This window comes from Larimichthys crocea, chromosome XIII, assembly GCF_000972845.2.
Source record: "Larimichthys crocea isolate SSNF chromosome XIII, L_crocea_2.0, whole genome shotgun sequence".
NCBI lineage: Eukaryota > Metazoa > Chordata > Actinopteri > Sciaenidae > Larimichthys > Larimichthys crocea.
The window spans coordinates 13,640,796-13,710,393 of NC_040023.1; the positions used below are offsets into that span (position 1 = coordinate 13,640,796).

A 69,598-nucleotide genomic window follows, 5' to 3' on the forward strand; every position below is an offset into this window, starting at 1 on the left:
GCAGTGCGGTGCTCACCGTCAGCGTTAGTTGTTGGTTCGTTTAACGTTCGTCACTGCAGCAGTGCGTGCGTGGGGTCATGTCCACGCGGTATTTACGAGAAGAGTTCACGACGTTACAGACAGACACGTTACAACAGGTTTGGGTCGTGTGTGTTCTGCCGGTGAAGAAAACACTTGAACGCATCACGTGTGAACGGAGTGTTACCTGAACGCGTCTTCGGGCAACATGCATCACGGCTAGGCTAACGTTAACCGGGACCGGCTGTGGGGAGCTGCAGACCACAAAGACCCCACCACCACCTCACAGTGTGCTCCACTTCACTTTTATTCTGGGCTTTTGGAATGAGACGTTCACGTTCACGGAGCTCAACTAGCGTCCATTGACCAGAGCTAGCTCGCAGCTAGCGTTAGCTGACACTCACCTGTGTTTTCTGCCATTTGTGACGCCTTCACGGATACTCCAAACCTTTCAATGTACTTCACGTCAAACTAGACTGAACGCCGTTGACCGAGCGTTAAACGTTGACACGCAGCTTGAAGCTTGAACAGACACTTTGCCACAAAGACAGAGCTATGCTCTGCTCCGCTCACACACAGGCTTTGCTGTTTGCTCCTGCTTCTTCTGTTCTCAAGCGTTCATTGATGGTTGGCAAACCAGCCTTTTGGTGCATTACCGCCACCACCTGGATACAGTGTGCAGTGCATGAGCATGAGCTGACTTTACACAGGAAACAAATCAAAAGAAAACAATCAAACACAGATTTTTTTTAGTTACATTTATTTTTTATAAACTGTATAGTATAATTATATGTTGTCTGTTGAAGTGTACTGCTTAGGGCATTAGCAGATTGCTCTATGAACTGGCGTAGTCGTCTGGGCCCAGTATTTCAAAAGCGATCTGACAGGATTATCCTGTTTGGATTGGGTTAAATATAGATCTGATCTGAAAACTGGGTATTTCAACACAGATCCAGAGAAGCCTGATCCTAAAGATCAAGATCCTGAAGACTAGACTCTGGTAATCCAATCCTCCCTTGAATCCAGATAAAAGGCTGGATTTGGGTATTTCAAGAGTTAAGGCAGATATCTGGATCAGCTTGATACCAAAATTTCAGGATCATTTGGATCCCACCTTAGAGGTGGATTTCACTCAAGTCTCAGCTCCACTTCTCCTGGATATTGTTACTCAAGCTGCACACTGAAGCACTTTCAGTTTTTCATCCTTCTGATTAAATGAAGACAAATTTGACTTCAGTCAGAAGCTTAAACATGCACTTTTAAAATGTTTGGAAATAGCTTGAATGTGATTGTGAAACATGCATCAATGTATTTCAGTGTTTGTATACAAACTGATTATTTTACATCATCAAATCAGACCACAATTATGTTCAGTGAGAACCTTCTATATAAGGCAGAAATCTGATTAAATGTTTCTAATCGTGTTACTGACCAAGCTATATACAATGAAAGTAATGCAGTTACAATATCAAGCAGTTTCAAGCACTTTATTCAAAATCCAATAACTTGAAAACCTTGAATGTATAAATACAATAAAAGCATTTCCAAGGATTTCCAGCACTCATACAGACCCGGTTGTCCTTAATAGCTGAGTGGTACATGGCTGTGAGTGAACTCTGAAAGCAGAAGACAGAGAAGCTGTATGAGTATATCTTTGTTTATGTACACAAAAGCATGACATCATCACCAGCATTACTGTAGCATCATGACACTTCTGAATGAACCGTATACTTAATACTCGTAATTTGAATTAGGTGCCAATTCTAGAAGTTGGCTGGTTGGCGTTCATATGGTCTTTAAACCGCTATACATTAGACGGCGGTAAACGTACACTTTTGACGTGAAGTCGTGCTCCCAGCTGCTCCTTTCCTGAGGTTCTGATCCGGAGACGGAGACACGAGATTTGGAAATCCGTATTCGGCCAGGTCGGGATCACGGTGTTCCACGCTGCCAGTGTTTTGAAATACAGTCGTCCAGTGGCGTCACTAGGCCTCAAGCCCCCCTAAATAATTTGGTGGTGTTTTATTATTATTTTTATTTATTACATTTTTTTTTTCACAAAAAAAATGCCTATTTATGCAATACAAAGTGGCCAGAATATGAGTTTAAACCAATAATCATATAAACTGTCATTATTCACTTAAATATGATCATAAATCTCATTTCATCGGGTACGGTAGAGAGAGCCCCTTCAGTGCGTCATTATACAATCCATTCCACTTTTTCATATAGAGAACGCCCACATCACTGAAATTCCAGTCCATGTTTTCCATGCGACCCTGCTCACTGCCGCTTGCGTGTTTACCTCTGAAGTACACAGAGCCGAACCTCACAGCGGCAAGAGCAGAGCGCGAACGCATGGGTGAAGGATGGACATTAGAGCCTTTTTCAAGAAAGTAAGCATTCATCACTGCTGGTAGTAACACTTAGCTAACAGCAGAAAAGTTCCATGTAATTAATAAACCAAAATGTTCCGTGTTTGAATCCCAGCTGGCCAGCTCTGAAAGTTCCTAGCTGCTGCTAGCTAGTTGAGATGACTTCTGTTAACCATTCCCGCTATTCGTTTCCTGACCGTGGTCGGGAAACACAGGGGAGATCCGTCTTCTCCAGGGCCGAAGTAGTTTCTCCGGGGCGAACTCCCAAGATTCGACTCCACACTAGTGATGCGCAGGCCGGCCCAAAACCGCGGGCACCCGCGGTCCGCCCGCGGGGCGGGACGGTGCGGGTAGAGAATGTTCCACTTTATTGGCGGGGCGGGCTGGGGCGGGTCGAATAATGTATATTGGGATTTTTTTTCCATTTTCTTTAGCCATAGTTACTAGTTACTCCTCCAAAAAAGTACCTGCGTTAGTAACGTAATTACTCTGTTGTAGAAATAACTCGTTACTGGTAACAGACGTGGATAAACGTTTTCCCCCAGCAACAATCTGCACTTCACATATACATTCTTATCTTTCATCTCAGTATAGGTGAAGTATTGCTTGTATCGACAATTTGTGAAAGACATCTTATTTTCTGATCGCTCGGGACTTGCTATCTCGTCTCTAATGTGTGTGTGTGTGTGGGTGTATGGAGGCGTCATCGTCTTAGATTAATCAATTGATTGACAAAGCTTTAATTGGTGCTCTGAAAAAGTTTTGCGTGCGCAATAACTTTTCTCCTCTATGGGCTAAGCCACCCCAGTTTCTTAAACCTAGTGACGTCCCTGCAGTCGTCCCTCGCTATATCGCGGTTCACTTTTCGTGGACTCGCTGTTTCGCGTTTTTTTTTCAGTGCAGTTTTTGTTGCATGTATGAACGCCATTGTGTTCTGTGTCCGAAATTGGCTAAGGGAGAACTGCACATGTGTTCTGCGTCCTGTTTAAGGGAGTATTGTACAAAATGTGTGTAAAAAGGTGTATAAAAGTGTGTGGTTAGGGGTTTTACGGCCTTAAAACATGGATAATGATGAGGAACGGATTTCGTTTATTGCGGGTTATTTTTAGAACGTATCCCCCGCGATAAATGAGGGACCACTGTACTCAAATAAAGTCAGCAGGATCACCTTGATCCTGAGAAAAGGAGGATTTCATTATCTGGATTACAGTATCCTGATGCAGATCACAAGTTTTGAAATACTGGGCCCTGGTGCTTCTCTAACGCTACAGTTGAATTAGCATATTTTTACATACTATGAGTGTATGGTATTTACATTGTGTGTAGATTATTGTAGTTTTATGAGTTATGAAACTTGGTATCAGTAGTATGTATTCATATTGCGTTACATGATTCTAGTGAGAATTTACTGTAAGTGGTTTATCATCTACAAATGCGATAGATAGATAGATAGATAGATAGATAGATAGATAGATAGATAGTGCTTGTTCTATATTTCACTACATTTCATTAAGAAATCAAACTTATTGCATAAAAACATACAGTGATGAACTTTGCATCCTAAATGATTTAAGTTGTCAATAATGTAAAATCATAACATTGAGATCTGTGAAAAAAAATCTCTACCATAACCTAACCTAATAATTCATAAGAATATAGAGAAGGGAGGGAACAGAGGATGATGTGTTAGCTTTGTTAGGCAAAGTGTTACAGGGGAATGGATAAAGCAAAGGATCTGAAGTATGTAGTTTGGTTATTATGGATTTCTATGATCTAAGGAATTGGAAGCACTGGTAACAATAAAGGGACTAGATAGAAGAGTTCGTTGGTGTACTCATTTGAATTCAATAGTTCTCTTGTGGAGAGGAAAGGAAAGATTCTGTACTAGGACCACTTCTATTCAGTTTATATATGCTTCCTCTAGGGAACATTATTAGGAATCTGTTAGGCCTGGACTCAAGGAGGACTCAGATGCAGAGATTTCACCAACTGGGTGGAACCTTATTTGGAATGCTCCAACACTGAGTGACTGAAAGAATAGACTATGAAAATTACACTAGAGTCGAAAATAAAGATACTATTCAAGAATATACTCTACAAAACAAAACCACTCCAAAGAGGGAAAAAAACATAAAAGCAAAGAGGAAAGATTTAACAGAAAACCACTCCACAAAGGGAGGACAAAAGCTAAGGCTGCTAAAAAAGTGAACAGAAAACAATAACCATATACTATGAAATTTACAACAAAAAAAATCACTCACGTGGAGGCAAAAACAACAAGCACACGTTACGTGGAGAAGCAAGGTAGCTCAAGGACTGTGGAAAAGACTGGCTGGGGTGAACGAAATGAACGAAACACTCTGGCACAAGACAAAGGGAGACGCAGACAAGATATACACAGGGTAATGGGGAACAGGTGGAAATAATCAGGGCGGGGAAGACAATCAGACCGGTGCCACATGAGGAAGGGCAAGTGACCTGAAACGAGAGGACAGGTAAATATCAAAATAAAACAGGAAATGACGAGACAGAACAAAAACCCAGCTTGACCTCACTGCGTGACAGAATCACTCCATTAATTTTCATTGTTATGCTGACGACACCCAATTATATTTATTGATCAAGCCTGATGAAACCAATCAGGTAACTAAACTCCAAGCATGCCTTAAGGATATAAAAAGTTGGATGACCTACAATTTTCTCATGTTAAATTCAGACAAAACTGAAGTTCTTGTAACTGGACCCAAACACCTCAGAAACTCTCTTTCTAGAGACTTAGTTACTTTAGATGGGATCACCCTGGCCTCCAGCTCCACTGTAAAGAATCTTGGAGTTGTTTTTGATCAGGATTTGTCCTTTAACGTCCACATAAAACAAATTTCGAGGACTGCATTCTTCCACTTACGTAACATCGCTAAAATCAGACGCATTGTCTCTCAGGCGGATGCAGAAAAACTAGTCCACGCATTTGTTACTTCAAGGCTGGACTATTGTAACTCTTTGTTATCAGGCTGCTCTAATAAGTCTCTTAGGACTCTGCAGTTAATTCAGAATGCTGCTGCACGTGTTCTGACAGGAACCAAGATCAGAGATCACATCTCTCCCATTTTGGCTTCCTTGCATTGGCTACCTATTAAATCTAGAGTAGAATTTAAAATTCTTCTCCTTACTTACAAAGCTCTTCATGGTCAGGCACCATCTTATCTAAAAGAGCTTATAATACCTTACTACCCCTCTAGAACACTGCGCTCTCAGGACGCTGGGTTCCTTGTGGTTCCTATAGTCTCCAAAAGTAGATTGGGAGCCAGAGCTTTCATCTATCAGGCTCCTCTTCTGTGGAACAAACTACCATTCTGGGTTCAGGAGGCAGACACGGTCAACACTTTTAAGAATAGACTTAAGACTTTCCTTTTTGATAGAGCTTATAGTTAGGGCTGGCTCAGGTCATCCCTTAGTTATGCATTACAGCCACCCAAAATAATAATAGATAATAGCTTCTGCTGATTTCTCTTGATCTCGTGCAGGGGACTTAAACATCAGACTTGTGGTACTACATACAACAGTCACAGAAACAGATCCAAAATGGTACTGAATGGGTTGCAGTGTTACATAAAAATGTTTCTGAGACATCAGTATTATTCTTACTAGTTTTTTATAGCACATTAATATGGATTGTAGTTTTATTCATTTAAGTAAGTCAGGTTATTTCTTTTTTACTCTTTTGAATTGGTGTGGAGAGTTTTCACCTTGTTTTCAAAGTTTACATTAAACATTTTTCAGGAACATACTGCATCTGTTGCAGTTATTAATGTACTGAAGCCTGTTTTCCTCTTAAACCTTCCTGTAACAGACTGTTGCATCACCACAGATCATCTGTTAGGAATCTCTCCTTCAGTTTGACAAAATAGGGGCCCTAAATGGCATCTTGCGTACAGCCAAAATGAGTATCATGGCCCTGGGTATTACAGCAGAATTTACCAGCAGAGTGCGCTGTGATCTACAAGAAAAGTGTATTTAATTCAATGCAGGTTTATTTCTATAGCACAAAATCATAGCAGAAGTTATCTCATGACACTTTCCATATAACAGCAGGTCTCTATTGTACTTTTCATAATATAGCTGTCACCCTATGTGCTGAACTCTGTGAAGGAATGTCTGTGAAGCTTCACTGCTGACTGTGGAACAGCGTGAGAACAACCAAAATGTAAAATCATGTTATCACTAGATTTTAGTCCTGAGCTTACCTACAGAGATCTTACTGGGAGTCGTGAGAAAGTTCCAGTGTGACATCTGTCTCTGTAATAGATCTGTGTGTATTTCTCACACTGTGTGTAGGTTTTCTAAACACTGACAGATATTTGGGCCAGGCCCTAAACACGCCCCAGAGACAAATACATGAAGGTGGAAGTGAAAGTGTACCGTTAGATCACAGCCTCTCTCTCTCACGCACACACACACACACACACACACACACACACACCGATAGATAGATAGATAGATAGATAGATAGATAGATAGATAGATAGATAGATAGATAGATAGAGAGAGACACACACACACACACACACACACACACAGAGCAGTCAGAGATGGATAAGTTTAAGACGGTTCTGAACATTGCCAACACACAGGCCAATCTCGGTTTTGGGGTGGTTGCCTTGCTCACAGCTGGGGGGGAACACATCTTCTCCTCAGTGATATTCCAGTGTCCCTGCAATCAGCTCAACTTCCTCTACGGCATGGTGTTCCTTCTGGTGCCCGCTCTGGCTCTGCTGCTGATGGGTTACATCCTAAGTAAGAAGACGTGGAAGCTATTCACTGGTCTGTGTTACCGCAGGGCCCAGCTGTGCCGCTGGAGGAAGCTGGCAGCCGCTGGGAACATTCTCTTTCAGATTAGCACCATCGCCCTGGTGGCGCCTTCCACCTGGATCGCTGTGGCTCTGCTCAATGGGATCTACTTTGAGTGTGCGATGACCGGGATCAATGTGAAGGCTTACAGAAAGCAGCTGTGTGAAGAGAATGGCTCTCTGGTAGAGTGTCAGAAGAAGCTTTACAGCTTACCCTGCAAGAGAGACAATGGGGAGGTCCTCCTCACCCTGAAGGCTGTGTCTCAGGTCAGTGCTGCTCCTCTGCTTCAAACACTCTTCAATGAGGGAAACAAGATTCAAGTTAACATACAAGCTTTACTGTTTACATTATCTGTACTGTCAGAACCCCAGGAAGCGAAAGAGTAGACATTTATTAAGAACAAACTTTTCTAAACAGGTTTTTCAGCAGTAAAATGTAGTGAGCACTACATCAAGTATGACCCAGGGTCAAATCTAAAGAAATCTTTGTTGCATGGTGAACAAATTAACTGACCAATCAGATCACTGGTCAAACAGTCCCACAGGATCCTGACAAGAGTTTACAAATCATGTGAGCAGTAATAAGGACCAGCATACATGTAGCCCTGTGGCTATTATTTTCAGTCAGCCACAGGGCTACATACACATTGATGCATATTCAATCTCATATTAAAGACAAATTGTAGCTGAACATATTAACACTTATCCTGAGCCTTAGCGTTACTTTGGATATATATATATATATAACTTATTTCTTCTTATCTTCTAGTTATGTGATGATATTCTTAAAAAATCACTCTGTTGAATATATCTGAATATATATTGTTGAATATTATTTAGAATTTTATATGGAACTGTTTTTTGGGACTAGATTTCAGTTAAAAGAACACCAGAGTGATTACATTCTAGCCTGAGGGGAACATGAATATCTGAACTTCATGATGGTGCTGAATAAAAAAGTCCCAGGAACATGAAAATCATGAAGAACCACAAATGTCTGGACAAAACGTTACTGCAATACATTAAATAGTTGTTTAGATATTTCACCCTGGACCAAAGCTGGGGACTGACCAACATGACCAAACCTGGAAGTTGGACAGTATAGCATATATTTCTGTGTCTTATGAAAACAAAAGGACAAATCACATCAAATCACTAAAAACAGGACACGAACACTTAAATCAAAAAAACCTTTCAGTGAACAAAAGAAAAATATATAGGTTCACAGGAGAGGGCTGTGACTGTGTGGGGGTTGAAACCACTTCCTTTTCACTGCTGGCAGATTCAGCATTCAGCATGTGAGCATCAGTTGAATGAATGTACACTGCTCACTTTGAAAACACATCAGATCTCAATGGGAAAAGAAATCATGCTGGATATCTTTCCTGATATGGACTGGGTAATGTGTTAGGAACGAAAGGATGCCACATCATTAATGGAAATGAAAATTACCAACCTACAGGTGGGCTGAATTTAAAGACATCCCCAAAATCAAAGCAAAAAAATGATACGGTAGGCTAGTCCATTTTGCCAAAATGTCTTTGTAGCAACTCATAATGTTAATCAGCAGTTGTAAGTCGTATGGCCTCCACGTGCTTGTATGCATGCCTGACAATGTCAGGGCATGCTCCTAATGAGATGACGGATGGTGTCCTGGGGGATCTCCTCCCAGATCTGGACCAGGGCATCACTCAGCTCCTGGACAGTCTGAGGTGCAACCAGGCAGCATCGGATGGACGGAAACATAATGTCCAAGAGGTGTTCTATCGGATTTAGGTCAGTCGAGCATAGGGGCCAGTCAATGGTATCAATTCCTTCATCCTTTCAGGAACTGCCTGCATACTCTCGCCATATGAGGCTGGGCATTGTCGTGCACCAGGATGAACCCAGGACCCACTGCACCAGCATAGGGTCTGACAATGGGTCCAAAGATTTCATGGTGATACCTAATAGCAGTCAGGGTGCCGTTGTCTAACCTGCAGAGGTCTGTGTGTCTTTCCAGGGATATGCCTCCCCAGATCACTGACCCACCACCAAACAGGTCATGCTGAATAATGTTGCAGACAGCATAACGTTCTCCACAGCGTCTCCAGACCTGTTCACGTCTATCACATGCTCAGGTTGAACCTGCTCTCATCTGTGAAATCACAGGGCACCAGCGGTGGACCTGCCAATTCTGGTGATCTGTGGTAAATGCCAATCGAGGTTTTGGGTGCCGGGCAGTGAGCACAGGGTCCACTACAGGAAGTTGGGCCCTCAGGCCACCCTCATAAAGTCTGTTTCTGATTGTTTGGTCAGAGACATTCACACCAGTGGCCTCCTGGAGGTCTTTTGTAGGGCTCTGGCAGTGCTCATCCTGTTCCTCCTTGTACAAAAGAGCAGATACTGGTCCTGCTGATGGGTTAAGGGCCGTCTAGCTCTCCTAGAGTAACTGCCTGTCTCATGGAATCTCCTCCATGCTCTTGAGACTGTACTGGGAGACACAGCAAACCTTCTGGCTATGGCACATATTGATGTGCTACCCTGGAGGAGTTGAACTACCTGTGCAACCTCTGTAGGGTCTAGGTACTGCACCATGCTACCTGTAGTGACACTGACCCTAACCCTAACGCAAAACTAATGAGTAATTGGTCAGAAAAGATGAGCAGGGAAAAAATGTCAGCAGCCTCCACCTGTAAAACCAATCCTATTTTCGGGGATTGTCTCATTGCTGCCTCTCTAGTGTACCTGTTGTTAATTTCATTAACACCAAAACAGATGAAAATGATTAACCATCCCCCCAACTACTTACCTGCCTGGATCAATATCCCAGAAGTTGAATTGACTTGATGCTCTGATTAAAAAGTGTTCCTTTAATTTTTTTGAGCAGTGTATTTATTTCCACTATCTACTATAGACTAGCAGCCCTGAAAACACAATGACTATAGTCAGAAATTCACCCACCATAGGACAGAGACACTGTATTAACAGGCAGACATATCCTTACATTCCTTCATCATGACATTTAGACATTTTGCTTAATTTTGCTTCACTGTGTCAAGTGTCAATATTGCCATAAGCATCAATATATGTGTTTCTAATGATTTTTACATCTCCTGTACCTGACTGTAAATTCTGATGTGTTTAATGCTGACTACAGATTCTGGGTTGGCTGCTCATTGCCTTGATCATGTTGTCCAACCTACTGCTGACCTGTGTGGCTCGGTGCACCTCCCCCATCAGCTACCTGCAGCTCAAATTCTGGAGGGTGTATGCTCAGGAGGAGTGCAATATGTTCGAGTCTTACACCACTAAGCATGCTAGAGAGCTTGCTGAGAGGAATGTGAAGAGTTTCTTCAATCAGACTCCACCTGAAAACATCATCACCTGTTCCAACAGGGACTGGGAGAAGATCTCCTCCCTCTACAAGTTCTGCACCAAAGATCATTACTATAGCACCTTGCACCGCTATGTGGAGAACTGCCAGGAGACTGACAATGGGATGATGAGGATGGTGTCAATCAAGTCAAGTGAACCTACTGATGATAACCCTGCTGTTCTTAATTTTGTAGATGAAGGCAGGATGGTGTTGTAAGTTTTTTTCAGGATTGTCTGTGTTATTATGTGTTCACACATAAAATGAAGCGTTACTTTCAGGGCTGTTCATGTTTACTTACTCAATCTGTCTAGATACTTGTGACTTAATTGCAGTAAACAGATCAAAAGCATTATTGATGTGTGTCAGAGGTGAGAAATAGGTGTGTCCCTTTAACCAGTTGACCAGCACCAAATTTTGACCTGATGATGGGACTAGATTTCAGTTAAAGGATCACCAGAGTGATTACATTCTAGCCTGAGGGGAACATGAATATCTGAACTTCATGATGGTGCTGAATGAAAAGTCCCAGGAACATGAAAATCATGAAGAACCACAAATGTCTGGACAAAACGTTACTGCAATACATTAAATAGTTGTTTAGATATTTCACCCTAAACCAAAGTTGGGGACTGACCAACATGTTATCCACAAAGCCATACTACTGACAAAACCAGACAGCTGAAACCTGGAAGTTGGACAGTATAGCATATATTTCTGCAGGTCTTATGAAAACAAAAGGACAAATCACATCAAATCACTAACCACAGGACACCAACACTTAAATCCAAAAAACCTTTCAGTGAACAAAAGAAAGATATATAGGTTCACAGGAGAGGGCTGTGACAAGACTGCAAATAGATGAGTGACATCCACTTAACATCAGCAACAGTGAAGTACAGTGTTCATGTGCATCTAATGACCTGTTTACTGTGTGTGTGTGGGCTGAAACCACTTCCTGTTCACTGCTGGCAGATTCAGCATTCAGCATGTGAGCATCAGTTGAATGAATGTATTTAAGTCCACTATGTGACACCCTGTACACAGTCATTGTAAAAAGACAAGCTTCTGCTTGAATGATGTTCGTGTTAGTAGCAGCAGATAATAATGTTTCATACTGTGTGTAGAGGCTGTTTCACAGCTTCCTCTATCACACACTCTGAGTCTATTATATCACTCTTGGGGAAATGTAACAGAAAAACCACCAAGAGGATGTGATCACTTCCTCACTCCACCCTCAGCTGCTAATGTTGATGATGTCTCCCTGCAACAATGGTATGTTTCTCCATAAGAGGAATGCTTTCATTCTGCATGAATCACTGCATGTATATGTTTCCTTTTTGCATCTTTTGACATAATAAAAATATTTGATTCTTGTTGAATGCACACTGTAAACTTTGTGTTTGTTGTGTTTAGTGAATGCATATATACAGTTCTCATTAGATAGAAATGAATGACTGCTCCATAAAAGTAAATAAACAGAAGCATGTTTCAGTTACTTTGGTGAGCAGCATGTTCTTGTTTGGCTGTCACACAGAGACTACTAATCACAAAAACCAGACCAGCAGGATCTTTGCAAATGAGCCTCAGCACAGTTGAAGCTACATGAACAAATGAAATAAAGAGGGATGTAAATGTGAACAGACAAAGCAAAGGGGAGGGAGGTTGTAGTTTTCTTTTAGCAGCACTACAGTGAGGACGTTTCTTTTGAAGAAGTGGTAGATAGTGGTAGTGAATAAAGAGGCATTGAGTGGGCGGAGCGTCAGACTGACTGAAGAAGGAGCCTGAATACCAGACAGTCAGCCAAAGGGAGGGGCACAGGGAAGCTTGGTAGATGTGTTTTGTCTTCAGCTGTGGAATAACAACAGGGAATGACTGCAGGCTCTCTGTCACTTTTCACTGTCTTTTACTTTGGTTAATTCCTCGTGGAGTGAGTCCACAACCTTCCTGCTAACACCATGGATAACTTCCAGACCGTCCTGCGATTCTTTATGAATCAAAAAGCCACCATTGGTTACAGTTTTATGGCACTCCTGACTATAGGCGGGGAGCGAGTCTTCTCCATGGTCTCCTTTCAGTGCCCATGCAATCATGATCAGAACTTCACCTATGGGCTGACTTTCCTGCTGGGCCCGGCTGCGGTGCTGTTAGTCTTTGGTCTGTTCTTCAGCAGCAGGTTGTGGAGGCTCTACACTGGCTGCTGTCTCAATCCCATGAAGCTTTGCCCCCGTGGAAACTGCTTCAACTGCCTCAGGGTGTTCACGAGTATCTTCACTGGGGCTTGTGTGGCTCCTGTAATGTGGCTCTCTGTGGCCCTTCTCAATGGGACCTTCTATGAGTGTGCCGTCAGTGGTCTCGATAACAACCTGGTGGTGGATCTGTTCTGTAAAAACAAGACCATGAAATGTCGGGAGGAGCTGGCCCAAGTGCCCTGTGACCGCTCCAAACTGTCCAATAACGAACGCATGGAGCTGCTGCTAATGTTAAGGGCCCAGTCACAGGTAGGAAACACTGGGGTGTGTGTTTTAGACAATTTAGAGTCCAAGTGTTTGAGCCATACTACTAAAAGTGTTGTGACCATTCTTTTTTTTAAATTTGTCAGTTCAGTCCTCTAAATGTTATTGTAGTACTCGAGTGGTGGAGCCCCAGATAAACTTAAATAAACGTTAAAACCAGTCTATATCTACTCACTACACTATGTGTAAGCACTCTACCCTACCCTCTCTCTCAGGTGTTACTGACTGTGTGTGGCCCTCCCCCTGTATTTAAATATCTCCTTAGTTTCTTTCTGTACTTTAGACTTAGACTATTCATTGAGGGTGGGGCTCTTGTAGTGCAGTGTTCACTTCTTGTTTCTTAGTTTAGTTATATGTTTTGATAGTTTAGGTGGAGAATCTCCAGGTCATATGACTCACTGTATAGCTGGTCCAGACTTGCTCTGTCTTTTGCTGTTTTTTGTCTTTCACACTACCATAGTTTGCGTGGCTGTAACAGTCAGGGGAAGGACAGCTGTGTTGGAGGAGGAACAGAATGACATAATGATCTGAATGTTGCTCTAATGCTACACAACTCAGGCTGACACAAAACCATTGTGTTTTTGGAAGAAGAGGGGCAGCACATAGCTTAAGAAGCCGAAATATCCTGAAGTTTAGTCCTATTATCAAGTTCCTAAAACACTGGAACGTGAGCTGTCCTGGTGCCCTGGAGGTTTGATACGCTCACCATGTGATCCTGCTAGAGACTTTGCATGTTATCCTCCATGCCTTTATTTTCTTAACTCTTAACTGTCTACAACCTAATTAATAATAAATAATAATGAATAGTGATGACATCATCAGAGTTATTTTCACAGTCTTCAAAAAGCTCTTTCAGAACCACAACTTGTGGATGTGGATGTGGGACAAACATCACATTAAAACTGACTCCACTATACAGATGCTGCAGATTGAATGCTTATACTTGATTGCTTATACTTAATTGAGTTTGTTATTATATGATATATTTATGTAAAAGCTTGTATTTTTCAGCGAGTTGACGAGTACATAGAGTTGATCTGTGGCTTCTCTGTGGTTGAAACTTCCAGATCAAAGATAATCTTAATCCACTTTGAGATGATCGCTTTTGAACAGATCTTTTTTTTTTTTAATTAAAAATTTTTTTTTTAGAATGTTTAAATGTTACTATAATTGCATTGTATCAACTGAACAGCTAACAGTTTGAGTTTAAAAGTATTTCCATCAGTCTTCAAGCACCTCATCAGTACATCAGTATAGGGCATGTTTAAAGTATTTGCCTATTTCTACAGTCTCGCTTTACAGACAAAGTAAACACTGAGTCTTGACAGGGACATCTGTGTTTTTCATGAGTTTACTGGTCACTATAGTTTTCTCACACTTGAAAGGAGACAGTGAGGCGAGTGGTATTCAGGTTGAGTGAAAGCGGTTCATATCATTCTTTAATGTCTGCAGATCCTGGGCTGGTGCATCATCATAACTGCTGCTTTTGTGGGCCTCCTGGGCACCTGCTACAAAAACTGTCGCTCCAAAGTCAGCTACCTGCAGCTCACATTCTCAAAACGCTACATGGAGAAAGAGAAGGAGTACTTTGATGCCTTTGCTGTTGATCACGCTACCAAGCTGGCCCAGAGAAACCTGCAGAGCTTCTTTGAGAACAGGGACCCTGATCCATTCCCTTTTCCCAACCACAAAGCATGGGAGGAGATCTCTGCTCTCTACACCTTTTCCAGGAGTGAGCAGTACTACAGCACCCTGCAGCGTTACGTGGAGAGGACAGACAGGGACTTCACACCAGAGAAAAGACCTGTCTTGGACATGGAGCATGGAATAGAAATGAGTTAGACAATGTATTCAAGCAGACAAGCTGTCGTGACTAGATACTCATCACTGTTGGTATTTACCTCTAATTCTATTGTATCTATATGTGTATTGTATTTGAATCAGGAAGCCTTCATGAAGGCTGCATTCTCATTGACAAAGCTGTCTTTTCAGTGGCTCAGTGTAATGGTACAACCCTGTCTAAGCACATGAAATGATAGAAAGCATAACCACTATTTTATACACACTATTTCTCCCTATCTCTGTAACACTGCATGCATTTAAGGCCTTCTATTACTGTACTAAGATGCCGTTTGAAACATTAGCTCATTTTTTAATTGCAAAGTAATTTATGAACTAAGGTACAGCAACTTTAAGAGAATTTATTAATTAACAATAAATCTGAGCACTGATTTTTAGTGGAGAGGTAGCTAAGTTAGACAAGTCAGAGTCATAGAGTCATAGAGTATGATAAGGTACAGATCAGTACTGAATACTAATAGACTGGACACTGAAGTATTTACATATCTAAATATTTAAATATATGATATAAATACTTGCATGTTCTTCCCATGTTTGCAATGGTTCTTTTCAGGTTCTCCAGCTTCCTCACACAGTCTTAACACATGCAGGTTCACTGGTGACTCTGGTGTGTGTGAATGTGACGGACTCGTATGCACCGGTGACCTGTCCAAGAAAAATAAAAACTGAAGAAACTCAAGGACATAAAATGCACAAACACTGAAACATTGTGAGAGAAAGCAGTGAGCAAAGAGACAGAGAAAATGAGAGAAGGTGTGTGACGTGAAAAAATATTTCTGGTCAACCGTGAATAACAGAATAAACTCAGCTGTCCTTACTTGAATATATAACTTGTGGTTGATTGGTGGCGCATATGCACATTTCATGCAGGTCATGAAAACCTTTCACTTGAAACACATAACCACACACATTTAATAGGAACAGGAGGGTACATTTTCATTTTCATCATCATGCATCATCATGGTTTCATTCATTTCCAGTGTGAAATACATATTTTCTAAGTAAAGCAGGCATTCCATAAAATGTTTGAAAAATTCAGGAAGGAAATCACAGAGATCCATACATGCCAACAGACATTTAAAATGACATCATCTGCATCAACTGTTAAGAAACAAACATGTAACTGTTTAGTAACTTTACATTTTAATGAACGGTAGAAGACAATTTAAATTAAAAATAAAGGGCCAATTTATCTAATTAAGTAACAAAAATAAATAAATATAACAAAAAATATATATGAATATGAAATAACTGAAATAACTGAAATCTGTAAAAATAGTAAGTAAGTAATTGTTTCATGAATGTTAGTGAGGAATTCAACTGCATACGTTTACTTAATCTATTGATTCATTTTTTAATCTTCAATATTCCACAATTGTTTCAAAAAGAAGCAACTTCACAGCAGAAATAAACATGTTTACAGCCTGGTACAAAAAACAATTTCCCCGTTCATGACAGCTGCACTCCGCAGTACTAATTCCAAATATATGGCCAGACTGTCCCACATGCTGCAGTTCCTCTCTCTGTCGGTTGGTGGCGCTGTGGCCTCGTTTTCTGCAAAGTCAGGGAAACAATCTGTCGGTTTGTGCGCCTGCGCGCAGACTAAAGTAATGGATATTATAGGAGTGACGGTGTTACTGTCACGCTGATGGTGATTACTGAATAAATCATAAATATATAGATATAATAATAATAATAATAATAATAATAATAATAGAGACATAGTCTCCAGCTGCTCAAACAGTAGTATCTCCTCCAGTGAGCATTTACCATACTAGACATCGACCCTGCTATCAGACCAAAAAGGTCGAGTCTCGACATTATCGAGCAGCAGCTCTCTCTCCGTGTGTGTGTTAGCTTGCACACAGTGGTGATGATCTTTCTAACGTCCGGATAGCTCACCTGCACTAAGATGACAGACTACGCCGAAGAGCAGCGGAATGAGCTTGAAGCTATAGAGTCCATCTACCCAGACTCCTTCACAGGTTCGAATCCCGTCAGTGTTCACAGGCAGCTAGCTAGCTGGCAGGCTAGCACACGTTGGTTAACATTATGTAGTGACTACGTCAAAGTTAGTTAACCTAGTTAGCTGTTCGCTTTGAACCAGCGGTGTAGTCGTTGTACGTCTGTCAAGTCAATGTGAGATGTGAAGCAGCTATTGACGAGCAGTTCCAGCGGGCCCATGTGTGTCTCGTGGACACAAACTTCGTTTAGATTCGTAATCTTTCGGCCCGTGTCGAAGAACATGAGTTTATCCAGAACGTTAATGTTATTCCACGGCCAGTGTGTGATTCAGCGTTCATCACACGTACACTTCTCATGTAGCATTATGAAGAGTGTGACGTCACTGTGCTGAGCTGCACAGGCACGCACAACATGTGGCTGTCCTCACAGCAACGTTAGAGGCTGTCCTCACAGCAACGTTAGAGGCTGTCCTCACAGCAACGTTAGAGGCTGTCCTCACAGCAACGTTAGAGGCTGTCCTCACAGCAACGTTAGAGGCTGTCCTCACAGCAACGTTAGAGGCTGTCCTCACAGCAACGTTAGAGGCTGTCCTCACAGCAACGTTAGAGGCTGTCCTCACAGCAACGTTAGAGGCTGTCCTCACAGCAACGTTAGAGGCTGTCCTCACAGCAACGTTAGAGGCTGTCCTCACAGCAACGTTAGAGGCTGTCCTCACAGCAACGTTAGAGGCTTCACTGATGCTGCTGTCCTCACAGCAACGTTAGAGGCTTCACTGATGCTGCTGTCCTCACAGCAACGTTAGAGGCTTCACTGATGCTGCTGTCCTCACAGCAACGTTAGAGGCTTCACTGATGCTGCTGTCCTCACAGCAACGTTAGAGGCTTCACTGATGCTGCTGTCCTCACAGCAACGTTAGAGGCTTCACTGATGCTGCTGTCCTCACAGCAACGTTAGAGGCTTCACTGATGCTGCTGTCCTCACAGCAACGTTAGAGGCTTCACTGATGCTGCTGTCCTCACAGCAACGTTAGAGGCTTCACTGATGCTGCTGTCCTCACAGCAACGTTAGAGGCTTCACTGATGCTGCTGTCCTCACAGCAACGTTAGAGGCTTCACTGATGCTGCTGTCCTCACAGCAACGTTAGAGGCTCCACTGATGCTGCTGTCCTCACAGCAACGTTAGAGGCTCCACTGATGCTGCTGTCCTCACAGCAACGTTAGAGGCTTCACTGATGCTGCTGTCCTCACAGCAACGTTAGAGGCTTCACTGATGCTGCTGTCCTCACAGCAACGTTAGAGGCTCCACTGATGCTGCTGTCCTCACAGCAACGTTAGAGGCTCCACTGATGCTGCTGTCCTCACAGCAACGTTAGAGGCTTCACTGATGCTGCTGTCCTCACAGCAACGTTAGAGGCTTCACTGATGCTGCTGTCCTCACAGCAACGTTAGAGGCTCCACTGATGCTGCTGTCCTCACAGCAACGTTAGAGGCTCCACTGATGCTGCTGTCCTCACAGCAACGTTAGAGGCTTCACTGATGCTGCTGTCCTCACAGCAACGTTAGAGGCTTCACTGATGCTGCTGTCCTCACAGCAACGTTAGAGGCTCCACTGATGCTGCTGTCCTCACAGCAACGTTAGAGGCTCCACTGATGCTGCTGTCCTCACAGCAACGTTAGAGGCTTCACTGATGCTGCTGTCCTCACAGCAACGTTAGAGGCTTCACTGATGCTGCTGTCCTCACAGCAACGTTAGAGGCTCCACTGATGCTGCTGTCCTCACAGCAACGTTAGAGGCTCCACTGATGCTGCTGTCCTCACAGCAACGTTAGAGGCTTCACTGATGCTGCTGTCCTCACAGCAACGTTAGAGGCTTCACTGATGCTGCTGTCCTCACAGCAACGTTAGAGGCTCCACTGATGCTGCTGTCCTCACAGCAACGTTAGAGGCTCCACTGATGCTGCTGTCCTCACAGCAACGTTAGAGGCTTCACTGATGCTGCTGTCCTCACAGCAACGTTAGAGGCTTCACTGATGCTGCTGTCCTCACAGCAACGTTAGAGGCTCCACTGATGCTGCTGTCCTCACAGCAACGTTAGAGGCTCCACTGATGCTGCTGTCCTCACAGCAACGTTAGAGGCTTCACTGATGCTGCTGTCCTCACAGCAACGTTAGAGGCTTCACTGATGCTGCTGTCCTCACAGCAACGTTAGAGGCTCCACTGATGCTGCTGTCCTCACAGCAACGTTAGAGGCTCCACTGATGCTGCTGTCCTCACAGCAACGTTAGAGGCTTCACTGATGCTGCTGTCCTCACAGCAACGTTAGAGGCTCCACTGATGCTGCTGTCCTCACAGCAACGTTAGAGGCTCCACTGATGCTGCTGTCCTCACAGATAACACAGATGATGTGACTCCTGTGTGTGTGTGTGTGTGTGTGTGTGTGTGTGTGTGTGTGTGCGCGTAGTGTTTTCAGAGGATCCTACCAGCTTCACCATCACTGTGACGTCAGATGCAGGGGAAAATGGCGAAAGTGAGTACACTGGTTGGTGTATGTGTCAGTTTAATAATATGAAATGCTTCTAATGACGTTTGTAATTGGTTTGAAAGGATTTTGGCCATGATGACAAAGGTTCTGACTCACATATATATGTGTGAAACATCTTTCTATAAATCTCTGGTTTTTTAGCATCTTACCCAGATCAGCTGAGGCTGCTCCACCAAACACTGGAGTAAGCTGTTTAATAAAAACTGTCTCAACGAGCTTCTTGTTTTCTTCTTGCAGCCGTGGACGCAACAATTAAGTTCACGTATGTTGAGAAATACCCGGACGAGCCTCCACTGTGGGAGATTCACTCCCAGGAGAACCTGGAGGACCGTGATGTGGAGGACATCCTTACCCTGCTGCAGCAGCAGGTCTGTCCATCTCTTTTGTTTCCATTGGTGCCTGCCTGGACCACATCATACGTCCGTCCCTCCATCCGTCTGTGAAGCATTGTTTTGATAACCTTTTCAGATATTTTTGGATTTTGACATAAACTCATACTTACCGTAAAGTCCAGCTGAAATTAAAAGTGGTATTTCTTCTATACATACAGTATCTGCTGTGTAATTCACGTCCTGTGTTCTCCTAAAAGAAGAAGTCAACTGCAATGCTGACTCTGTTTGCATTGATGTATAATCACCTGAAAAGAATCATAATGTTTGTGTTACCTTTAAAATATGTATATATTTATATCTAGAGACACTGCAGATCTTCTTCTCTATGCTGGTCAGAGTACATTAATGAAAAGTTTGAGAACTAGACAACCACTGCTGAATAGATCCACTAAAATCAATAAACGGTTATGGTCAGTACATCAGAAGGAGAGCTCACTAATTAGCTGCTCTCTGATAATAATATTCATAAAACAGTTGCAGACATCAGTAAACAGTGTCTCCTGATCTATCTGTTAGCAGTGTATCAACAATGTGTTCGTGTGTCACCCTGCAGGCAGACGAAAACCTGGGCATGGTGATGATTTTTACCCTGGTGACAGCTGTTCAGGAGAAGCTCAACGAAATCGTGGACGTGATGAAAAACAGAAGAGAAGAAGAGAAACGGCGGAAAGAGAGAGAGGCAGAGGAAGCAGAGAAGGTAGGAACAGGCTGAATATACATTGATACATTAACCATATTTCTATATTGTGGTAAATTAATATATTATTACCTTCATTCATACTTCTCAGCCCTGGCTTCAGGACAGAATGCTGCTGAATATTACACTTTTACTAAATCAGTCAGTTAAGGAAAGTATCGGGAAGTGAAAAATACCATTAGTTAGTCTGGTAATGTGTGTGTGAGTGTGTGACATCCATTGCACGTCTGTCCGTCCTGGGAGAGGGATCCCTCCTCTGTGGCTCTTCCTGAGGTTTCTATCAACCTTTTTTCCCTGTTAAAGGTTTTTTGTGGGCAAGTTTTTCCTCACTCGAACCGAGGGTCTAAGGACAGAGGGTGTCACTCCCTGTACAGATTGTAAAGCCCTCTGAGGCAAATGTACTTTGTGACTTTGGGCTATACAAATAAAATCTGATTTGATTTGATTTGTGTGTGTGTGTGTGGCAGGTAGCGTTCCAGGGTACAGTGGTAACCATTGAAAACTTCCTGGCATGGAAGGCAAAGTTTGAGCTGGAGATTGCTGAGCTGAGGAGGAAAAGACAGAAGGAGGAGGAGCAGGCGGGAAAACCCAAACTCACGGGTAAACTCATGTTGTTACTGAGAATTATCTTTCAGTGCTCACAGCCAGGGAGGTTGATTACATACACACAGTAGTGGACTCAAATACTTTGTGTACAAACACATTTAAGGTATTTTACTGACTGTTTTCTTTTGCCTTGCACTTGTAGTAACAGAGTATGTGCACAGTTTGGTCTGGATACTTTCTGGACCACTGCAGAAATAAATGGACTAAAGAAAATCTAATCTTTCCATCACTAGGTAAACAGCTGTTTGAGAGAGACCACAACCTGGACACATCTGACATTCAGTTCCTTGAAGACGGTAAGAATGTTTCTGAGTGTGTGTCGAAGCGTGTGGCTGGTATGATTTTTTCATCCATCCCAGAAGATGTCTGTTGTCATAAGGTCCTGTTTTTATAGAAATGGTAGAAAATGTCCACATATGAATTGATGAAAGGCTCAGACTAAAAAGCTCAGATCTTGATCAGAGTGGATCTACTGAAGAATGATTGAACTGACACACACCTGCTTTCTTCTGCAGCTGGAAACAATGTTGAGGTGGATGAGTCACTTTTCCAGGAGATTGATGACTTGGACTTGGATGAAGATGACCCAGACTTTGACCCTTTAGATATGGGCAGTGATGAGGACTAAAACAGTAGGACAGAGTTCTGCAGAGGACTGACAGGACCATACTGGCTCCTCTGTGGGATAAGATCATCTGACCGGACACATTCAAGAAGATCCAACAGCTGCATTTCTTTTGTAAAGACTCAACAGCTGGAGAAGCAATCGTCATAAATACAACATATACATTCAGTTTACCCACGAGTGTTCATTTCTATAAATGTTCAAAATGCAGCACATCCCAGTGACAGGCCTGTTATCTGGCCACAAGAGGGCAGTACAATAGCAAGTATGGCCAGGGAAGTATGGATGGAGAAGTATATTCCATTACCTTTACTTTAGTCTCTTTGACTGTCATCTCTGAAAATTAAACACTCATTATGGAGAGCGACCTGTTCCAAAGTTGTAGCTGTGTCACAAGTTTATATACTGCAGAGCTGTCAGAGTACATCTACATCAATGAGTTGTAGTTCATCATCATACGGGAATCACATTCTACAAACAAAGACGGGAAATCTTCCAAAAACATCTGCCAAGTAACTATATTTAACTTCAGCTGTCAGACGCACTCAAAGTACAAGTACGTTAAAACAGTATTTAAAGCTGCATTCAATGATTTTCATCAACATCACAATATAACTGCTTCATGAAGTCAGCTCAGGAAACTAATATCAACTGATCCGTTGTAACTAAACATACAATACATGAGTACATTTACTCAATAACATACAAGGTGTCAATAGGCTTTACCGGCCTACAGCAGTGGTTCCTGGCTGTTACTACATCTTTATTACAAGGAACATCCGTACACAAGGATGAAATGCATCAATGTTTTATTTAAGGCAAACAGTAACAAAAGAAATTTTCCTGTATAATATTTAATCATTGACATCAGGCAACATGTGATCACAGAAAAGGTAAACAGGACAGATAATCAGACTAAATGTCAGCGCTTCAGACTCGTTTCAGTAGCTGCTTGCACATTATTTTCCTTACATACTCAGCCTTCATCCTCAACAGTTTAACATGTTCTCCATGGCTTTATCAATTATTATTCATTATATACTAAATAATAAATATATAGTGTTAATAAATGTTCCTTAAGAGTTATCAAGCTAAAAACAGTTGCAGAGCTGGAACAAAGTCATGGTCACAATTAAGCTTCAAGTCAGGGCCTTGAGGTCAAAAGTCAAGTCTCAAGTGATTCAGGTAACTCCCAAATCAAGGACAAATCCTAAACCTTGTTTCCAATCATAAACAAGTCATTTCGCACACTTCACTATTTATTGACTGAAAGCGATTGATTGATTGATTGATTGATTGATTGATTACTATTTCTAATATTTCTCTAGTAATTTTTTAGAAATAATGAATGAAGTTTTACAAACTCCAATACTTCAAATCAAACTGATCACATATATGTGGGTATGTTCCTGATCAGGTGATGATATCTGCAGAGCTGCTTTGTACTGAAAAACATCCATACTCTGCAGTGTGATGAGCTGACTAATATGGAGTGTGTTGTCAGGAAAATGAGGAGTTGTTTTAGCATCATTTTGAATCTTTTGCAGGTCTTTGATTAATTATTAAAGCATAGTATTCATTAAGCTTCAACTGGGACTTCTTTGTGTTGTCATAAGGCCAACAGCTGGTTCTCAATGTCCTTGATGTCCCAGACAAAAGACAGAGCAAAGTCTTTCATTTCTCTTTGGAAGACCTCATCGAACCTCTCGTTTTGGGCCACGGTGAAGTGATTCTTCCAGTCACCGATGGTGCCTAATGATAAAGGAAAATGATGATAGAAGGAAAAGGTTGTAGCCATCCATCCTCACTCTGCCATGTATTGTAAGTCTGAATACTGAGGTCACTTTGTGTTGTCTGCTCTTTACTTTAACTCATCTCAACTATTTCATATTGAGTTAGTGATTTCCTGCATTTCCCACAATGTTGATCAGTAAAACTAAATACATATATTCTAGTTTGATAGTCTGTATATGAATACTGCACTGTATGGGCTGTGTAGTACCTGTGTCACTATCCACACACTTAGGGACTACTCTGTATTTGTATTATTAAGAGGACAACTGGAATGTGTGGAAGGCAGATTTTGTCGATGAAACTGCAACATTGTTGAAAACTTTGCTTCAGAATTGCTGAGAGGTAAGTGGTGGTGCTGGAGCAGTATCTCCAGCTTAATTGTATGTTTGTGTAACTGTCTAACTATCAGTTGTAATATTGGTGAATCCTCAGGTTGGTCAAGGTGCCTGCCCAGTGGGAGGTGGACAGGGGGGAAAGCTTGTACCTTTCACACATTGTGCTGACTCCAGTATAATGGTTCTGACAGGTTGGTGACATGGACACGTCTATCTGCAGCTCTCCACAGGGGTAGAGCATTTAACATTCCAAATTGTAGGAAAATGGGAGCCACAAAAAAAGGAACTCTGACATGTCTGCAGAATGTATGACCCTACTTATCATCTCTTACCTCAAAGCTCTAAAAACTCACTGTGCACTAGCTGCTTCACAACCAACCACAGACAGGCAGAGCTGGTGAACCCACTGATCACCAAAGGAGGTGGTGGAGCCCAAAAATTGAATTTCATTCATCAGGTGACACAAAAATGCATGCTCCATGTATGAAAAACTGAAACTATTTGCTGAGTTGGAAATATTGTAAACTTAAAGGTCCAATGTGTCAGGGGGCTCTGTTTAAGGAATATAATATTCATACCTCTGTTTACCTTAAAATGAGCTGCTCAACCGTTATGTTTCTAAACTAAACACATCTCTAAATAGGGACTTGTGTTTGTGTTGTGTTTCTTCTGCATTTCCAACCATGCTAGGAAGAAAAGGTGAGGCAATCAGCAACTACACTGTTAAACCACTAAATCCTGCACACTGGCTCTGCAAAGTTGATTATATGTCAGTGCGGTGTTTACAGCGTGTTTCTGCTGCCCCTAAGTGGCCAAAAAAACAACAACAAGGATTAGTGTGGCTCGGATTAGGTAGTTTATGTCTAAACCCAAATGGCTGCCATAAACCCATAGATCCATAATTTTGGATTTAGCATTGCTACAGTATATCATTTTGGGAGCAGATAGCCTGTGACAGGCTGTTTATTCTTACATTGTGAAAGTGCTGTAAATCTTTTGGCTGAAAGTTGGATACTTGTTAGATGAGCACAGTGAGGCACATACTTGAGTTCCATTATGCATCGTAGCAAAGTAGTAAAACACTTGCACACCTTTTCTCATGAATGTTCCCTGGTGGTGGTTAAGCAAGTCACCTGGCACCTGCTCGTAGTTGGCCTGAGGGATCTTCTTCATGTTGTTGAAAGTGCTGTGTTTCACCACATTGGCCAGTTGTTCATCAGTCAGCTCCTTACCCAGGAACAAAGAGATCTTCTGTACAGCTGAGTGCAGGTCCTGAACAAAGACACAACAGCTTCAGTGATCTATTTTTTTTACAGTGTGGACATGCAGATTAACATGATGTGAACTCCTACCTGAATCATTTCTTCGTAAGTGATGAACAGCATGTTCATATCATCCTTGTGTGAGTACCAAGTCTTAATGTGGTCAAACCAGCTGCACCCATACACTGAATAAACAATGCACAATGTCACCATCACACTGTAAACATTCATCATGAGCTGTAGCATCCTCTGTACAAACATGATTCTATGAGTAACAGAAGAGTACTGCTCTTACCGTCTCCTCTCATGAATTTCTCAAAGAAGTCATCGAAGTCCTTTGGAGTTTCCAACATGTTAGCAACCTTATGGAAGTAGAAGTAAGATACGAGGACATCTTTGGGATTTCTTGCCACGTAGATCACCTAAGTGGTAAAGTCGGAATATCAACAATTTACAACCTGTTTACAATCCTGTTTATGAGGGAGTGACACATACACTCTCCATGATCAAGGCCGAACCCTTCATGAACAACCCTCCGCTCTGTACTGTGTAACACCAGCATGACATCATGTAGCTGCTTCAGCTCTTATAACTTCACTCCATACATAAACACCCTTCTACGGACTAAGAGACAGTTGTTTTCTCTTTCCTTTAGTCTCTTTGATATGGTATGTTGTGAGATTTGTTTCGAATATGTTTGTGCGTACAACTCAGGAAACATCACAACCTTATCCACTGTGTGTGTACGAGAACATCTTTCTTATCTTATCGTAGCTTATCTTATCTACCTTAAGCATAGCTTCATATATGAACATCCAGAATGACCAATAATGCTTTCCATATACATAAGGGTATGTGAGGATTGTTTCAAGGCAGAAGTTAACACTGACTAGACAGGAAGTAAACCAACTGGTGGAGAGGAGGTTCACACACCATCTTGCCAGCTGCCAGTTTATACTTAACTGATAGAGGGCATTAGTGATGCTGCTAAGGGAGCTTCAATATTCAATATTATAAGCAATATATCTATAAACATGTATTAAACTGTTATTATTTGGACATAAAATATAGTGTAAAAAAATATATGTGTTCATTATGTGTTCACTCTAACTCCTCCAGTGGACACCCATTAGAGGAGACAGGTGAATGACAATGTAGTGAAACATGTTAATTAACACTTATAACAAATCACAATGTGTTATAAATCAAGCAGGAAATGTTTTTCTTATAAATGCTAAATAATAAAGTAGAGTGATATTTCAGACTACAAGTGAGGTACACCTGGATGGGGAGCTGACCTTGCCTTTCCTCTGGCTGAGAGCAGCAGGCATGAAGTGCTGCTGCAGATGGGTGACCCTCAGTCTGGGTGATGGGGCTGTGATGAATGCCTGTCTGTTGCCGTTAACTTCAATCCAGGGAATGAGGTCAGCGTTGGAGTAGTTGTTGAGCTTACTGATGGCTGTCACGTCCCCCTTTGCCTCAAAGAGCAGCAGGATCTGCTGCATCCAGATGGTCCCTGTCAAACACAGACAGGCAGGCAGACAGGCCTCATTTCTGTCTCCCAGACCATTGTACATGCTAAAATGGCAGCAATTAGGTCAACCTTATGTACGTAAGTATACACCTCCTCTCTTCTCCTCTCTATGGACCTTTGTCCTAATTTCACAATACACACTTCTCTCACTGATCATTTGATACCCTGCTACCTGTTGAAATCAATTTGCAACACACAAAAGAGTGGGACATTCATCTGGATGCTGTACATACTAATCAGCCCTGTTCCTTCCTCTGTGCTGAGAGCTCCAAGAAACACACTGAACTTCAGTGCACCTCCACTACAGGACACAGTGGTGTTTCTGTTGGAGGAGCCGGTCCTGACACCACCTCTCTGTCTGTCTGTGTGTGTGTGTGTGTGTGTGTGTGTGTGTGTGTGTCCCCATCTTTGTTTTCCTCTCACCTGATTTGGGGTATGTAACGACGAACACGTCAGAGTCTCTGATCTCCAGGTTGTAAATCTGGTCCACATCATCTGGATCATGAGTCCCGTTGATGAGCTTGAAGCCTTTGTGCGGCACCAGTTGCTGGTTCAGAGTCTTGACATTTAAATCCATGACAGCAGAATCAGTCCAAGGAGTCCACACTGCTCTATCCGCTCTGCGTTCTGTTGCCATGTAAAACAAGTGAAGAACAGCAGAGCTGCTTTTGATTTCAAGCTCTAGAGACACTTCTCATTCATCATTAAGCAGACAGTCCTCTGACCGCATGCGCTGATAATGAAGTCAAAGAAGTAGAAAGTAGTTGTATCGAAGTCAGCTGCAGCCACATAAAGCGATGCACAGTGTGCAAATGTAAAGTTGTGCGTCAGAATATTGCATACCTGCTGTGCGCGCTCTTCCTCTCACTCATTCCATGAGGAAATGTCTCACTGAGTCCAGCTGACTGCTCTAAATGTGTCTCGGAGGTCCCACCTCTTTGCTGACAACCTTACCACCGTGTCGTTACGCACCAAGAACAAAAAAAGAAAAGAAGCAGAGAACAGAGAACTTCCGTTCACACTCTCATACCTCAGCGAAGAATGGCTCACAGAGAAGGGGGGCAGTCAACGCACCGTGCTGCCCTGCTCAGAGACTGAAGACATACACAGAGTACAGCAGCAAAAGATGAAAACTACAACCCCTGGCAAAAATTATGGAATCACCAGTCTTGGAGGATGTTCATTCAGTTGTTTAATTTTGTAGAAAAAAAAAGCAGATCACAGACATGACACAAAACTGAAGTCATTTTAAATGGCAACTTTCTGGCTTTAAGAAACACTAAAAGAAACCAAGAAAAAGAAATTTGTGGTAGTCACTAACAGTTACTTTTTCAGACCAAGCAGAGTTAAAAAAAATATGGAATCACCCAATTCTGAGGAAAAAAATATGGAATCACCCTGTAAATTTTCTTTCCCAAAACTAACCCCTGCATCAGATTAGATCTGCTCGTTAGTCTGCAGTTAAAAATGAGCGATCACACCTTGGAGAGCTGTTGCACCAAGTAGATTGACATGAATCATGGCTCCAACACGAGAGAGGATTATCAAACTCCTTAAAGAGGGTAAATCATCATGCAATGTTGCAAAAGATGTTGGTTGTTCACAGTCAGCTGTGTCTAAAATCTGGACCAAGTGCAAACAACATGGGAAGGCTGTTAAAGGCAAGCATACTGGTAGACCAAGGAAGACTTTAACGCATAAAGACAGAAAACTTAAGGCAATATGTCTTGAAAACAGAAAATGCAAAGCAAAACAAATGAGAAAAACTGTCAGAAATCGCCTAAAGGAAATGAGATTTACATACAGAACAGCTAAATGAAAGCCATCATTAACACCTAAACAGGAAAAAAACAAGGTTTCAATGGGCTAAGGAAAAGCATTGTGGACTGTGGATGACTGGATGAAAGTCATATTTAGTGATGAATCGCGAATCTGCATTGGGCAAGGTGATGATGCTGGAACTTTGTTTGGTGCCGTTCCAATGAGATTTATGAAGACGACTGCCTGAAGAAAACATGCAAGTTTCCACAGTCATTGATGATATGGGGCTGCATGTCAGGTAAAGGCACTGGGGAGATGGCTGTCATTACATCTTCAAGAAATGCAGAAGTTTATGTTGACATTTTGGACACTTTTCTTATCCCATCAATTGAAAGGATGTTTCGGGATTATGAAATCATTTTTCAAGATGATAATACATCATAGAGTAAAAACTGTGAAAACATTCCTTGAAGAAAGACACATAAGGTCAATGTCATGGCCCGCAAATAGTCCGGATCTCAGTCCAATTGAAAATCTGTGGTGGAAGTTGAAGAAAATGGTCCATGACAAGGCTCCAACCTGCAAAGCTGATCTGACAACAGCAGTCAGAGAAAGTTGGAGCCAGATTGATGAAGAGTACCGTTTGTCACTCATTAAGTCCATGCCTCAGAGACTGCAAGCTGTTATAAAAGCCAGAGGTGGTGCAACAAAGTACAAGTGGTGTTGAAGTGTTCTTTTGTTTGTTTGTTTTTTCATGATTCCATATTTTTTTGCCTCTGTTTGGTCTGAAAAAGTAACTTTTACTGACTACCACAAATTTCTTTTTCTTGGTTTCTTTTAGTGTTTCTTAAAGCCAGAAAGTTGCCATTTAAAATGACTTTAGTTTTGTGTCATGTCTGTGATCTGCTTTTTTTTTCTACAAAATTAAACAACTGAATGAACATCCTCCAAGACTGGTGATTCCATAATTTTTGCCAGGGGTTGTACACTCAGACTTCCTGCACAGGGTCACATAGCTTTTACCCAGGGTTAGGTGTGTGTGTGTATTGTAATAGTAAATTCAACTCCTTTGTTTCAATCACTGGAGACGCACAACCTCCCCCCTTTTCACATAGGACACCAGCTCCTTTTGTCTCTGTAAATAGTGATGCAGAGCCCCCCCCCCCCTTTAACATAAGACACCAGCTCCTTTTGTCTTTGTAAATTGTGATGCTTAGACTCAACTTTGTACCTAAATACAAGATCCTGCAGGATACTTCAGGTGTAAAGCATAGCAGCGGGGGCCGGCGCCAATACTTACAACAGACAGAAGGGGCCTTCCTGAAGGGGCGTCTCCTTGAGCAGACAAAGGGATGTGAAATGAGTCGCCCCTCAGGTATAAATATCTAGGTGTCCCCATATTCGGGGTCTTTCTCCATCTTTCACCGCTTGCATGTTGAACTGACCTTTTCTTTGCAAAGAAAATAAAAAACGTTGTCGGCCAGCAGAAGTCTCTATTTCATTCTTCACCAGAAGCAGAAATTTCCACAACAGTGTGTGTGTGTGTGTGTGTGTGTGTGTCTTGGACACTCTGGCAAAGAGACAAGCAGAGCCACCCCCAACTGGTGGTGAGTTGGAGAGTAAACTGGGACCCCTGTCTGTGAGGCCTCTAACTCTAATCTCCAGAGAGAATTTATCGTGCAGGTGAGGTTGGTGACATAGAATCTGAGTTCTAAGCACTGATTGTGAAAGCTGCTGCTAAAAAGGTATGTGGAAGGCCTTTCAGGCTCTCAAATGTGGCTTCGAGCTTTGGGTTGTGAACTAAAGAATGAGATTTTTGCATACAAGTGAGGGCATCAGCCTTGAAAATAAGGTAGGGAGCTCAGATATCCAGCAGCAGCTCAGTAGAGTAGAGCTGCATGACAAAAGGAACCAGATGAGATGGTTTAGGCATCTGATGAGGATGGCTGCTGGGCGCCTTCATCTGGAAGTTTGGGTTTTCCAAGCATGTCGAACGGGTAGGAGACTGCAGAGGAAACCCAAAGCATGCTGAGAGATTACACACCGACCATCTGGGTTGTGTAATCCAGTCTGCTCCACTGATGATTTCCTGTTAGAGGAGCTGTTGCTCAGGAGGTAGTGCTGGTCGTCCATTAATCAGATGATCAGCAGTTCCATCCCTGGCTTCTCCAGTCTCCATGGGCAAGATACGTGACCCCAAATTGCTCACAAAGGCTGTGCCATCATTGTATGAATGCATAAGAATGGTTAGCTCCTAAAAAACTGGATGCACGGCAGCCAATGCCATCAGTGTATGAATGGGGTGAATGAAATATGTAGTGTAAAGCGCTTTGAGTGGTCAGAAGACTAGAAAGGCGCTATGTAAGTACAGTCCATTTACCATTCTTGTTTCAAACTAATAAGCTGGACTCCTCTGAACACTGCAGGTGACTGACAAACTATTCGACCTATGCTGCATTTCACCTAAAATCAGTCCTCATTCTTTGGTTTCACACAGACAACCTCTGTTCAACTACTCACTAGACTTCTTGAAACAGAACTGACATCCTTGTGTTTTTTCAGTTAAACTATGTGATCTTCAATTGCCTGACGGAGAGACTTATTATCATCACGTTGACTAGTCAGCAATTGTACTCACTTTTATTTTGTTCTTGATATTAATATCATCATAGATGTGATACAACTTGGGCACTGCCAAATATCCATACACACAAGATGAACCCACTTCTAAGAGTCTGGAAGCAGTGATTGCCAGTGACTGGCATGCTGACCCAGCAGAACTCATCCACCACACCACACCCCATAGATATGGATTTATTTATTGTAAATGATGGTTTGGCTCTGTCCTCCCTTTTTTCTTTAGCTGTTGTTTTAGCAGTTAAAAACACACACACACCTTTTTTTCATGTGCTGTGTTTTCTTTTCTATTCTTCTTCCCATCTTGGTTTTGTTTACAGTATATTCCCACCCAGTCTACTCCCACATACTGACTCTTCCTTCTATAAACAGGCGCTGAGTGATGATTCAGGTGTGTCACAAGAATAGCAGCATATCGCTTCTGCAATCAAATATTTTATATTTGTTTAGGTTTGGTTCCAGCTGACAAGAGTGGTTTTTCTGTTAAACAGTGAGATTCCCCCCTCACATTACCCATTGTAAATAAATGGACAGAATGGAGGCCATATATTATATATACATTTATTACAAAATAAAGAAATAAAAAGTGTAAATTTGAACATTTATTAGAAAATAACTACATTAAAAAGCTCTTGAGGTGACAAATCAAATATTTCTTGACAGTAAAAACAAACAGAGAAGAGGTGTATTCCTGTTCATGGGATCTTTTCAGCACATAATGTCCTGGAGTTCATGATGCTAATCTGTCAAAACAAACAACACAGTTTGCTGACACACAGATAAAGAGCTCTTTATTTAACACGCATCATCAACATTGGAATTCTGAGACTGCTATTGTGTTGGAGAGATTGACTTATATAACCAAACTGCAGAGGTTCAGACTGAATGGAAACCTTTAATAGAGTTTCTTAATAGAGACAATCATCTTAAAACTGCTGTGTCATGTATGTTGCAGGCTGTGTTTATTTTATTATGTGTAAGTGTGTAATGTTCTGTGGAAACTTTGACTAGTTATTTTATGGATATTATTGTTATGGTCATTATCTATTTGTATGTGGATGTATTAAAAGTTTTGTTGGAAAAAAAAGAAAAGAAAAAGACTTCACACATGCTCACACACATAGACGCCTCATTGAGCAGGTTGGTCTGTTGCTGTGTTACGTTAATGTTAATGATGTGGCAGATCTGCCCGTAAACTAATAACAGGAAATGGACTGAACTTCATAAAGCGCCTTTCTACAAAGTTCTTTAAGTTAATGTCTCTTATACAGCCATTCACACACACACTAATATATCTGGGAAACAAACAGGCACCAAAAACAATGTATGTAACTTTTAAAGTGATGATTATAAATGTTTACTCCTTATGTAAGCACCAAACCAACGTATGTATTTTTCTAATGCTGAGTGTTTACAGCTACTAATGTGTGTAACACTGTTACTGTGATAAATATTTAAATATTTGCAGTCTGTGTGTGTGTTTCCAAGTTAAAAACCTTGGTAAAGAATAATCTTGCACAGCTTTTTCCGTGTGTTGCCACTTTGCAACTTAAGGGTTGCGCTCTACTTTGCCACATCCAAAATGGCGTCGACGTTGACGTGTGATTCAGCGCTCAATGCGGCGTCTTATATATATATATATATATCTATATATATATATATGCGCTTGCTCACACACACACAGCCTGCAGTCAGATGTGATGATGTCACAGACAGACAAATACAGGCACACACACAGACACACTTGTCTGTTTGAGAACAGCTCACCTGTCTCTCCTCAGCAGACAGCACGCCCCGTACAACTACCACCTGGTATTGTTTGTGCTTCAGGCTGCCAGGGAACTTCCTGACCTGACGAATGGCTGTGGAGACAGTGTCCTTGCTCAGAAGCTTCCTGGTGTTCGACACTGAGGAGCCAGGATCCAGAAGCAGGAGGCACAGGCTCCCATTCTTCTTCTGCTCCAAGCCCACTATAGAGCGGCTATGACCTGCAGGACAATGATGCTCACAGTGCTAGATGAGCCACTCCAGGGTGGGTTTAACAAACAGTTGTCAAAGGAGGCAGGAAGCAGTTCTATTAACCATGAGAATATTTGGGGGTCAGTCTAAAGGTTCATTCAACACTTCACTAGCTTGTAGTCTGAAATGAAACAATAAGTGCATTAAACAACACATCAGTGTGGGAGCATTTCCTACAGAAAGCAACAGGTGTAGGAGCAGTGCAGCACCATGCTGAACCACATTAAGAACAAGCACCCAGCTGCCATGTCCAAGGATGGCTCACAGCCAGAGATCACATTTTGGTGGCAGCCTTGGTGACTGAGACCATCACTGAAATATACACATATGGTGGTGATGAATATCTTTTTCTGAAGATATTAACATCATGTTGTTGTTACAGTTTATCCCAAGAAGTTCAGAAAATACACTACAGAACGATTTCCTGAGTGTACACATTTCCGTCTGTTTAGACTTCATAAAAATGCTTTTAATATTTGGGTAGTGTTTATACAGGGATCATTATTATTCTATATCTCACCTGCTCTATATGGAAAGTGTCATGACATAACTTCTGTGTACCTTGGTGTTGCAGGTAAAGAGGGGGCAGGGAGGTATGGATGATTCTGGGTGGCAGTCTGCCGCTCTTGTTGGTCTGAGAGAAATACTGCTTCACCCACTCAAACAGAAGAGGGTGGGTGTCACCTGGGCCTGTCGGTTGGTGGAAGTCATTGATGCAGGCACTGCAAACACATGTAGCATAAGCCTGGAGCACTCAGGGGTACCTGAGCCTAGCCTCATACACAGCAGCATGTCAAGATATTTAACCCGAGAATAGACTTATTTAATAGACTCATCTGTCCTGCCATCAGTTTGGAAAGGGATAAAACCACGATTCTCTACTCTAATTTTTCTGGTATACTGAAAATGAATATGTCCATTATATCTTGTTCTTATTTTTGCATTTGTACTTTTGCCTGCTGATATTTAGCTCTTCATGTAGCTGAAGTTTGTCCCATGACATTCTATGAGTCTCTTTAAGCTCACTTTGAGCGGCACGGGAAGAACGTATTGCATTGTGAATGATAAACATTTCAAGGACCTAATATTTAGGTTTATCACAGTATATGAGTTATTTGATCCAACATACTTTATTCTACATGCAATATGGTGTACATCAAATTGTTTTTCTTGTATTGTACAAACATATTCTGTGCTGCTGTCCTGTCAGTCTAAAGTGATCCTGCTCCTTTCTATCTCTGTGATGAGAATCTTTGGTTTAAAATCCATCCGCCTTACCAGCTTATGACTTAAGGTAGCCATTTGTCATCAATCACTAATTGATTCATTAAACATTAAACTTTTTTTTAAAGTGGGTCCTGATTTTGTTTGGATAGTCCACACACACACAGGCATCGTGGTGATGCAACACACATTCCTGCAGATGGTATCATACTATTCACTGGTCCTTAACTGATTGAGCTAAGGCAGCAAAAAATGTAGCAATGTAGCAGCATAATGCAGGGAGGAAGACTGATGACTGAGGAAGGAACTGCATTCAGAACATTTGTTAGACCGCAAGTATGCACACAATGTGTTTATCAATGATTCAAAGATTTGTTCCTTGTAGCATGACATAAGGTTTATGTGGTGTTCTGCTCACCTTTGATTGCTGGATGTTGGACATGCTATATGAGCCTGAGTGTGTGTGCTTTGTGTGTAGTGCTCACCTGATTCCCAAACAGGTGAGGAGGCTGAAGATCTCTGTGGCTCCAATCCAGGCTTGTGTGCCGTGCAGGCGCTGGTTGAAGTGGGATGCACCTTGTGGATCAATTCCTTCTTTCCAAGCCCCCTCCATCATCCTCTGCACCTGAGGGATGCCAGGCACTGCCTTCTCTGGAGGACAAGGAGAAAGTTAAGTAAATGGAAGGAAGTGAAGTGTGTACAGATGTGGAAGCAACAAAAAGTCAGACCAGACTAAGGTTCAATATGATTTGTCACTAATAGTCTTTAATAAAGTCAGTACTGTTTACTCAGTGTTGTCTTTTAAAGTTAGCTAATCATTATGTTGACTCACTTCTTCTCAGCGTATCATGTGATCAGTCTGTTGGAACTTTGCTGTACCAAGCTTTTCTCCATGATTATACATAGCTAACTGGCCAAACGTGGGTGACGTAATGTCATGTTGAGATAGCTCCAGTTCAGCTACATTGGCACTTGATAGCACAAAGTGTTTCAGTTTTGCTGTCACTTTGCACCGACAGTCAACAATGAGGGAGAACACTACTAAAGAACACATCCTCATTTCAACAACAATAGTGTCACCAGACCAGAACAGGGACAAGACATGATGTGCTTTGAGCACTCAGCGTGGTTGTCATCAGACACGCCCCAAGCATTATGAACTAGTCATACAGCTGTGTGGTAGCTTTATTTATATGTATATCCAAAGTCAAGTCAGCTGATGCACATTGGACTCAGCTCTTATTGATTCAACATTCCATCAGGACAATTCAGTAACTACAGTGCAGTGTTTAAAATGTGCCACAGCTCACAGATTCATGCCTTGGACTGGTTTTACAACAGCAACAGTGGCCAGGGCTCATGGTTAGCATGGTATTTAGAGCCATCAGTTAAACTGATGTGAAAAAAAAACAACCTATTGTATGGTTACGTTATGCAGGACACTTGTATTCAGGATGTTCAGGATATCATAAAAAATAGAAATAGATGAAAAATTGGAAATTTACAATGGGGTAAAAAAAACAACAGCTTCTCCAAATTCTCAGGTATGTGGAGTATAGACTGGTTTACTTATGCACAGCTCATCATGTTAAGAGTGAATCATTCAAGTCTATCAGTCTTATCTTATCTTATATCCATATATATGCTCAAAGGTGTACTGCATACAGTTAATTTTCTATCTTTAATTTTTCTAAATTATTTTCATTCATGAGCTCCTATCATTAAGTCATTAAAGTCGGTCTAATACTATGTTGCACTCTCTCTATTTGACACAAATGTAGATGTCATTTACTAATTATTTCCGTTTCATTTGATTGTTGACCTTCATTTGAAGGATTGGAATGTTGATGTGTCCCTATGCCAACTAATCAGGAGTGTTTCCATGATCATGTGAAAAATATACAATCAGGAAATACAATTCACAAGATTACTTCAGACAGTGTTGGCAATAAAAGAGCAGAGAGTGCTGATTTCAGGTCAGGTGTTATGCAATCATGCACCTTGGAGGATGGGAGCATACATGTCTATCCTGTGTAGAGAGGAGAGGAGCATCTGGAAGTTTCTGTATCCACAGCCCCAGCCTTTGTCCCCCACTGAGGAGCAGTAGTGATCAGTGTCGGCACTCAGCCAAACATGGACACTGTCTCTGCAGTCATTCTGGTAGTATTCATATAATGCTCTGAGCACACCTAGACAAATGATAAATCATAACAAAAGTTAGATAGATAAAGAGAGAGACACATATGCAAAGGAGCAGCAAAACATTACTGTAACTATAAAGTGTAATGAAGATATGGTAGCACTACTACTACTACTACTACTACTACTACTACTACTACTACTACTACTACTACTACTGAGAGAGGAGAAGAGCCCAGTGTACCATGTGAAGTCCCCCGGATGTCCTAGGGATCGTCTCATAATTATGACAAGCAGATCTCACATTAACAAGATGCTTGCCATTATTATTATTATTATAAAATTATAAGACACAGAAGTGGGTTTCAGAAGAACAGAGCTCCTGAGTAAATGGTAAACAGTAAATGGACTGTACTTATATAGCTCCTTCTGACCACTCAACGATCTTTTACACTACATATCTCATTCAGCCATTCACACACATTCATACACTGATGGCATTAGCTGCCATGCAAGGTCAGTTTTGGGAGCTAACCAGTCATACACATTCACACACTGATGGTGCCGCTTTCGACAAGCAGACTGGAGGAGCCGGGCATTGAACCGCCAATCATATGATTAGACCCGCTCTAGCTGCAAGCCAAAGCCGCCCTACAGTCCAGTGTGGTGACAGGGAACCCAGTGGTGCTGGGGCAAGGCATTAAGGCCCATACAGTCCCCTCCAAAAGTATTGGAACAGAAAGGGCAATTCCTTTATTTTTGCTGTAGACTGAAAATATTTGGGTTTGACATCAAAAGATGAATATGAGACAAAAGATCAACATTTCAGCTTTCATTTCAAGGTATTTACATCTTGATCTGATACACAATGTAGAAGATGGAACCTTTTGTTTGAACCCAGCCATTTTTCATGGGAGCAAAAGTATTGGAATGTGTGACTGACAGGTGTGTTTGTTGCCCAGGAACTACCTGTTGCATTGATTATTCAAACAATAACTAGCACTAAATGTTTACACTCAGTTTCAGATTTGGGTTTTTCCTGTGCATTTATTGTTAGAGGTGTAACCAACATGAAAACCAGAGAGCAATCCATGTGGGTGAAAAATCAAACAATTGTGAAGCTGAGAGAAGATGGAAAGTCAATCAGAGCCATTGTACAAACACTGGCCATAGCCAGTGCAACCATTTGGAATGTCCTGAAGAAGAAAGAGACCACCGGTGTACTAAGCAATAGATGTCAAACAGGTAGACTGAGGAAAACAGCAGCAGTGGACAACAGAAACATTGTGAGAGCTCTAAAGAAAGACCCTAAAACAGTACAACTGATCCAATCTTCACAGTCTTTATGATTAACAGTTATTCAACATAAACAGTTCTTCAGAACATGAACGGTTGGAACATGAACGGTTCTCTTGCCTACTCCTTGCTGCCAGAGACCTGGCAGGGTCTCCTCTCATACAGCTGAGCCACATTTGGTTGAGGGAGGAAGCAGTTGAGACCCTCAGTATGGCTTGAAGATGATCATCAGTAATTTTGGACCTGTACTTTGACTTATTAAAGTTCATGGTGGAGAAGAGCTTTTCACGCAGATATGTGCTCCCAAAAAGGCACATGGTCTGCTTGAACATCCTGGAAAACTCAGGGAAGGTGGGGGCATCACTAGGAATCACTGTAAGCAACTCCTCGATCACTTCAAAATTGTCGTTAACACTACAGACATACATTGCGAGCTGCGCAGTGTCAGTGATGTCTGTGCTCTCATCCGGAGCGACTCAGTATGCACAGAAACGTTTGGCTTCCTCACGCAGATCATATGTTACCTGACAGGTCAGAAAAATTGTGAAAGCTTACAACTTTCCATACTATCACATTTATTTTGACCTGTATATGTGAATCAGGTGCGCGTGTGTACGGGCATAAACTGAAACGGGCCGGTTAGAAATGAAAAGAGGAAAATCACAGAATCCAGGCTATGTCCAGGACACTCAGGACGTGAGTGAGGGAGGGAAGATGGTGGCTCAGATAGCGATGAGGAAACTGTCACTGTCAGCTGCTCACCTGTAAGCAGGTGCTCCATGCAGACATCTCTCAGACTTTATTTTGTAGGCTAAGGACAGACTAGATCCTGATCGTGTTGGATATAAAGCGCCTTATCGTCACCCTTACTGATTATTGACTTATAACCTAAGAAATCTCTCGGCTGCTGTCCAGCCCGGTTATAACGGGTCTCTGTGAGTGTGTGGAAGAAGGATCTGAAGTGTTTTGGCCACAAAAACATGCCGAACCGATCCGAAACCAGCCCAATTTTTATCCACCCACCCAAACCCATTGTTGCCCGCAAAATAGATTGTAAATCCGACCATCTGGCAACCCTGAGTTCGGCCCGTGCAACAGCTGGGCCGCACTAACACCAAACTTTGATGTCAAGTAGGAGGCCACAAAATATCGTCCAGTGGGCCGCAAGTTTGAGACCCCTGCCCTAAAACAACTGTTAGCGGTAGTAACAGATCCATGTTTCTCACTTCCTCCATTGTTTGAACAATCACCAGATAAATGTTATCCATCAAAGGTGTAAACCTGCCTGCATTTGATTTGCTAACTACAGCACTGTATGTATAAAAAACTAAATGGATTTGAAGCTGGGGCTCACTTACTGTAGGTAAAAGAAAAGAACACTTCCCTTCAAATACGAACACATAAACACTCCTGTGGCACAGACTCTGAATTGCAACATCCCATCCTTAAGTTAATACTTAGTAAGAATTATTACATAATAATGGTTAGTTAATAATACCAAATGTATTATTAATAAATAATAAAGGAATGTCACACACACACACACACACACACCTATCCCTAGCGAAGACAGAGGCAGAAATGAACTAAAAGAACACTTTGTGAACACTGAAGGAATGTTGAAGAACTGGTCCAGGATAAAGAAACAAACTGGAACAGGAAGTTGACCAATGCTGGGAACGTGAAAGAACATGACCCTCTTGGAAGAATCTGCATCCTGGAAGTGACAAGCGATGCCACCAACATTGTTCACTTTGGCCAGTGCTCATAGTAAATGATAAATCGATTATGGCATTCTACGGTCTGTTATGTCTGTGTAGCAGACTGTTGCTATGAAAGCAGTTATTAAATATTAATTGATTTAGTAGGTCATTGTCACAAAATAAATCCCAACAGGCCTGCATGACCTGCATCATTTTTGTCCTGTTGCCATGAACTGTGAAGTTGGCTGCCAGTTACAATAGCTCTGTGTTTTATGTACTTTCCTCATGGGATTTTTGTGTTTTCAACATGAACTCAGACTCGCTTGCTAACTCGGCTTTCAACCTGTGAAAATGGACAGGAGGGCAAAGGAGACGGAACAGCTGAAGACAGACAGGACAGCAGAGAGAGAGACGGGCACGACACAGAGCAAAGGAAACATTCACGGACCACAGGCCGGAGTTCAAATCAGGTCTCTGCAGGAAGGACTCAGCCTTTCATACATGGGGAGTCCACTCTACCAGCTGAGAAAACAGACATTTTTCTAATCCACCTTATATATTGTGAGCTGCTGCAACAAGTGAATTTCACCAGTGTGGGATCAATAGTAACAAGTTATCTTATCCTGTCAGAGATGAATTCACAGCAATGACCAGTTCTCCATACATTACCCTTTACATCAAATAGAAAAAAAAGGTGCAGTACCTAGTATGTAGAGTAGTAGTCTCTGATGTGACTGCAGCCATCTCATCTGTATATAGAATACTGAATACAGTTCATTTTTAGGCTGTTCCAGAGCAGTTATGTTCATGAAAACACCAACACGCCGCTGCACTACCCTGCAGTGATTCACAGCAACACCTCATTTGGTTTGAATACAGCCTAAAAATAGAGTTTGGAGGAGACGAGGTTGCAGGACATAGAGAAACATACCTTGTGTTCTAGTGCTACCATCATCAACCCCTGAGGCCAGAGACTCCATCATCTCAGCTCTTTTACAGTGAAACTCTGTGGGGGCCATGAGGCCTCTGGACACAGCTCTCTCCATGGTCCTCTCCATCTGTCTGCTGTAGCCCCCCCTGCTGTCCAGACCAAACTGCCTCTGCACACACACACACACACAGACACACACACTTATTACTTTTATTATTAATACTTCAGCTCCACTTTATCTGTGGTGTTTATGGCTGAAGTTGACTAAAACTGTCCTTTGTGCATTTACATAACACTTCCAGGATGAAATGATCCAGAATGCACATTAGTAACCGGTGTACAGAGGATCTGAGTGCATCATCACTATGAGAGGAGAAAAGAATAGAAAGGGGCAGCCAGTATTTGCTATGTACAAAAACATGGCTGCATTAAAACAGAAATCTAAATGTCCAAATATCTCAGATCAGTATCTATCTACTGTGGTGCAACACTACAAACAGAACATTTACTGTGGTTGGAGTCACTCTGCTGTCAGGTTTGTTGGGTCACAGTAAATCTCACAGTATCACTTTGACATGCAGAGGAGCCAGGGATCAAACCGCTGATCACCAGATTAGTGGACAACCCGCTCTATCTCCTGAGCTGGCCAAATAAGCAGGTCGTCCCAGAAAAGACATTGTCTGAAAGGAACCTGGATGTAGCTTTCAGCACTAATGGTGGCCCTCACAGATGAGCAGGTTACTCATCATGAACTTATCATGACATGGGCACTGATGCTGGCTTTTGGACTTTGAGCTGATCTGAATGGTCCTAATTCTCTTTAGCCTGAAGGACATGACATCAACGATGTCCAAGAACAGTTAGAAATGTGTACTTAATGGTCTCCTGTGTTCAACTTAGGCTTCATTTTGGTGATATAATCTATCCCTGTTACAGTTGATTCTATAGTTTAGTCTTTAAAGGCCAGTGTACAAGCGGTCTCTCAAAGCAGCCACAGAACATGCCTTGATACTTCTGGGAAAAGGGTTCCCTGTATATACACGACAAACAACAACTGATATCTCATGTGCACTGTATTCAGTGTAGTAACTGAATACATGTCCAATAGGAGTGAGTGTCCCAACTTTTTCAGAATGTGCTAATATGAGATGGAACAGTTCCTTTGTTGCTATCTGTGTGTTTGCTAAAGTTCTTTCTCTTGGATAAGTGAAATATATGGCCAGTGACACGGTTTCTATTGTTTCAGCTTGTTATGTTCACCAAATGAACTTTACCATTATACTCAGCAATTCATTTAAAACCCAACAAATATGTATCACTATATAAAGACATATGGTCTGCATAGGAGACGTTCTGCAGCATAAAATCCAGACCTGCAGCTTTTTGAACTCCACTCTCTCCTGCTGGGCCTCTTCCTGCCTCCTTCTCTGCTCCTCCTCTTGCTGAAGCTGTCTGGCCAGCTTCAGGTCTGAGCCAGGGCTCCCTGCACAGGGAAACCAAAGGTTTAGGAAGGTGAGAGTGGAATGTGCACCTCATCAGACGGATGATGTGCACGACAAAAGCACAAAAGAAGGAACTGAACGAATGATGTAGCAGGGAGGTGTGAATAAATGCCCACCCGCATGGTCTAAATGAAGCTCCACGTGTTCCTGCAGAGAGAAGCTGTCACTGCACACCACAGAGCACAATGGGCACTCAAATCTCTTCTCTCCTACAAAACATATTGGAAACTCTACATCAGTCCAGTTATTTCATATGAGGGTGATCAAAAATCCATGGTCTTATGGTATCTCTGGTCCAGTCTGTGTCATCATTAATAGTCAAGTTTAGTTATGTTTGACCCAAATATTTAATCTCTAACAGGAGGAGCTACAAAGAGACACAGTATTTAGCATGCATGCTACTGTACAGTGAGAACAGGCACTGAGAATGAGTTGCTAAAACTACTGCTTGCTTCCTCTTTCATAGGATCAGAATTATCTGCTGATTCCATCATAAATTTCAATCATAGGGCTCATTTTCTGTTTTGCATTGTTCATCTTTCTTCTGCCATGTAAGTGTAGAAAAAACACCAGATGTGAAGTGGACAAAGTTATTACAGTTCATCCTGAACACTGACATCACAACAAACTTTCATGGTCCATTAATCCATTAACAGCTGTTGTGACAGGTCACTGAACAGAACAAATGTGAAGCTTGTGGTTTTTATCCAACCTCACAGATGAAAGGTCAGGAGCTTTCATTCTCCAGTGACCATGAATGTATGTTTCAGGGAAAGCCATCAAATAGTTGTTGAATAGTGGTGGACTGACACACCTCAAGGCACACTGCTAGTGCGGAAAGAAAGTGTCTCTGGTACAGAGGAGCACTGTATCATCAGTGAGCTGATGACATGTTGTGTCTTCTTGTTGCTCTATGCATGACAGTTCTGTGTAAGAGCAGGAGACACACCTGAGAGACTGCGAGCTGACAGTGATGTTGTGGCTGGTGAACACACCTCCAGTGGTGACCCTGAACAAACAAACAATCAACCATGAATAAAGATACATGTTGTACATATACATGGCTCAGCGCAGTCGATTAGAACTGAACAGAATAATCACATTAGTGTCAGTGGACACTGTTCAGGAATTACTGCAATATAACACATAAAACTACCTAACTGAGACAGGAGGGACACTGCTTTGCTCACAGAGAGAACAACAACAACTCATTTTAATGAATGCATTTCAATTGAGTGAAATAACTATACATAGTGTGGACTGTTTTTGACTCATTAAAAGAGGTCCAGTGTGTCAGATTTAGGAGGCTCTGTTTACCCAACATAATATTCAGAACTCTTTCTATGTTTTTGTACTTTAGAATGAATCATTTATATCTACAGATGCACCACTAGATGTCAATTTCTACACACCGTTAATATAGCTGAGTACGGAGGCCCTAAGCGCTCATGCGTTCATAGATTTTATTTCCTCCATTTTCTTGTGATAAATGATCAAGTTATTTATGTCGTTATCTCGAGATAACAAATGTGGTTATCCCAAGAGATAATGTATAACAAGAACATTTTCTCAAGCTCTCTAGAAAACATGACTTTATTTGTTAGAGCATTGTGCAAGATGTGTGTGTAAGGTGTGTGTGGTCAAGCGAGAGTGAGTGAGTTGCACAGACGAGCGGAGTAAATGTGTGTGTTTGTGGCAGAGACACAGAGCAGGTTAGCAGAAGAAGTTTGGTTAGGAAGAAATCCAGAGTGTGTGTTTCAGTACACGATTAAATAAAAGACTACTGTGACTCAAAGTAAATTCCAGAGCTCCTGTATGTCATTTCACTGCTGTGGGAATTGAAAATGGGTTAGCCCCACGTATCTCTCCTGTGCAGCTCGACCATGGTAAGACAGGACAAGACCAGATAGATTGTTACAGAAACAAAGTCTTGTTATATTAAGAAAATAAACTCGTTATCATGAGAAAACAGAAGACATGAAATGTATAAATACATGACCACTTAGGGCTTCCATAGCTGAGAACTGCTTCATGCCATTCATTCAGCACTGCTTGCCAAAATATGCTTTATGATTTTACACTCAACAAGGATTTTGTGACCCGCTTGAGGGTCCAGACTTCCAGGTTGAGAACCGCAGGCTAAACGTGTATTTGGTTTAATAAATAAATTAACTCTTCATTCTCCGCTGACTGAGTTGGAACTTCTTTTCCACACAAGACACCTTTAAGACTAGACCATACGGATTAACATAGTGTTGTGTACATGGCAGCACAGATGCACATCTCAGAGGCAGAAATGTTACCTTCAGCTGAGATCTGTTCCTGCAGATGCAACTCAACATGCTCCTGCAGGATGAAACAGCTGCTGCAGACCAGTGCACACATGGGGCATGGGAAGAGTTTCTCTGCAAGAATATAGACACTTGAGTCAGTGCTCATTTTAAAGTTAGTTATTGTTTTTGTTGAATTAAATTTGAAAAAGTGAAATCACCTTCTGTTGGTGAAGAGAGTCTCTTCTGTTTGGGTTTGTTATGCTCAGGTTTTACTCCAGGAAATGTGTTCTTCTGTTTAGGTTGCACTGAGTGTGTGGCGACAACAGAGGCTGTATCACAGCTGTCCACGGGCATGCAGGGTTGAGATGATAAGACGTTTGCGACTGTTTGGGGCTCAGTGTTTGTTCTAGCGGAGCAGCTTGAGGTGGATGTGATGACAGGTGTATGGTGCTCTTTGTGCGGTGTCTCTGGGTGTGCAGAGCTAATGTGGAAGCAGAGTTCATCATAGGACACTCCAGAGAGAGAGCAGAGCGGGCAGTGCATGTCGTTTTCCAGGTGGCTGAGAAGGAGATGCGTCTTCATGTCCTCCTCCATCAGGTTCTCCTCACCACAAATCTCACAGGTAAGCATGGCTGCAGCCTACACACACACACTATGTACATTATTAAGGTGACACAACACGAAAAAAACTAAAACTACTGAAAGATTAAAAGTAAATATACAAAACTACAAACTTTCTGTGAAAAATGAAATAAATTTAAAAACCGCAATCAAACGATGAGCCTGTTTCAGCTAACACTACCACGTGTCTGCACCTGCACAAGAGACACAACAGACTGCAGGGACAACTAGAAATATATACATCTGTATAACAAAGAGCTGAGCTGTGTTCTAGAAGAGCAGCTCTTCAGTTCCACATCACCTAAAAGAAGTCTGGAGTTGGAACCTAGTGTTTTCTACAAGCAGTGTATTAGAGAATATGGATCTGTTGACACATGTGCATGTGTTGGAGTAGCAGCTTCCTTTGTTTCGGGGATTCTCTGCTGAATGACTGAAGTGTTTGTACAAACATGCACATGCACACCGTTTAACGAAATGTGTGCATAACAATCTATTAAAGATGTACTCACGGGTCATAGCATGAAGTCGCACACAGTGTGTGTTTTGCTTTCCTTTCTTTACCTTTGAAGCCTCTTCTTCTTCTTTGGTGTTTTACGGCAGTCTGCATCCTTATAGTTGCATATACTGCCCTCTTCTGGACTTTACTTCTTTCCTCTTTTCTTTTCTTATTTTCTAAATTCTTTTAATTAACCCAGTTAAAACAAGATATCCTATTATGATTGTCCTCCCTTCTCTACATTTCCCACATTCTATTATACTTTTGAAGCTTTTCTCCGCTGCTCCTGTCCTCCACACCCTGCCATCATCTCTTCCCTCTCCCTTTCATATCCTTGACATTCAAACATCACATGCTCCATTCTCTCTCTCCCCCCACAGCTACATAGACCAGTTTGATGTTTCCCTATTATGTTGAGTGTGCTATTTAATCTACTGTGCCCTGTTCTTTTTCTGCTCATGGTCACCTGCTCCACTCTGATACCTCCACAACACCCCACCTCTCCTACTTCATCTTGTAGTTTATATAAATGTCTCCCCTTTTCCTGGATTTTCTAATATTGTTTCCATTGATTAATTATTTCTTTCCATATTAAACTTTTCCCTTCTGCTTTTGATAATTTTACTTTATTCTTTCTTTACTGCCTCCTTAGCATTTGATCTGCTTTTTCATTCCCTTGTATCCCTAAATGAGCTGATCCCACATGAACGTTATTCCCTCCCCTGCTGTGTTAATCTGGATGTTTTAACAGTATTTCATATCATATTTCCTGCTGTGTTTTTAATGCTCAAGAGTGATGAAACTGAATCACTACATATGACTTATAACTACATATGTTTTTCTGTCCACCCTGTCCTCCACCCATTCTATTGTCAGTAATATTGCACATAGCTCCACCGCATATATGCTTTTGATCTGATGTTGTTTATGATATTGTGATATGATGACTGAACCACCACTGCTGCGCCTGTTTCTCCTCTTTTTGGATCTTTTGATCCATCTGTGTTTATGGAAACATATTCCCCACACTTTACATTTACGTAGTTATAAAATTTCTGTACTAGGTCCGCTGTTTTATTTCTTCTCTTAATTCTCATAATTCTAGATCTACGCTTGCTTCTTGTATTTTGAACCCGCTTTGGTTCCACTATCCGGCCCAGACTTTCAGAATAAATGGAGAAACCATAAAGGAAATGAAATGTGTTGGTTTTTGTTCATGTCTGTTTGCGTCTGTCATGCTGTGTCTGAAATAGAGCTATGTCAGATGCACATGATATTGTTTAGGCTGACTGGTTGATCCCGAGGGAAAATAAGGCATCCAGTAGCAGCACGAGACACAGTAATGATACATTAAACATACATTCAAATGAACATAGAAGTTAAATTTAACACGAGCCAAGATCTGTACAAACAGAAAAGTACAGAAAAACTAAATGTAAATACGAAATAGAATTACGAGATTAAAAAACAACAAAACTATACACTACTGTAATGTATATATATATATATATAATATTTATATATATATATATATTATATATATATATATATATATATATATATATATATATATATATATATATATACACACACAGTGGTCCGTCGTTTATCGCGGGGGATACGTTCTAAAAATAACCCGCAATAACGAAATCCGCGAAGTAAGTTTTACATTATTATCCATGTTTTAAGGCTGTAAAACCCCTAACCACACACTTTTATACACCTTTTTACACGCATTTTGTCAGTCCTCCAGGACGCAGAACACATGTGCGGTTCTCCCTTAGCCAATTTTGACGCAGAACACAATGGCGTTCTACATGCAACAAAAAACTGCACTGAAAAAATCCGCGATATATAATATTATATATATATATTATATAATATATATTATATATTATATATATATATATTATATATATTATATAAGATGGCTCAGCCTCCGTGTATTATTTGAAGGGATCACGCACCATGTCCGGTGACTCTTCCGTTACCGGCCAGCTGACGGAAGTGGCTCGGGGTTGTTGACGCGAGGTGTTTCTGGGAAAGTTTGGCTGGGACGCCATTTTGTCAGAGAGGCAGCAGAGTTGGAGCTCAGCCGCAGCACAGCAGCACGCGCTTCAGGTGCGGTAAGTTCACGGTCAGCGGTCGTCCGGGCTGCGGGACCGTGCGGGACCGTGTCACTGACGCTGCCGCTGCGTCACTGCAGCGAAACACGGACAGACACGCGACACGGCGCAGCTAGCTGCACAGCTAGCCGTGAGCTAGTTAGCAGCCCGGGCAGTGTGATGAGCTGAACGTGTGTTAGTGTGAGCGGGCAGTCTTCATGTGGACAGGCTCTGTTTATTATATATATATATATGTGTGTGTGTGTGTGTGTGTGAGAGCTGGCTGGCAGCAGGACAGGAGGGGCTGGCTGCATCGCAGGCTAAAGTTAGTTTTGGGAAGGGCGCTTGGCGTGATGTGCTTCCTGCACGGGATAACTTCAGCATGCAGCTGCTCCACAGCGCTCACCGGGAAAAAACAACATGACTTATTGTTATGTAAATCACCAATAAAGCCTAAAATGACATGTGACATATGTTGTGTTGAATAGCTAGTTAATAATCATCATCAGAATCAGTGAATCATTCTAAATCAGACAGTAGAAATCACTGCCCTGTTATGAGATTTATCAAGGCCAGCCAATCATTATGTCTTTATCATCTCCACCTCAGTCAGCTGTAGTCCACTGGCCCCAGAGCTGTTGATGACATAGAAGGCTGTTGGGCTTAGGCATGTCTAGGTCCTAAATGATATATAATATATATTATGTTTGTCTAAAATGATCATTACAGTGTATTACAGTTACATTAGATTGCTTATATCATACTGTCACTGTAAGATTTCATATACTTACCATTGCCCTTCTATGTGTGTATTGTACATATTTTAATTCAATTTTATTTATATAGTGCCAGATCATAACAAAAGTTATCTCATGACACTTTCCATACGCATGCTGAATTAGCTGCAAAGTCCTAAGAGACTTATTAGAGCAGCCTGATAACAAAGAGTTACAATAGTCCAGCCTTGAAGTAACAAATGTGTGGACTAGTTTTTCTGCATCCGCTTCAGGCTCGATGCGTCTGATTTTAGCGATGTTACGTAAGTGGAAGAATGCAGTCCTCAAAATTTGTTTTATGTGGACGTTAAAGGACAAATCCTGATCAAAAACAACTCCAAGATTCTTTACAGTGGAGCTGGAGGCCAGGGTGATCCTGTCTTATTTGAGATTTTTGTACCTGGTTTCTGACAAATATATGTAGTAATAATATCATAATAACAGTAGAACAAGTCCAGCACTTATATCCCCGCTGAGACCATTTTCAATAGTTGTCTTATACCTGCCTGCAAAATAGATTATGCTCTTTACTCAGGTGTGTTGCTTCTTATGTTATTTTATATCTTAATGTTTTTCCTCATAGATGAAAACATCATTGAATGTTGAGGATCATTTAATGATGTTTTCATTTGATGAGTGAATGTATCTTGATCTTCACTGCCTGTTCTTCACCCTGACTTTTTAGACGTAATGGCGAGTCCGGGGAAAGACAACTACAGGATGAAGAGCTATAAGAACAAAGCGCTGAATCCTCAGGAGATGCGCAGGAGGAGAGAGGAGGAAGGAATCCAGCTCCGAAAACAGAAGAGAGAGGAGCAGGTAAACACCATCTCACCCTCGACCACTTTTGTTATTGCACCCTTAAATGCCCACGTAGGCTTCCAGCTTACTGCTGGTGTTTTGAAACTCAGGCGTTTGGGTCATTATAATACTGCGGACTTTATTTTAAAGGTCCAGTGTGTATAATTTAGCACAGCAGAATTCTGCTCGGCTTCAACATTCTAGTTGTGTAGGGGAGAAAAAAGCTCAGATCGGCAGATTCGATTGTTCTGTATTTCTTTAAATGAAATAAAGTGTCTGAAAGTCGATGATTCTTTATTTAGAGCATTAAATTGGTGCATTGTTCTTGAAGCTTTTTTTCATATGTGCTGGTGTGTCATTTCATTAAGCCAGTGTGCCATAAATGTAAACAACATGTTAATCATGTGACCTCCACTCTGTGCCGGCAGCTATTCAAGAGGAGAAATGTACATGTTCCTTTAAGTGATGAATCAATGCTGGAGTATCCCATCCAGGATCCAGATATCAGCTCCACAGTACCTGTGGCAGGTGTAAGTGTGGCTTTACTGTTGTGTCAAACCTTTTGTGGTTGGCTACAATCTGAACATGATATAATAATAATAATAATAATAATAATAATAATAATAATAATAATAATAATGTATCTAATGTTGACGTTTGTGCAGGATGGGGTCATAACTCAAGATATGATACAGATGATCTTCTCTGAAGACCCAGACCAGCAGCTAATTGCTACACAGAAATTTAGGAAATTACTCTCCAAAGGTGGGTGTTGCATTCTGGGAATGAACTGGACACTGTTTAGCGAGGTGTTGAATGGAAACACTTGACTCTCATGGCCCTTTCACACACAAAGTGACAGCAGCAGCACAGCTCTCTCAAACCTGTTATTACCAATGACTTGTTGTGCACCACAACAGTTTTTTCGCTGCATTGAGGAATGCACAGCGAAAATCACATTGGACCTGACATGGCCATAGTGCTTTGTGTCGTTTTCAAATTATGATTATGCCAGGACTCCCTTGAAAAGGAGATTTTTAATCTCAATTGGACCTTTCCTGGTCAAATAAAGCTTTAAAAAAATCTCTTCATTGAGAGATGAGTTCTGTTCCTCTATGCAGAGCCAAACCCGCCCATAGATGAGGTCATTTCCACTCCTGGTGTTGTGAACCGTTTTGTGGAGTTCCTGAAGAGGAGTGAAAACTGCACACTGCAGGTAAGAACAGCACAGCACAGCACCTGCATGACTGAAGCTATGATGAGCAGCATATTATATATATGTGTAGTCATTTAGATGTCAGGTCAGCTGTGCTTTTCTAATATAGTGCGCCATTGCTTCTTCACATATGTGAGTGAGTAATTACTGCTGATCTTTTTTCTCTGTTTTATTTAGTCTTCAATAATGATCATGATGAGCAGATAAATGTGACAGTTGACTTCAAGTAGTTAGTATTTGATATGCAGCTTAGCAGTGAAACTGAATGACATGCTGTATGTTGTGTTCATAATACAGTCACTAGGAGTGCATCATTCACTGTATAAACAATATAAGCCTCATAGAGTTACCTGCAGATTTGAACTGGATAATTAGGATAAAATGCTAAATCTAGTCTAAAAATAATATGTAGACTCTTTTGAGTTTTGCAATGGGATGTTAAGTCACTTTTCTTGGGTCTTATGCACATGTTTGAGAAGAGAGAACTTTTATTTTTGACCCTAAAGATAAATGTAAGCATAGACTCTGGTCACTAAACACGGTCTTGTGTTCACCATGTGATGTGCTCTCATCTCAAATGTTCCTACCAAGAATAACTTGCAGCAGTCTCAGTAATTCATGTTTTTATTTCTCTGAAACGTCACTTTAGAAGTATAGAGCATAAAATGTTCTATATTGCTTCATCCATCTAGAATGAATCATGAAGTAAGTGATAGCATGGCAAAGATGTTCTTAGCTTGGTTAATGTCTGACTGTGGGTTCATGTTTGTTTGTCTTTCCAACAGTTTGAGGCAGCCTGGGCTCTAACCAACATCGCCTCAGGTACCTTCCTGCACACCAAGGTAGTGATAGAAACAGGAGCTGTTCCCATTTTCATTGAGCTGCTGAACTCTGAGTACGAGGACGTCCAGGAACAGGTGAGTCCACAACCTTCCATATGAAACATAGAACTTTTCAGGCCTGGTGGTACACTACAAAAACCCAAAAAAGCTGCACAGGAAGCACATTGGCACAGTTAGCAGGCGCTAATGTTTTATATTCAACACATAAAACAAAGTTATTAAAATGAGCTGTGTAACCTGTGGTGTGTGCACATTATAAACACAACAGTCATTCATTGTGGCACATATTGCATCATCATAATAATGAATTTTGCCACAGGCCCATTTATTTTCTCTCTCTCTCTTTTATTTGTGTTCTTTTAATATGAATTACCTGCTTTACAAGTTGGACTTGGGTGGAGGAACTTTGCTATCCTCTGTTATTATTTCTTGTGATCATCATTCATATCATTCACTGAGCCAGCTTTCCACAGTGGTTCCTCCTTGGTGGTGTGCAGCTCCGCTGGAAAATAAAAATGAAACCGAAGTTCTGCCTTGTATCGTTTCCTTGTTTAACTCCAGAGTTGTGGAGGAAAAGTTCATATTTCTGCTTGTCCATCTGCATTAGAGCTATTTGTATTTTGCGATTGCAGCACCTTCTTACTGGGACACTGTGTGTTGTGTTTCAGGCGGTGTGGGCGCTGGGGAACATAGCAGGAGATAATGCTGAGTGCAGAGACTATGTGCTCAACTGTGGAATCCTGCCGTCTCTACAACAGTAAGTGTCCTTTCTTTTTCTGTCAGAATGTGTCAAATACTCTCTGATAACAGCTGGATTCTGTGTTGTCATGTCCAGGCTACTTGCTAAATCCAACCGTCTGACTACAACCCGCAATGCAGTGTGGGCTCTGTCCAACCTCTGCCGAGGGAAGAACCCACCACCAGATTTTGCCAAGGTGAGTCTACATGTCACAACTAATACTATAACGAATACTGGAGTCTTTTTGCATTAGTTCTTGAGTTCTTCTTCCTACTCTGCCATTAAACTGTCCGTGTGTCTTTGTTTTCCGTGTGTCTGGTGTCAGGTGTCTCCTTGTCTCAGCGTGCTGTCCAGGCTTCTGTTTAGTAGTGATCCAGATGTGCTGGCTGATGCTTGCTGGGCTCTGTCCTATCTATCTGATGGCCCCAACGAAAAGATCCAGACGGTCATCGACTCCGGGGTCTGCCGCAGACTAGTGGAGCTGCTCATGTAAGGAACTGGCAGGTCCACATTATAGGAGAATTGTCATTTCACTAGAGGAAGAACAGGCCAAGCAGATCCAGATTTAGATAATTTAGGAACTAGTTTTCTAGTCATGGAAATAGAGTAAAATAATCAGTCATCCTTTAGTTGGTTTATTGAAGTTGTTTTTGAGTCAACATAAAGTAGCAAACATTAGCATCAAGTCTTTGAATGATTAAGCCTTTGGTGGAAAAAAAATTCAACCATGTCAGGTCTAGTCTCCCCACATTCTAACCAAATGAGAGACGATAGAAACGTATGCTGCTTGGATATAACTAACTCTTTTTAAGTGTCCCTGAAAGAGCACACTTATTATTCTCAGCGCTTGTTATCCTTATGTCTGTTTATTTGGCACGCTACTCCTCCCGCAGTACAAAGGTAAAAATAAAAAGGCCGGGCGATGCGGGCTATGACTTTTCTAAGCGTTTTTGTTTGCGAGCTGAGTGCGTGTTATCATTGCTTGAGTGGTAAGGGAGAAAAATTTTTTGTCAAAAAGTAAATTGCAACTTGCAACTGCGCTCAAGGCTGCAAATGTCACTAGGGCTGCTCGCTTATGAAAAAAATCTATATCCCAATTATTTTGGTCAATATTGAAATCACGATTATTCAAACGATTAATTTTGAGTTTCACAATGCATTTATTCAGCATTTCTCTCTCTCTCAAAAAACACTTTGTTATTGATTCTTTATGCAAAATATTCAAATTGAAAATAAAATTTGGCTACAAATATGTACTTTACAGCTGTTTTGCAATGTGTAAAGCATTAAATCAATAAAATAAATATACTTTATGGAACATTAAATAAGGCACAGAAAAACATAAATGTATCCAAAATAAACTATGGATCCAGCTGCTCTGCAAATTCTCTATATTTATAGAACAAAATAAATATAATAATAAGCATAAGCATCAATAAGCAATAAGCATCTTCTTAAACCCTCACCTTCGACTGTATTAATGGGTTGCATATCTTTAGCTAAGAAATATCCAATGGCAGCTGTTAGGCCCCGTTTACACGTACACTTACCTTCGTTTCTACCTATCTTTTACACGCAAACGGTGAATTCGCCTCTGAAAACGAATCAAGTTTTAGAAGTTGATTGGTATCCATTTTGGCAAAAGAGCTTCAATTCCTTTGAGCTTTGTTTCATGCTTCATAAAGAGGCCTCTTGAGAGCATCAAGACACCCCTCCATTTGCTCCATGTACTTGACAACGCACTGCATGTGCTACCAAAATAGGTTGACATGGACAAAGCGTCTGCGGAACTCTGTGAAAATACACTGCTGGGCATGAAAAAAAAAGTAAACTGTAACTGTAAATTGCTGGACACATTCCTACAAATGTGTTGCTGTAAGACAAGAGTTCCCTTGATCCAAGTCTGAAAAGCTCCTACAGCTGCTTCTGAATGCCAGATTGTGAGCAAATCCACATTTTTTTTCCTGATGAGATGGTTCAACACCACAAAGAGGATTTTAAAAATGTAAATTTAAAGTTTATCTACAGAAGTGACTGAAGCATATTTAGGATGATTTGCATGTGATAAAGCAGATTATGCAAATCAGTGGAAGTTATTGAAAGGCCTGTTCACACTGTTGCATGGGCAAGCAGCAGCTGAAAGAGGATACTCTGTGAACAAGGACTTACTAGTTAGAAACCTGATCATCAGAAACTCTGATGTCACTATACCTGCTCCAAGATTCCTTAGCTGGTAGACAGCTGATCTTTTCTCTCCACATGGACTGTTAACCTGCCTGCAGACAAAGCCCCTCAGAATGGAATGTATAAGCATGTACTCTTCATGTGCAGTCCCTCACATAAAACAGTGTAACATACTGTAATGGCATTTTCTTACTGTATGGAGAGCTGGCTGCTTGGTCCAATTCAGAGATCATTTTGTCACCACCATCAGTAGCTTTTCCTATAATCTCAGAATGTTTCTTTATGTTTCTTTACAGGCACAGTGACTATAAGGTTGTTTCTCCTGCTTTACGTGCCGTGGGCAACATTGTAACAGGAGATGACATCCAGACTCAGGTAGAGGCACTTCATGTGTTCACTCATTTACCATGCACAGTATAAAATGTAAACGGTGCCATCTGACTTCTGCTTGGATGTTTGTCATCTCAGGTAATCTTGAACTGTGCAGCACTACCATGTTTACTCCACCTCCTCAGCAGTCCCAAAGAGTCCATCAAAAAGGAGGCGTGCTGGACAGTGTCCAACATCACAGCAGGAAACCGAGCTCAGATTCAGGTAAAGCTGCTTCAGCTCGGTGTTGTGTGTCATTCAGAGGAGGGCTGCTGTTCTGTGTCTGTGTAGCTGACAATATTTCCTCATTGCAGAATGTGATCGATGCCAACATCTTCCCAGTACTTATTGAGATCCTTCAGAAGGCTGAGTTCCGTACGAGGAAGGAGGCAGCGTGGGCTATCACTAACGCCACCTCAGGGGGCACTCCTGCACAGATAAGGTGCATTAGTAGACTTAAACACTGTGGTTCTCCATGATGTAAGAGTACACTGACAAATCAACAAGTCCCCCCTGAATAATGAGGAACACTCTCAGGGTTTATAGCAATGCAGCTCTGACAGTTCTGAACACTGACAGTCCAGACATAGTTTGATCTGCCTGTCACTGATGTTCTGAAATGAAACAGGTTGTGTTTCCAGTTTGAAAGAAAAAGTTTGAAACCAATTTATTGAATTAACATTTCTCTTCATGTGAACAGGTATCTGGTGTCTCTGAATGCCATCAAACCCATGTGTGACCTGCTGACGGTGATGGACTCAAAAATCGTGCAGGTGTCGCTGAACGGTTTGGAGAACATCCTCAGACTGGGAGAACAGGAGGCCAAAAAAAATGGAACAGGAATCAACCCATACTGTGCTCTCATTGAGGAGGCTTACGGTACGGCTCTGCAACACATCACACTAACATGCTGTACAAAACAATCACACACACTGTGACACCTCGAGAAACACATCTGTGAGCAGGTTTTGTCCTGAATAAATAGTTTTCATCTTTAAATAGATGTATGAATGTGTGTACAATACTACATGTATAATACAAACTCCAGGGTCTAAGCTGCTTCCTTTCTGTTTGTGTCTCTGAAACTTCGGTCCAGATATTCTCTGTGTGGTTCCCTCACCAGGCCTGTGCATGCTACAGTGCTTCACGGTTCTCATTGGTCTGCAATGTGTTTTCTTGCCGTTGCCTTGTAGCACAGAGCTCCACACACAGCAGGCAGCCCTTCTATGTGTCGCTCTAAACTACAAAAATGCAGATGAAAGATCTGGATAATTCCAGTTGTAGGCCTACAATTACAAATATTAGTGAAGCAGACTACATAGCACAATGCATATTACATTATAGAAGTACTCAGAAAGGCTTGATTACAGCAACACAGTGAAAGTGATTGACAGCCTATTGATGTATATGTCAGCAGAATATGAGGATCACTGATGAGCAGGTAATCTCTGCTGCCGCTGGTGTTCACTAACCTTTCAACACCTTAAAGTCTTTACAAGCTAAGACGTCACTTCGATCCACCATCCAGCTCAGCACTTTGAAACAAACTTACAAAACAACTTCACACAAACGTAGTGACAGATTTGTGAAGAGCTGGTGCAACTCGGTCCAAACAAATGTTAGTTAATCATTAGCAGTACATGTCTTTTAATGCTATTTTAAACAGGCAGTTAGCTCAGACAGCTCTTAAAATGAGCAGTGTCAACTTATGTGCTCTCCCTTCAGGCCTGGACAAGATTGAGTTCCTGCAGAGCCACGAGAACCAAGAGATCTACCAGAAGGCCTTTGACCTGATAGAACACTACTTCGGCGTGGAGGAGGAGGATGCCAGCCTGGCTCCACAGGTGGATCAGAGTCAGGGTCAGTTCATCTTCCAGCAACAGGAAGGACCGATGGAGGGTTTCCAGCTTTAACCCCGCCTCAGCCCCACAGCCCCTACTTCCTGGTCTCTGAAACCTCTGCCAGAGACAGCAGCTAACTGGCCTGCTAACTATCCTGGGACCTCACTTCATGTCTGGTGGGCCAGATCCATCAGCTCCTCCCCAGACCTTCACTTCTACTATGTCCTCATAACAACACCTACTCTGGAAAGACAGAGAGAGATTTGTGAAAATGTAATGAAAAGTCAGAGCACATGAATGCTCACTGATGCTGTGTGGGAGTCTGAACGGAGGGAGGGCTCACCCCACTGATGACATGTCTATGCCATGGAAAGCCAACTAATGTTGAAAAAAGAATTGAAAGTCTTGTTTGTTTTTCTTTAGTGAGACATGATGTATGCTACTTCTTTGACTTTCTTTCATATTATTTTCATCATTTGAAATGATGTTCATGATCTTTGTGTTACAATTAGAAACTGGTTTCAAATCAGCATCCACATCCCTTTTACAATGTGAACTACCTCTTCAGTCTTCAGAGAGAAACTGAAAGAAAGGAAGGAAAGAAAGAAAAGCCCTCACTGAACAGATGAAGCATCAGGCTGATGTATTTCTATGATTATGGCTAGAATCCAGTCTTGAATAAAATCCTTGCTGTTCAGACTCTGTATGCAGGTAGTGGATGTAAATACAGTGCTACTTGTACGTCCTGGTGTTTCCATACTTTATCTGAAGCAGCTGCATGTGCTCTCTCCTCTCCCGTCAATGAAAAGGACTCGACGAGCACCTTTTATTTATTTGTCTTTTGAGAACTGTGGAGGAGCTCCACTTTCTCGTCTCCATCCTCAGCTCTGACTGAAGGCAACTGCTTCCTGATTACACAACCGGCCCGACTGGCCTCAGTTAGTTTGAAATCTGTAACAGTGTTGGCTATTTACTAGTGTTTTTGCTGCTTGTTTTAAAAGTTCTTTTTTTTTTAGAAAGCAGTATCAGGGCAAGACAGGTGCTGTCTATGTTACATGATGCAGTTTGTGCAACAATCTTGCTAGTTAAAGAGATTTTTGTTCTGTTTTCTAGTTTGTCACTCTGAACTAGCAACTTAATATATCTTAAATTATTTTTTCTGCCTGCAATAATTTCCGTGATGTGACAGGACTGACTCTGGGGTTTGTATATTATATATACATGTAAGAACGTGTAAAGAAAGTATTTAAGTAGCTCTTGGGAAGGTTTGATATGCAATTATGTTTTGGGACTGATATGCAGTTGTAGTGTTTCCAGTCCATCACTGCTTTTCCTTTATGCACCGTCACATTTCTGTTTGGTTTTCAGGAGGTTTGTGTCCTCTGCCGTTTGATTTAGAGTTTTTAATTTACTGTCTTTTCTGCTTTTGTGGTTGAAGTCTTACAATGGAAGCACAGTGTTTACTTCTGGCTCCACCCCATAACCATTATTTGACAGTTTCTCAATACCTGCACATTTGAGTACAGTAATTAGTGGAGAAACGAACATGGAAACAATCTATATTTACATGAGACGGATTTGTAATGCAGAAAATACATCAAGCACATTGAATCGTGTATAGTTTTCTAATCTTTCTGGTTTGTATGATTGTATATCATTTTTTAGGTTTTGGTAGTGTTTTTGTTTTCTCCAGTTTGGGAATTCATTTGCTGTGTTCTTGTGGCTCTCAGTAGAATTGTTATGTTGGAAGTCCAGCAGCCCGTGTACACGAGTGAATCACTGTATGCAGCCACAGTCACTGACAGTGAAGCTGGGCCGGGCTGTCTGTGATCATGTCTGGCTCTTCTTTGTGGGGATGCACACTTGTATTGTGAAACAAGAATTAATAAATTGATCTGTTGGATACAAACTCTCTCTGCACACATGCATTAGTGCTTTTTGTTTTTTCTTTCATGTTGTGACATGTAGATTATTGCTGTTGTTAGAATAATGTAAATAAGTACATCATAAATCATACCATGATTAAGCCACAGCCTCTCTGGTGCAGCTCAGTATCACCAGCTTCACATTCTTATCCAGATGAGGTCACATCTGGCTCCAGAAAACCAAGATAACAACAAGAGCAGGGGTTCCCCCTGGATGAGTTCATCACAGGCCTGACAAATGGAGACAAACAGCCATCCACATTCACACCTACATCACCAATGACCCAGAGAACTCTGAGAGAACCCACGCAGACACAGAGGTGAAACAACAGTGTTTCCCATTGTGAAACAGAGCACTGCAACACTGCACCTTTGTATTGATTTGTGTTCCTGTATTATATTTATTCATTTTATTCGTACATGTCATTGTTATGCAAATGAGGCAGCTGTCGTTCAGGGTGTCATGGGCTCAACTTTTCATGTCCACATGTCTTCCTCCCACACACAGTCAGACACACAACCACAAACATTTTCTAGAACTGAACTATATTAGTGCCTCTCCCTGTAACTTTAGTTATTTTGTAGATTCAGAATATTAATGTAAAATAACAATCAACTAAATGATAATGTTTAATATTTAAGCAGTATATACAGTAATTGAAATGATCCTCACCTTGACCAGCTGCAGCATTAAAGTGGTGAACACACACATGCATGAATAAATATGATCCAGTAATCTGCGCTTTTACTTTTGATTTTGGCACAATGGGAAACCCTGTTAGGCTGTTAATTGTTAGTTAGTTCTATCAATTACTATCAATGACAGTAGATTATAAGGCTCACTATAGCTGATTTATATCATATTTCAGTGTGAAGGAGCAGGCTGCAGTTTACATTCTTCACTGTGGGAGAGTTTCATGTTTCCTTTGAGCTCCTGGGTTCATTATTCTGCCTACAGTCATTAAATAATGCTCTCTGAAGTGCTTTTTAATGCAATAAATGGAGACCCAGTGTTGGCTCCTGTTCCCACAGTATATTATAATATATATAATAATATATATATATAGTATATATAGATATACACACACACACACACACACACACACACATATATATATATAATATATACTGTGGGAACAGGAGCCAACACTGGGTCCTCCATATATACACACACACATACTACATACATATGTACACACACATATGTATATAACTATACATACATACACACATATACAGACCCTTTCCAAAAAATAGAATATCATAGAAAAGTTTACTTATTTCCATAATTCCTTAAAAAGGATAAACTTTCATAGATTATAGATTCAGGGCCCACAATTCAAATGATTTCAAGTATTTATTGTTTATTTTTTACAAAATTTGGGCTTCCAGCTCAAAAAACCCACGAAAACAGGAATTCAAAAAATTAGAATACTGTGAAGAAATCAGCCCAAATTTTGCAGGGCATTAATGTTTTTAACTGGGTGTCACACACTAATCATCTACTAAACTCAAAGCACCTGACAGACTTGACAATGGCCAGAAGACCATCATTGATACCCCATAGGATGGTAAGCCACAAAAGTTCATAGCTAAGGGCTGTCCAAGCATATCAATGGAAAGTCTAGTGGAAGGGCAAAAGGTGTCAGGAAAAGATGCACCAGCATAAGAGATGACCGTGGACTTCAGCAGATTATAAAACAGAGAAGATTCAAGAATCTGGCAGAGATCCAGAAAGAGTGAAATGAGGAGGCGGGAGTCACAGCTTCAAAAACCACCACATTCAGACACATCCCGGAGATGGGCTACATCTGTCGGGTTCCTCGGGTCAAGCCACTTCTGAGCCTGAGCCAACGTAGGAAGCGTAGGACCGGCCTCTGCCTATACCGCCAGAAGCACCAAAACCTGGTTTAATCCCATGCCATCACAGTGCTTGACTGGCCAGTCAACTCGCCAGACCTAAAACCCATTGAGAATCTATGGGGTATTATCAAGAGGAAAATGAGGGTCACCAGACCCAAAAACAAAGAAGAGCTGACAGCAAGCTAAGGAAATCTGGGCTTCCATAACTCCCACGCAATGCCACAGGCTGATTGCCCAATGCCACGGCGCATCGAGGCAGTGATTAAGGCAAAGGGATTCCCAACCAAGTATTGAACGTTGACATATCGTTTAGAAAGTACCATATTTTGACGGATTTGATGTGATCCTAATTTTTCTTTCCTTCAGCAAAAACTGAGAAGTAAATGGTGATTCTTTCTTCACAGTATTCTAATTTTTTTTAATTCCTGTTTTCGTGGGTTTTTTGAGCTGGAAGCCCAAAATATGTAAAAATAAACAAATAAATACTTGAAATTGTTTGAATTGTGGGCCCTGAATCTATAATATATGAAAGTTTAACCTTTTTAATAGAATTATGGAAATAAGTAAACTTTTCTATGATATTCTAATTTTTTGGAAAGGGTCTGTATATATGTGTGTGTGTTTGTGTGTGTGTGCTCTTTATTCAGAAAACCCTCATGTCACATCTACATTTCAGGATCTGGTTATTATAGACACAGATTAAATGTTAAATATAAATATTTCAATATTTATCATCACAGTAACAGTGTTACACACATTAGTAGCTGTAAACACTCAGCATTAGAAAAATACATACGTTGGTTTGGTGCTTACATAAGGACTAAACATTTATAATCATCACTTTAAAAGTTACATACGTTGTTTTTGGTGCCTGGTTGTTTCCCAGATATATTAGTGTGTGTGTGAATGGGTGTATAAGAGACATTAACTTAAAGAACTTTGTAGAAAGGCGCTTTATGAAGTTCAGTCCATTTCCTGTTATTAGTTTACGGGCAGATCTGCCCGATCCAATATGGCGGACCCGTTGACGTACAATTCAGCGCTCAATGCGGCGTCTATGTATATATGTCTATGGTCATAACATCATTACCTCCTCATCAGTTCTCAAACATGCAGCTCACTCATATTCACAACCTGGAGGAAAGGTGTGGCTGCACAATGGACGCTACTCCACTCCACTCTGGCTTGTTTTGCAAGGTTTATGCCTTCAGGCAGGCAAAACCACCATCAGCTGGATGGAGGCCGAGTTTTGACTTTATTCAATATAGATGTATCTAACACACTGAAGACAAGTCAGCATTTTAAGCACATATCCATCTAAGGTTTCTTCAGATTAGCTCACATCAACCAAAGTCAAGGTTGTGTTTTATTGCTGAAACATTCTTTTTTTTTTTTATTTGTAAGATTTCTTCTGTCAGAAGTTGGATTGTATTGTTTGAACCTGATGTTTTATTTCAAAGCCATTCTTCTATGTTTGAGCCAAATAATGGAAATGCTTATCTATATTACAGACTGACATTGTTTTGTGATCAAATGCAGTTCATTTTAAAAAATATATTAAATTTTTTTTAGATATGTTTCTGTCTAGAACAGTTACATTGACTTGATATTTGATCCTGGCAGTTTGTACTCAGTTTGGGGTTTTGTTGTTTGCAATAATAGTAGTCATATTAATGATGTACATGTATCTCTCTGTCTCTTTTCATAGTGAACTGTACCATGTTCTGGGATGTTGGAGGAAGGTTTCACATTTTAAAAGTGAGGTTCATCCTCCACCCAAACTCTTGTTTTTTGTACAGTACCAGAACTTGTATTTGGACCTCCATTGGATTAGGATGTATAGCTTATTAATCACATATAATGATAATAAATTATCTGTAAGGTTAGATACCACAAATACTGATTGTCTGACAAAGATATGACCACAGAGAAGCACACTTTCGTCCATTCTGTTGATTGTGTTTCTAGACTGCTGTGCAGGTTCTGCGAGTTCTTCGTCATTCATGTGTGTCCTTTGCTGTCAAACTAAATCCATTGTTTGACAGCAAAGGTTTCTCAAACTTCTTGATTCTGTCGTCCAGACGTGATTGATGCTTGGATGGCAATTGTGGTCAAATCCACTCCAGTCTTTCAGAGAATAGTGCCTTTCACAAGATGAGACTCGCGTCACTGTGTCTTAAAATGTCTCTAAAGCCACAGCTACACCCTCATTTCTACCACCACTGACCGGCCTACACACAGCAGTCTGTACATACTAATTCCTGTGTTTGCACTGAAGTCTGCTGTATGTATCATCATTATGGCATGACAATAATCATCCATCCATCCATCTACTACACTCGCATTCACACCTACGGAAAGTATAGGAAAGCTAAAAAAGTCCTCCTCAGGACCTGCTGGGCTAGGTTTGTATGATGGTGGCGAGTCTAAATGAAATTTCAAACAGTTTCAACAGGTTGGCTGTGTAGCCAACCTGTTGAAACTGTTTGAAATTTCATTTAGACTCGCCTTATTTTAAAGAAAGTACACCCAACAAGACAAGAGGGAATGAGTCAGTTCACATAAGTGTTTTGTTCATTATATATTTTTTAAATACACTGTATTAGGCAGTAAGGGTTGCAAAACAAGTGGAGACAAGTACAAGAACACATGAACAAAGTATACACAGGGTAAAGTTTGTTTTCACATGTACAGTTCAGTATAAATTAAAAAAATATAAATGATTTCTTGCAACTAATTTTAAATAATCATGTTCATGTAAAACGTTTATATGCTGGTGCTTCTTCTGAGGCAGTGCCGTGTGACTGAACCTCTGTTTAAACCTGTGTAGCTTTTTTCAAATCTGCAGTTTGTCCTCACAGCAGGTTCCACAGGGTTGGCTCTAGGTACAGAGAGGGATGAAGCACTGATGATGTAGGGTTGACCACTGAACTGTTGATCTGATGCCGGACTCTCACAAACAGAGACAGCACTTGTGGTTTTGCTGGAGTAATCGTACAGATTCTTCCTGAAAGCATACTTGGTGTTTTGTTCTTTCTTAAAAAGGATGACGTAGCACTTTGGGAAGAAATGACAGCTGAGGATGCCATAGTTGGAGATGAGAATGACCACCATCTCCACAGCCGGCAGGTACACTCCTGAAGTGGTGATGTAGACAGGAACAAAGAGCAGCCATGAGATGAGGTAGAGCAGCATGCTGAAGGTGATGAACTTTGCCTCATTGTACTGCTGTGGCAGTTTGCGTCCTTTGAAGGCACAGATGAAACACACAAAAGCCAGGACAGCTATGTAGCCTAGCATCACCCCGAAGGCTAAATATGAGCCCTCATTACATTCCTCCAGCAGAGTGGTTGGTTGACTGGTGGTGTCATTAACTGGACTTTTGAGGACCAGCCAGCAAATGCAGGTAGCTGCCTGTAAGGCCACACAAATGCTGACAATGACATAAGGCTTGTAGAGCCTCCGCAGAACTTCCTGCAGCTTAGGATCAAACTGGAAGGCTAGCAGGATCTGCAGGGTTTTGACTAGGATGCAGGAGACACACAGAGTGAAGCTTATGCCAAAGAGCACCTGTCGAGCCTTACACTGGAAACTGTTGGGCCGACCAACAAACAGCACGGCACTGATGTAACTGATGACCAAGGAGAACAGAATGACCTGGCTCAGTGGCCCTCCGGCAGCCTTCACTACAGGAGTTTCACGCTGACGTAAAAACAGAGCTGACACCAGCAGAGCCAGCAGGATGCCCAGGACAGAAAATGTTAGGAGCACCACAGCAAAGCCGTCCTGCCAGGAGAAGAAGAGCAGCTCTTTGAAGATGCACCTTGAGCTGCCCTTAGGAGACCACTCTGTGTCTGTGTCACAACTCAGACACTGGTCCATATCTGCAGGGACAAAGGAGCACGGGTGTGAATGGCCAGTGACAAGGTTAATGAGTTTACTGTCAGAGTGATGAGTAATGGTCAACATTCATTCTGAAGGACTTTGACTTAACAACCACAGAGGCTGCATCATGTGTAGAGGGTCGTGCTGCAGTGGGTTGTGAGCTTCACGGAGCCCTTCTTTAGAAGCAATAAACTCAGATTGTCTACTTTACTCAGAGAACACAGTCACACAACAGTAGATTACATAGAACTGCATTGTAACTGTATTGGTGTCTCCTGCATCTGAGAACAAACCTGTAATTTTGGAATCAGTTAGTTGTCGTTGGGTTTACAGAAACACAAAAAAGAAAACCCTGAGAAGGAGTTTTCATTGCAGCGAGTGTGATCACATCTGGGTTCCTGTGCATGTAAGCACATATAGTTAGTCAGTAGTATAATCACCTAAAACAGAACTTAATGTCAGAAATGAGAAAATGGGATTCATGGCAACAAATGAGTTTGACTCAGACATGCATGTTAATGGACACAGTGTTAATGTAGTGTGTGTGTGTGTGGAGGGCTCACCTGTGTCATTAGAGTAGTAGTTTTCAGTACAGTTGATGCACTCATAACAACATGTGTGTTGGCCCTCAACTGTTTTCTTGGACTCTCCAGGGATGCAGCTTGTAGAACATTTTGAGATGATGAACTGAGGAAAGAATTATAGATTCATTTTCTTGTATTTGTAAATTAGACGAATACTGCATATTCTGTATATTTGAATGAAACTCCTGTTGTTGTTTTTTTATTAAAGGTCCAGTGTGCCAGTTTTAGGGTGCATATTTACAGAATATGGCAGAAATTGAATATAATATTTCGAATCACATGAAAATAAGAATCATTATGATTTTGTTACCTTAGAATGAACCTATCTACACATACTGCTAGTCATCTTCAACAGTGTCCACCATGTTGAACCACCATGATTCTACAGTAGCCCAGAATAGACAAACCAAACACAGACTCTACTAGGAAGGTGCTAAGATGCCACTAAATGCTATACACTGGACACACACTACAGTGTGTGGGTGTGTGTGTGTGTGTGTGTGTGTGTGTGTGTGTGTGTTACTGTGTGGGTTATATACAAAATGACATAAGGGCAGAAGAATGAGAGCCTACCTTCAGGTCCCGGAGACTTTGGGTGGTGCTGCAGTTGGTGTAGGTGAAGTTGTTTTTGAGTAAGTGATACTCAGCTACAACATCATGGACATGAATTTTCCCTCCGTCTGACCTCCACATTATCACATCATAGCCCAGGTTGATGTCTCCTCTGCTGTCAAATGTGTAGCTCTTTTGTCTAAGTTTGAACTCCTGCATCCGCAGAGCCTCCAACACCTGGAGGACATGAGACATTTCATTTATGAAGGCAGCACTTTGGCTAAGTCTATCACACTTCGAGCTTATTGCTTTCCATGGCTTACTGGGACAGTTGAATAGAACTGAGCCATTGTTAATGTAATCAGTACCATCTGTGCTTTTGTCAAGTGTTGACGCTCTTTTCTATTTTTCGTTTCATTTTCTATTTTTGTTAAACTTGCAGTGTGTAATCTCTGCTGCTGGAGGGTCAGTAACATCAAAACAGTAACACTAAGTAATGATCATCGATCATGCAAGTTGTTGTTAAACAATCACTACTATTATATACTTCACAGACAAGGTGATGTAATTATTAAAGTTTTATTCACGTTATGTTTAATTGATTTCCTTCCTCCCTGCCCATCTGCATTTAGACATGAAGGCAACAAAAGACAAGATTATTATATAGTTTCATATTCTGCAAGAGAAGACTGGCTCTTAAATTGTCCACATCAAAAAGTCTTCCGGTCATGTGTCTGTTCTGGGAGCTGCCTCGGTACATTTTTATTCTCACATAAATAAATGGATGAGCAATAATAAGATGACAGAACTGAAATCCTACTGGTCAACAACGGGCAACAGGTTTTGTGGGTTTTGTGTCAAATGTGGTCTTAATATAGAAAAACACACACTAACAGTGTGTAACTAACAGGCTTCTAATTGTCTCAACCTTAGGTTTATGCTAAGTATACCAAGGTATCATATTTAATGTACCAATGATCTGTCTCAACAGCCAAAACCTAACCCTGAACTGTCTAATCCTAAACCCTTATTCACATCCTGAAATGAACCCATGTGGACGTAAATACAGCACAGCATGTTGAACAAGCTGTTAAAGGTCCATGATGTCAGACTTACAGGGCTCTGCTTACAGGATGTGGCAGAAATGAAACATAATATGCAGAAGTATGTTTTCATTAGTGTATAATCACTTGAATCATAATGTGTTTGTTTTAAAATGAACTTTTGAATCTACACATGCCACGGGTCCACCATGTTTCTACAGTAGCCCAGAGCGAACAAAAACTGGCTTTAGAAAGGACGTTTCTTGTTATGTGGCCACCTTAGTTCCTCCTTCACACTTGGAACAGAAAGGCGAGTAGAGGGGCTTTGCAGTCCTCAATTACACCACCTGATGCCTTAATGGCAGACTGAATGACTGATGACCTAATCCTATACATCAATCCTTTAAGATGTTAGAAATGCAAGTAACCTCCACCCTATATTTAAACTTCCCTTTCCTTTGATACAGTTGACACCATGATTTAATAAATGAATGAATAAATAAATGTCTTAATTGGGTTGGGTCAGGTTTTAGATGGTGACTTTATTTCCTCCACCTCCCATTTCTTCTATGGAGTGCCTCAAGGCTCAGTTTTTGGCTCTTTATTATTTCCCATTTATATCATACCACTACAGCAAGTAGTAAGTAGTAGTAGTAAGTACAACATCCGTTTTGTGTGTATCAAATCAAATCAAATCAGATTTTATTTGTATAGCCAAAGTCACAAAGTACATTTGCCTCAGAGGGCTTTACAATCTGTACAGGGAGTGACACCCTCTGTCCTTAGACCCTCGGTTCGAGTGAGGAAAAACTTGCCCACAAAAACCCTTTAACAGGGAAAAATGTGGAAGAAACCTCAGGAAGAGCCACAGAGGAGGGATCCCTCTCCCAGGACGGACAGACGTGCAATGGATGTCACGTGTACAGGACAAATATTATTTATGTGTGTGTGTGTGTGTGTCCGTGTGTGTGCGTGTGTGTGTGTGTGGACAACTACTAGATCTATTTCTTGTTTCATTGCAACAATACACACCAGTGCTCAAACTACAGTAATTCTGTCTTCCAGATTTTCAACTCCCAACGAACACTTTTTTCATTCTGTTACATCAAAACAGTGCACAAATCTGGGTGTTATCTAACAGACCTAATAGTCCACTGTGGGTAGGGTTAAGTGGCATCTAGTGGTGAGATTGCATATGCAACCAACAAAATGCTCGCTTGACCATACCTAGCGTGAAGGTAGGAGAACCTATGGTAGCTGCAAAACTAAAGGAAAATGCAAAAGACCTGATCTAGAGGCAATATTTCATTTGTCCAATCTGGGCTACTGTAGAAATATGGCGGTTTAATGTGGCTGACTCTGTGGAAGAGGACCTGCTCTCTCTCGCTCTGCATATAAAAGGCTCATTCTAATTTTCAGGTGATTGTACACAAATGAAAACCTACTATTTCTGCCATATTCTGTCAATAGATTATCCTAAATCACACACAGGTCATTTAACTTTGACCAGACAGATGTTAAATCGTGCTTCCTGCAACTTTACCATATGTCAAAAGTCTTTTATTCGTTAAGGATCTGAAAACGGCCCATGTTCATCTATGCTTTCAGTACATCCTGTAACTCTGGATTCCTGTGTCAATCAATAAAACCTTTCCAAACTCCTAGTCAAAAATGCTTCTATTCACAAAATCTAGTCAAGGAGTCCACATGGTGCCTATTTTAGCATCTCTACACTGGTTAACTGTGTAGAAACATTTTAGAATTCTCTATATTGATCCCTTGCTGCTCGCTGTCACACTATTACTGTCCTTTTAATCTGAAACTACACTGCTGTCCATAAAGTTGGAATCATTTTGTTTTCAGACACATTCGTCTTTTTATTCCTATACACATCAGATTAATAGTGGTTTAATTTTCACTGTGTTGTGTTTGGAATAGAATGATAATAAAGTTTTGAGAAGATACAGTTTATCAAGAATAAATCACAGCCACAATCAATTCATGAAAAGAGGTAAAAAATATGGAGGAACTATGGTGGCCACATAACAAGAAACGTCCTTTCTAAAGCCAGTTTTTGTTCGCTCTGGGCTACTGTAGAAACATGGTGGACCCGTGGCATGTGTAGATTCAAAAGTTCATTTTAAAACAAACACATTATGATTCAAGTGATTATACACTAATGAAAACATACTTCTGCATATTATGTTTCATTTCTGCCACATCCTGTAAGCAGAGCCCTGTAAGTCTGACATCATGGACCTTTAACAGCTTGTTCAACATGCTGTGCTGTATTTACGTCCACATGGGTTCATTTCAGGATGTGAATAAGGGTTTAGGATTAGATAACAGTTCAGGGTTAGGTTTTGGCTGTTGAGACAGATCATTGGTACATTAAATATGATACCTTGGTATACTTAGCATAAACCTAAGGTTGAGACAATTAGAAGCCTGTTAGTTACACACTGTTAGTGTGTGTTTTTCTATATTAAGACCTGGATGTGTAGAGAGGATAACTGGAGAGGGAAGGCTGGTTTTGAAGCCCATGCACCAAATTCAGGAGCATTAAAGGAAATCCTGTGTATGAAAGTATAACGATGAGCTACTGATGGTTTCTGGTGGCAAAACACTGCTTCTGAGCCCGCTGTTAAGTTACTCTTAAAAGACATCAAACTGGCATTCTGCAGTGCAAAACGCAACATTTTACTCTTTTATTTTATTTTTACAAAAACAAATGCATTGTCCAAAATATTTGGAGCATCTTAGAAATATCTCCACTTCCATACAGCTAAACATCTTCCCTGTTCAACTGAATCAAAACAGACTGGTAGAAAACCAAATTAAGTGCATAAAGTGACCCAATATTAGAGGGTCCCAAAGACATTCAGATGCGTTACAATGTTTTGAATTGCTGTACATTCCATAGCCCAAATGTTTCTGCAATGTCCAAACACACCATTATTCAGGTAATCATGTGTTTGCTTGTCCAACTTTATGGACAACAGTGTATATCCTGTGTGAAATCAAACATTTCAAATACAAAATTCCTCAATAAGATTATTGACACTGTCGGACCCATGGTTACTGTTTAGAAAAAAGCTTCTAAGTCACCATAGATATTTACTCATCCTTTACAGCTCACATTACCTGTGGTGTACCTTAAGGTTCAATTTGAGGTCTAATTTTGTTTTCTATTTATATGCTCCCATTTGGCCATATAACTGAAGCCAAAATGTCTCTTTTTGATGCTATGCAGATGACACACAGACATTCCTGGTGGCCCAAGATTCCTAGCTGCTGTTTTAAAGTCAGCTTGAATACAGCCTGAGTTCTTCCAGCAGATCTCTGATCTGTCAAGGCTAACCAGGGGAGACAGATCTTTTGATAGATAGTTCTGTTTCTTTTTTAAATTTCAGCCATGCTTCCATTTTTACTTAACTCTTTTTTTATTGTGTTTTAGTAATTCATACTTCCTATATATATTGCTAAAGATGCAAACACACACACACACACACACACACACACACACACACACACATAATTACCTCCCAT

At 41.2% G+C, this 69,598-nt stretch overlaps 8 protein-coding genes across 15 annotated transcripts in view; 4 read left to right on the forward strand and 4 right to left on the reverse strand.

The window, feature by feature from the left end:
* cnot10 (CCR4-NOT transcription complex, subunit 10) overlaps positions 1-664 on the reverse strand; it is a 10,397-nt gene extending 9,733 nt beyond the window's left edge. The window contains exon 1 of one of the 3 annotated variants that reach the window (XM_019262728.2): positions 423-664. In XM_019262728.2, coding sequence (XP_019118273.1) covers positions 423-438 — 16 coding nt within the window. In that variant the 5' untranslated portion in view covers positions 439-664. The remainder of the gene's footprint in view (positions 1-422) is intronic. The other 2 variants (XM_010746797.3, XM_010746798.3) reach the window with 2 other exon arrangements.
* A 6,250-nt stretch (positions 665-6,914) lies between these two features.
* Positions 6,915-11,979, forward strand: calhm6 (calcium homeostasis modulator family member 6). The gene is made up of 2 exons (XM_010746796.3): positions 6,915-7,507; positions 10,380-11,979. Exons 1-2 carry the CDS (start codon positions 6,983-6,985, stop codon positions 10,812-10,814), a joined length of 960 nt encoding a protein of 319 aa, XP_010745098.1. The 5' UTR covers positions 6,915-6,982; the 3' UTR covers positions 10,815-11,979.
* A 97-nt stretch (positions 11,980-12,076) lies between these two features.
* LOC104931718 (calcium homeostasis modulator protein 5) lies at positions 12,077-15,788 on the forward strand. The gene is made up of 2 exons (XM_010746795.3): positions 12,077-13,096; positions 14,564-15,788. The coding sequence occupies exons 1-2, from the start codon at positions 12,554-12,556 to the stop codon at positions 14,951-14,953; spliced, it is 933 nt and encodes a 310-aa protein (XP_010745097.1). The 5' UTR covers positions 12,077-12,553; the 3' UTR covers positions 14,954-15,788.
* Positions 15,789-16,749: 961 nt separating this feature from the next.
* Positions 16,750-22,175, forward strand: rwdd1 (RWD domain containing 1). The gene is made up of 7 exons (XM_010746794.3): positions 16,750-16,956; positions 19,397-19,462; positions 19,715-19,845; positions 20,423-20,566; positions 21,034-21,166; positions 21,406-21,468; positions 21,688-22,175. Exons 1-7 carry the CDS (start codon positions 16,884-16,886, stop codon positions 21,798-21,800), a joined length of 723 nt encoding a protein of 240 aa, XP_010745096.2. The 5' UTR covers positions 16,750-16,883; the 3' UTR covers positions 21,801-22,175.
* A 414-nt stretch (positions 22,176-22,589) lies between these two features.
* On the reverse strand, positions 22,590-27,779 carry LOC104931716 (amine sulfotransferase). Its single transcript, XM_010746793.3, has 7 exons — positions 27,566-27,779; positions 27,146-27,349; positions 26,487-26,704; positions 25,484-25,610; positions 25,279-25,373; positions 25,018-25,198; positions 22,590-23,549 (listed from the first exon to the last, which is right to left on the reverse strand). Exons 2-7 carry the CDS (start codon positions 27,297-27,299, stop codon positions 23,407-23,409), a joined length of 918 nt encoding a protein of 305 aa, XP_010745095.1. The 5' UTR covers positions 27,300-27,349; positions 27,566-27,779; the 3' UTR covers positions 22,590-23,406.
* A 3,930-nt stretch (positions 27,780-31,709) lies between these two features.
* zufsp (zinc finger containing ubiquitin peptidase 1) lies at positions 31,710-45,494 on the reverse strand. Of its 4 annotated transcripts, none has more exons than XM_027286916.1 (12): positions 45,390-45,494; positions 44,426-44,846; positions 44,238-44,339; positions 42,884-42,943; positions 42,051-42,143; positions 41,806-41,915; positions 40,433-40,601; positions 36,364-36,552; positions 34,849-35,014; positions 33,701-33,861; positions 32,888-33,108; positions 31,710-31,863 (listed from the first exon to the last, which is right to left on the reverse strand). In XM_027286916.1, the coding sequence occupies exons 2-12, from the start codon at positions 44,835-44,837 to the stop codon at positions 31,816-31,818; spliced, it is 1,731 nt and encodes a 576-aa protein (XP_027142717.1). In that variant the 5' UTR covers positions 44,838-44,846; positions 45,390-45,494; the 3' UTR covers positions 31,710-31,815. The 4 variants fall into 4 exon arrangements, with proteins under 4 accessions (XP_027142717.1, XP_010745093.1, XP_019118282.1 ...); XM_010746791.3 differs by having other exon boundaries at positions 45,338-45,491; XM_019262737.2 differs by having other exon boundaries at positions 44,426-44,859; positions 45,338-45,420.
* A 1,801-nt stretch (positions 45,495-47,295) lies between these two features.
* Positions 47,296-58,106, forward strand: kpna5 (karyopherin alpha 5 (importin alpha 6)). 2 transcript variants are annotated; one of them, XM_010746788.3, is made up of 14 exons: positions 47,296-47,450; positions 48,891-49,024; positions 49,435-49,536; positions 49,672-49,771; positions 50,128-50,222; positions 51,008-51,139; positions 51,733-51,821; positions 51,900-51,999; positions 52,129-52,292; positions 54,284-54,362; positions 54,456-54,581; positions 54,671-54,798; positions 55,057-55,235; positions 56,082-58,106. In XM_010746788.3, the coding sequence occupies exons 2-14, from the start codon at positions 48,896-48,898 to the stop codon at positions 56,267-56,269; spliced, it is 1,611 nt and encodes a 536-aa protein (XP_010745090.1). In that variant the 5' UTR covers positions 47,296-47,450; positions 48,891-48,895; the 3' UTR covers positions 56,270-58,106. The 2 variants fall into 2 exon arrangements, with proteins under 2 accessions (XP_010745090.1, XP_019118278.1); XM_019262733.2 differs by having other exon boundaries at positions 47,296-47,445.
* Positions 58,107-62,577: 4,471 nt separating this feature from the next.
* gprc6a (G protein-coupled receptor, class C, group 6, member A) overlaps positions 62,578-69,598 on the reverse strand; it is a 29,227-nt gene continuing 22,206 nt past the window's right edge. For both annotated transcript variants that reach the window (XM_027286914.1, XM_019262698.2), the window contains 4 exons: positions 69,592-69,598; positions 65,028-65,243; positions 64,434-64,557; positions 62,578-63,869 (listed from right to left, as the gene is read on the reverse strand). The exon at positions 69,592-69,598 is cut by the window's right edge and continues 788 nt beyond it. In XM_027286914.1, coding sequence (XP_027142715.1) covers positions 62,752-63,869; positions 64,434-64,557; positions 65,028-65,243; positions 69,592-69,598 — 1,465 coding nt within the window. In that variant the 3' untranslated portion in view covers positions 62,578-62,751. The remainder of the gene's footprint in view (positions 63,870-64,433; positions 64,558-65,027; positions 65,244-69,591) is intronic.

What these genes read in the sequence shown, in the direction of transcription:
- calhm6 (XM_010746796.3), top strand. Translation starts at nt 6,983, where the DNA reads ATGGATAAGTTTAAGACGGTTCTGAACATTGCCAACACACAGGCCAAT. An exon ending in CCCTGAAGGCTGTGTCTCAG is followed by an intron (nt 7,508 to 10,379) that starts GTCAGTGCTGCT and finishes TGCTGACTACAG; the next exon opens with ATTCTGGGTTGGCTGCTCAT.
- LOC104931718 (XM_010746795.3), top strand. Translation starts at nt 12,554, where the DNA reads ATGGATAACTTCCAGACCGTCCTGCGATTCTTTATGAATCAAAAAGCC. An exon ending in TGTTAAGGGCCCAGTCACAG is followed by an intron (nt 13,097 to 14,563) that starts GTAGGAAACACT and finishes TAATGTCTGCAG; the next exon opens with ATCCTGGGCTGGTGCATCAT.
- rwdd1 (XM_010746794.3), top strand. Translation starts at nt 16,884, where the DNA reads ATGACAGACTACGCCGAAGAGCAGCGGAATGAGCTTGAAGCTATAGAG. An exon ending in TTACCCTGCTGCAGCAGCAG is followed by an intron (nt 19,846 to 20,422) that starts GTCTGTCCATCT and finishes GTCACCCTGCAG; the next exon opens with GCAGACGAAAACCTGGGCAT. An exon ending in AGGCAGAGGAAGCAGAGAAG is followed by an intron (nt 20,567 to 21,033) that starts GTAGGAACAGGC and finishes TGTGTGTGGCAG; the next exon opens with GTAGCGTTCCAGGGTACAGT.
- LOC104931716 (XM_010746793.3), bottom strand. Translation starts at nt 27,299, where the DNA reads ATGGATTTAAATGTCAAGACTCTGAACCAGCAACTGGTGCCGCACAAA. An exon ending in TCAGCCAGAGGAAAGGCAAG is followed by an intron (nt 25,611 to 26,486) that starts GTCAGCTCCCCA and finishes TTTACCACTTAG; the next exon opens with GTGATCTACGTGGCAAGAAA. An exon ending in CTTACGAAGAAATGATTCAG is followed by an intron (nt 25,199 to 25,278) that starts GTAGGAGTTCAC and finishes GTCTTTGTTCAG; the next exon opens with GACCTGCACTCAGCTGTACA.
- zufsp (XM_027286916.1), bottom strand. Translation starts at nt 44,837, where the DNA reads ATGCTTACCTGTGAGATTTGTGGTGAGGAGAACCTGATGGAGGAGGAC. An exon ending in GTCAGCTCGCAGTCTCTCAG is followed by an intron (nt 42,144 to 42,883) that starts GTGTGTCTCCTG and finishes TATGTTTTGTAG; the next exon opens with GAGAGAAGAGATTTGAGTGC. An exon ending in CTCACCTGTTTGGGAATCAG is followed by an intron (nt 33,862 to 34,848) that starts GTGAGCACTACA and finishes ATGTGTTTGCAG; the next exon opens with TGCCTGCATCAATGACTTCC.
- kpna5 (XM_010746788.3), top strand. Translation starts at nt 48,896, where the DNA reads ATGGCGAGTCCGGGGAAAGACAACTACAGGATGAAGAGCTATAAGAAC. An exon ending in ACGAGGACGTCCAGGAACAG is followed by an intron (nt 51,140 to 51,732) that starts GTGAGTCCACAA and finishes GTTGTGTTTCAG; the next exon opens with GCGGTGTGGGCGCTGGGGAA. An exon ending in GGCACTCCTGCACAGATAAG is followed by an intron (nt 54,799 to 55,056) that starts GTGCATTAGTAG and finishes TCATGTGAACAG; the next exon opens with GTATCTGGTGTCTCTGAATG.